General features: G+C 39.4%; 4 protein-coding genes across 6 annotated transcripts; 1 reads left to right on the top strand and 3 right to left on the bottom strand.

The window, feature by feature from the left end:
- Nucleotides 1–6176: 6176 nt before the first annotated feature.
- Nucleotides 6177–21838, bottom strand: wizb (WIZ zinc finger b). 3 transcript variants are annotated; one of them, XM_056233196.1, is made up of 17 exons: nucleotides 21585–21838; nucleotides 20876–21056; nucleotides 20370–20547; nucleotides 20006–20090; nucleotides 18861–19027; nucleotides 17287–18762; nucleotides 15235–15714; nucleotides 14704–15072; nucleotides 11929–12078; nucleotides 10733–11302; nucleotides 10102–10566; nucleotides 9477–9992; nucleotides 8815–9351; nucleotides 8233–8444; nucleotides 7832–8123; nucleotides 7576–7738; nucleotides 6177–6762 (listed from the first exon to the last, which is right to left on the bottom strand). In XM_056233196.1, the coding sequence occupies exons 2-17, from the start codon at nucleotides 20978–20980 to the stop codon at nucleotides 6444–6446; spliced, it is 6084 nt and encodes a 2027-aa protein (XP_056089171.1). In that variant the 5' UTR covers nucleotides 20981–21056; nucleotides 21585–21838; the 3' UTR covers nucleotides 6177–6443. The 3 variants fall into 3 exon arrangements, with proteins under 3 accessions (XP_056089171.1, XP_056089189.1, XP_056089179.1); XM_056233214.1 differs by having other exon boundaries at nucleotides 18876–19027; XM_056233204.1 differs by having other exon boundaries at nucleotides 20876–21030.
- Nucleotides 21839–22566: 728 nt separating this feature from the next.
- pglyrp6 (peptidoglycan recognition protein 6) lies at nucleotides 22567–25897 on the bottom strand. The gene is made up of 5 exons (XM_056233185.1): nucleotides 25772–25897; nucleotides 24043–24852; nucleotides 23231–23441; nucleotides 22805–23099; nucleotides 22567–22665 (listed from the first exon to the last, which is right to left on the bottom strand). Exons 1-5 carry the CDS (start codon nucleotides 25833–25835, stop codon nucleotides 22651–22653), a joined length of 1395 nt encoding a protein of 464 aa, XP_056089160.1. The 5' UTR covers nucleotides 25836–25897; the 3' UTR covers nucleotides 22567–22650.
- A 2671-nt stretch (nucleotides 25898–28568) lies between these two features.
- Nucleotides 28569–32893, bottom strand: hspbp1 (HSPA (heat shock 70kDa) binding protein, cytoplasmic cochaperone 1). Its single transcript, XM_056234030.1, has 8 exons — nucleotides 32696–32893; nucleotides 31747–31866; nucleotides 31419–31617; nucleotides 31102–31326; nucleotides 30014–30169; nucleotides 29831–29927; nucleotides 29601–29712; nucleotides 28569–28712 (listed from the first exon to the last, which is right to left on the bottom strand). Exons 2-8 carry the CDS (start codon nucleotides 31864–31866, stop codon nucleotides 28632–28634), a joined length of 990 nt encoding a protein of 329 aa, XP_056090005.1. The 5' UTR covers nucleotides 32696–32893; the 3' UTR covers nucleotides 28569–28631.
- A 433-nt stretch (nucleotides 32894–33326) lies between these two features.
- Nucleotides 33327–41006, top strand: tufm (Tu translation elongation factor, mitochondrial). Its single transcript, XM_056233170.1, has 10 exons — nucleotides 33327–33408; nucleotides 33939–33985; nucleotides 34349–34487; nucleotides 34568–34734; nucleotides 35348–35617; nucleotides 37778–37910; nucleotides 38094–38198; nucleotides 39912–40063; nucleotides 40147–40266; nucleotides 40362–41006. Exons 1-10 carry the CDS (start codon nucleotides 33372–33374, stop codon nucleotides 40530–40532), a joined length of 1341 nt encoding a protein of 446 aa, XP_056089145.1. The 5' UTR covers nucleotides 33327–33371; the 3' UTR covers nucleotides 40533–41006.
- The last annotated feature ends 24806 nt before the right edge of the window (nucleotides 41007–65812 follow it).

The raw sequence follows: 65812 nt of genomic DNA, 5'->3' as shown, positions 1-65812 counted from the left end.
AGTGTGGGAGAAGACTGGCCAGCAATGAGTTTCAGGTGCAGGTGGCTAGACATATGAACAAGACAGCATTAATGGTTGTTGTAACAACAGATGGTGAGATTTCTGTGTGTTTCGGAAGTTGTGCCCTCTGTACCCTTTCATATAGGTATGGTGAGTTACAGTATTACAGTTGCTGTGTGGCCATGACTGCGCCTTCATCGCGCGAAAGAGAAATTTGGCCAATTATTTTGACACACACACACACACACCCCTACATGTTCCAATAGTTTATGGTTTTGGAATGCTCATTCAAATGCCCAAAAATAGGCCGAAACATATGCAGCCTGAACACTTTGCTAAAGCTTTATGACGGAGTCAATGTTCTGTGAAAGTCTTGTGGCACATTTGACTTGTGGAAACCTTTTGATACATTTGTATGCCAGACGCTGTTTCATAAGACATAATGACATGAAGTCAGCAAGCTAGATGAGTTGGTACATTTTAGTAGCCTATAGTAAAACTGGACAGCTAATCTGTACTAGAAACTGCTGTAAAGTAGTACTAAAGTAATCTCAATATCAGCATTTAAATCTTCAGCGTTTAAATACTTTAGTCTAATAACATGATTTTAGAACAACAACTTTTCATGTAAAAATACTTTTAGTGAGATAATACGTCATCTCAAGTTATATTATCCACACACTTAATTTATTTCCATATATAAAATAAATAGCACAAATGAAGGTTTTCTAAATGTCCAAATATTTATAGAACATTTGATAATCAATAACTAGTTAATGTGAAAAAGATTTATTGGCAAGGCAGACATCAACTTGGCTGACTAACATAAATGTTAGTTGCTCATAGTATGAATTCCAGAATCGACAAACTTAATAAACACTTTCTGTGTAAAATAAGTGTTTGATTTCAGAAATTGCATATGTCTAGTTTGTAATAAAAGAAGAAGAAAAAAGCAGGGTGGCCAATATAAAGCTGATATAAACAATGCAATAAAAGTTATATATCGCCATCAGCAACAACCATTAAAAAAAGGTAGGCTAACACTCTATTTTACAGTAAAGAGTAACACACCTACTTATTAAAGTAACACGCATTTATCAAAAATTACTAACCCTAAACCAAACCCTAACTTAATTATTACTCCATACTTAACTGTATAATTACACTGTAACAAGGACACCTTAAAATAAGGTGCAACCAACAACAATGAAAAAATAAAATAAACCAGTAATAACACTTTACCATAAGGTCCCATTAGCTCATGTTAATTAATGCATCAACTAACTTTAACTATCAACGAGCAACACATTTGTATTGATTAATAAACAATGAAATGCAACTGTTCATTGTTAGTTCATGTTAGCTCATTAAATAATATTAACGGATACAACTCTTGATTTTAATAATGTTAATAACTCTTAGAAGCTGCATGTAAAATAAACAGAAACATGCAGGCCTTGTGGTCCATTGCTCCTTACAATGTCATTGACTAGGTTTAGCCTTGAGTCTTTCCGCCTGATGTGAGACACAGGACTGGTATTTTTCTGTACTTAAAAGAGACACAAGTGTGTCAGTATAGTTTATGTTTAAGCTATTTCCCCATCCTGTCAGCCACAGATATCCGATAGCATCTCTGTGTTCCCGCCCATTCGCTCTGGATCTGGCATTGTTTGGCTTTTACGGTTGCAGTCATCTCCGAAGTGTTTGTTTTAGTTTGACATATACACCCGCATCCATAGTAGCTGTATAATCTATCTTTCTATTTCTCACCGAGTTTGCTGGGAAATGTCCGCGTCACCCAATAAGATCTTCCTTTTGTGCAAATGACCTAAGATTATTCACACCTTATAAATGATTGGGTACATGTAATATAATATATCAGACAGCTCATTCTCAGAGTACAACATTAAACTCCCTCATGGTTTGAATAAACCTTTCGGACATATTTTGATACGAACAAACATCGGCTCTGACTATGGAAGTCTGAAAGAAAAATTGGTTGCACTTTATTTTACAGTATACGTGCACTTTCAATGTACTTACAGTGTAGGCTACTTACCAAGAAAGTTCTGAGTAATATACATGGGTTAAGATTAGGTTTAGGGGTTAGTTCAGGACTAGTACCTAGTTATTACCCAGTTATAATATAAGAATATAGTATGAACATGCGAAACAGGACTGTAAAATAAAGTGCTGCTGAAAAATGCTATCCAATAGCATCCAATATATCTTTATACAATGAGAAGGTCCATTGGACTCAGTTATCGGTTCTATCTGAGAATGTGAAATGCACAAAATCACCAAACATGGAACGCTTCCCACACTTCCTGCCATCAAAAGCCCTCCAATCATGGAGATAAGCTAGAGTAATACGATTAGAAAAAAATTACAATATCCACAAAACTGTCCTACTTTATACACTAACTTTAAATCCCAAATAAGCAAAGGCTATGCAAGGTAATTTCTCTAGTGATTGTGATTGAGGGTTGGAAACGGTTTCAAACATGTGTTTTGCTTAGTGGCTCAATTGCGCCCTCGTCTGGTATGCGTTTACAATAGGCTAAGACACACTGGCATTGATATATACAGGATATGGTCACACTTTAGATTAGGGTCCAATTCTCACTAATTAACTATGACTTTTGCCTCAAACTCCTAACTACCGCTTATAAATAGGCTAGTTAGTAAGTTAGTTGTTAAGTTTAGGTATTGGGTGGATTAAGGGATGTAGAACATGGTCATGCAGAATAAGGCATTAATATGTGCTTTAAAAGTACTAATAAACAGCCAATATTCTAGTAACAAGCATGCTAATAAGCAACAAGTTAATTGTAAGAGTTGGACCCTAAACTAAAGTGTATATTCTTTTCATTTTCAGGAGGTCAAACTAAATATTATACTAGTGGTTTTACTATTCTGTTTTACTTCATACTTTTACATTTATTTTATATGATTTGAGAAACATGTCTAAATAATGTTTAAAACCCTGATTGTGTGATTTTATGTTTTAGCATTAAACATAGAATAAACAAAATGTATGCAATCCCATGCAAAAAAAGAGAATAATAACAGGATTGTAGGTTAAACCTAAATTAAACTCAGTAGAGCCTAGCTAGTTTGAGACCAAATATGTGTTCATAATATTAATATACTTGACAAACCTATTTATTTGAGAGATTTTTTTTAAATAATTTAAATATTCTCTTTTAACTTGAGTAATACGGTGTAATGGTTTATCTTGATGAACAGCATAAAAAAACAGAGAAAATGTAATGAGATTATTTATTTGTCAGTAGAAATGGTTCAAAGGGTCTCTTGGGTTTCTTCTACAATTTTTGACTACAATGAAATAAATATTAAAACAGATTATGTCATTATTATTATGCTGTATGATTACCAGGTACAGTCCAGAGGCTGGACAGACCAATGGGATTGTTCGATTCCGGATTTTTTAGGAACAGACTCAATTCCCAATGCCTTGGAATCGACACCCAGTCCTACAGAACAAACGACCATTTCGAATTTGGCCTACACACTGGATACAATGTTGCTGCTTTGCATGCCAATTTATCGTTTTTTTTTTTTTTCTCTCCATAATAGCTCTCACTACAAAAACGTGATATTTTCCCTATTAATGGAAAGCGGCATTCGTTTTACAGAATTAGAACAAGAGTTCAGGAAGCTTGTTATAATCGTGTTCCCATCACATCCACTTTAACCATTCACTAGCGGTTTGTTTTGCTATCGGACTAATTACAATTCCCAGCGCTGATAAGACGTATGCAAAAGAATGTTAGACTCCGTCCAATTAAATCAGGGCGTTGTTGATCATCCTGCTGAGTTATGAATCAAAAATGACGAGTGCACAACTTGCTGAGATTTTAGAGCACATTTAATGATTTTCATTCAAGAGCAGATTCACATGAATCCGTCTCTGGTCAACACTTCCATGGCACTTCTATCTTTCAGTCACAAAAAGTCATGTTTTCCTCTCTCTCATACAACACAAATACTTGTACAGAGACTGCAGTCTAAACCAGCTGAGGAGATCTTTAGGAGATCTTACACCATCTGCTGTGAAGCACATGTATGCCAACTGGGCAACAGTCACAAAATGACCCAACTAACCAATAACAACATACATAGCAGTTGCATTTAAGACACGTTTTTAGAGTCCTTGGACGAGGACTTGACAATCTCCCTTTGAAACAATCTTCAATTAAAAATCCATTCACATCCACTCGTTCACATGAGCACCAATGTACTTAATCTTAAAAGAGAAACTGACAGAATAAAAAATAAAACACTGATCTATTCCACTGGTATGTAACTGCAAGTAAAGGAATGCACATCTCATTAAAAAATACACAGCATTAAAAATTGAAATAAATTCACAAAGATCACATTTGAAGTGTTAAACTGTTAATATCTTCTTCTTGTCTATACATATGTTAGGTAAGATATATCAATAATATTCCCTTTTGGAATACTAAAAACCTAACAGTCAGATTTAAGTCGTGAAAGCCGCAACAAACATCCATAGTGGACCGGTTTGTCATTGCTTCCCTGTGAAGATATGGAAACATAAGCAAAAGCACTCGTATGTTTGGGAGGCAGTCACTGTTTTTGCAGTAAAAATCGACAGTCAATTCTTGGATGAATCAAGCACCATGAGTATGGTGAGCTTGTATGGTATACTCACATAGTAAACTATACTTAGTTGTCAATTTCTATTTATTTTAAAGCAAATCCACAGCAGCAAATCTGCTGCCACCGTCCACTGCTCAAAGACAAAACAGAACTGGGACTTGCAAAAGCTAAAACTACCAAAGCTACCAAAACATGTGTGACGTCCTCTTTGGCACATTCTGTCACTGGCAAATTTAAACAGTTCTTAAAATCCTTTTCTTGCTTTTGTTTTTGTGAAAACGCCTTCAGATTGGTACAGGGAAAAACTTCTTACATAGCGTCATACATAGGCATTTAGCACTTTATGTTCAGAAAAAAAACTAAACATATATATATTTATAAGAGTTTAAACACACGAACGCTCCCTAATTCTTTGCAGACAAAAGTGCATCGTCTTTTTACTCTTGTAAAACATTCAATGTAGCGTAGCCAAATAGTTCAGTTCATTCAACATTCAAAAGAGCCATCAATTTGGGTTCTTTTGAAATCTGTGGGGGGGGGTTATCGCATCTTAACTTTTATAAGACTAAAATACTTCAGCCCGTCAACTTGTTCCAAGGCAATTTCTCGGAAAGCGTCATTATCATTTAAAGAGCAACCAGAAGACTTTTAAACAGTGGAGTCAACTGTTTCATTTGGAGTTTACATTGTGTCAAGCACAGAAATAACAAGAAAGCTGCTGTGAAAATGGAGCGATCTAGGATCAAAATCTTCAAAGCATTATGCAAAGCAATGCATAAACTTGTGCAAACGTGCTACAAAATAATGTGCTGTATGAAAGAGCAATGAAGGCATAAATACGTATGTTCGAATACAACTGGAAGGCATGACGTAATTTTCATGCTTATTTTGTACAAATGTTGGACGTGCTAAAACAATGCATTTAACTAAGTGTGCTTAGCTTATTTAAATATTTAGCAGCAAATGGTTCCAGACAAGTTTGATCATCTCTAAGTTGCAAGATTCAACTGAGAATATAAACATCAAGATTGCAGAGGGATAATGACCCTTTAGCAATGGAGCAGAAAAGGATCCAAAGGAACAGAAATGGGAAAAGCATGTCTCGTTTTGACATGAACCCATCTATGTCTGCTTCAAACAAACATCTCGCATCTTTTTATAACTGCATGGCAGTGCAAGCTTGTACTTAATTATCACAGTTAAAACAGCTACAAACTGTGAATTTGCAAATGCTAGAAACAGAAAAGCTTTGTTTCAAAGGGCCAAGGCCTTTTGTCTAAGTGCTTTATAGTATTATCTCTGTGCCTTTTTGATTGTAATTCTGATTTGTCAACGATTTTAACAATACATTAGGTAAGCTAAACGGTTTTGCTGTAGTCTTAAGAGTTCCTCTTGAACAACAAATTTTAGGCATTGGGCATAAGGGCCAGGTAGCTTACAAAACTGAACTCAGCACATACTCTTTCTCCTTTCCAAAGCATAAATGCATGAAACGTTGCATTGTACTGTGATATTTTTTTTCTTCCCATAAATAATGATCAATCCTTTCGAGGCAAAAGGGAGATGAGAACTGTCATGGCAACACACCTACCTCACGCCTGAATCATAACAGATGCTTGTGATGTAGGTCAGGGTAAGAAGGTCGCTAGCTGAGAATTTCCGAAAAAATCTCTCCCTTTGATCAGAGATAGAAATATTCAAAGATGAGCAATACAGAAACCAAAAAGAACAGATTAGGGATGTAACTGGTGAAGATGATGGCATCCCATACATATGTAGGAGGGAAACATGGTCTAATTTGCAGGCGAAGGAATTGGCTCTAGTGTTGCCGGACGCCCCACGGAGACTTGGTTGAGAGTGGGTGTAGGTGTGGAGGCTGAAGTGGGCATTGGGGAGGGCGTGGACGGGGTCGCGGCAGGAGCTGTGGTTGTAGTGGAAGAGGAGGTAGCAGCTGAGACAATGGGGTTTGGAGCAGGAGTGTCACTTTGGACAGGAGTGTCGTTTGGGGGTGATGCAGTCTTGTTGTAGTTAAGGTTGAGGATGTGCTGCTGCAGGTGCCTGATCCAGTCCTCCTGTACCGAGAGAGGGCCGTGAAACTCCATGTCACAGAACCTAAAAGAAATGAATTACAAATAAAAGATAAGGTTCTGAGGGCTTACACATTTGTAAAAAGAAATGTCTAAGCTATTTTAAAAATATCATCAACACACCAAGGCTTCATCTACACTAAGGACATAAAAATGATCTTAAATGAACTACATGTACACTAGCTGTTAAAAAAAACGAATGAACTGACTACTAGGGCTGGGAACTGATTCCTCGATTCTGAGGCCTTGGGAATCGAAAGTCGATTCCAAAGGTTGGAAAAGATTCCTTCCTTCAAGGGGAATCGACTCCTCATTTATAACCTTTTTCATTTCAACAAAGCGTATCATTAATTCGCCTCTTGCTCGATAATAGTAAAATCAATCAGAGCTATAGAAATGTATTTTTTATATTACAAATAAACCTTTATCCTGTAGTCATGGCGAGATTAGGATCCTGCGATCTAAAAAAAAACAAGAATCAAAAAAGAATAGAAAACAACAGAGAGGAACCGATTCTTGGAATCGACTCCCATCGATTCCAGAACCAGTAATCGGACTCGATTCCAAAAATCTCGGAATCGAACAGCCCTACTGACTACCAAGATATTAAGGCATTTTAAGGCATCATAGACATGCTCACAACACAAAGATCTGACGAAAAGATAGATACAAAGTTTTAGACCAAAGCTATGTATCTATCTAGACCTATGATTCTAGATCATTCTACAAGAGTCACTTACTAGTTTCCATTTCAGTTAGCATTCTAGTTATGTAGGCTGTAGATATCCAGGCAGCTCACTAGATTATGGACAAGACTTAATATGCAAGTACAACTCACCGGCACTTGAGTGAGTAAATTTTACCCACAAGTCTAACCAGTGGGGTGGAGGGGGGCTTTGGCACAAGGGCAGGAATGGTACTGGAGCGAGGCTTTGGGGGGCCACTCTCTCCCTCCCCTCCTTCAACATGTGACGGGTGTTTAAGTGGCCGTCTCTCAAATCCTTAAGAGAATGAAATCGGCAGGTTAGGTACAATTTTGCAAATACATAGGGAAATATTAAGACGAAGAGATTAAGGTAAAGTTTTACTCAGACCTCGTGGCAAACGCACGTTGAGTTCACTATGGGCCACCTGTGCATGTGGAAGAGCGTTATTGGAATGATGGCCGCCAGGCTGTGGAATAAGGCCATGCTGAGTGGAACTTCCACTCCTGCTTTTTGGGTCTGTTCCCCGCGATGACAACCCCCATGAACAACTGTTGGCATCACGTTCAATTGCCCTCTTTTGAGGCAAAGTGAGAGATGCCCATTTGGACACTGCAGGCTTTTGGGAAACAGGAGTTGTAGGGACAGAGTTACAGGATGGTGAGAGAGTGGAACTGCACCTCTGCAAAAGAATACAGAAATTTTAATTGATATAAAAAGAGCAATCTTTTCATGTTTTCACAGCTAGACACCACAGAATTGCAATTACTGGGGAGTAGTTGCTTTCATACTTTCTTTTGGGTATAGCGGTTTCCTTGCACATAACTTTGCTGCATCTCTGCTGCCTTCTGTGGACGGCTGCGTATCCAGGCACTCAGCGTCTCGATAGGCGAACCATTTACACACCACTCTGTCACGCCAAACTGTCGTAAATGTGCCCGAGCATGACTGGCCAATGCCTTCCGGTTCTCAAAGTAGAATCCACAGAGTTCACAACTAGCATCTGAAAAGGAAAAACAAAAAAGAAAATTTTAGAGTATTCACAACCCATTTTACGTATACAAGTAAATCAGGATATTCAAAAAGGAAAAAAAAAAGCTAAACAAGCAAACAATGAATATTTCACAATAACACCAGGAACATCTATATATAAAAAAAAGCAAATAGGGTCATTTTTAATACATATTTTTGCTTATAACCACAAACTTGATTGGCTCTATTTTAAGTCTTGAAATTCTGAATTGGGGTCTTTTATTTATTTGAGAGTCATTCTTGTGCAAACATGGAAGCAACAAAGTAGTAACTACAAATAGTCTTCAAACTATGTTCTGGAGAAGAACCAAATAAGGAGTCTTACAAAAATATACCCTTACCCATGTGGCCTATCCCATGCTTCTCCGCTGAGGCTTTACCCTTAAAGGAATAGTCCTGTGGGGGAGGCGAGAAGTTTTTAGATTGGATGAGCAGTGTCTTCTCTCCTGGCTGTCCCTCCTCCACCAGCACCTTCTTCTTCAGTGGAGACACTCCAAAAATCTTCCCCACAGGTGAGGTGGGGGACAAGGTCATGCTTCCCAGCCCATGCTTATGGAGGCGCGAACCAGAGTGTAACAGATTAAGAGGTGATTTGCGGGACAGGGCAGAGGTCTGATAGCCCTGACTGTTCAATGAAATTCCACCATTCTGTCCCGGTTCCTCCTTTATGCCCAAGGCAACAGATGCAGGGGTTGTGCCCTGTCTCCTCATGACTTCCCACAGTGTGTCAATGGGCGAGCCATTTACAGACCACTCTGTGATACCCATATGCCTCAAGTGTGATCGTGCGTGGCTTGAGAGGCCTTTGCGGTTTTCGAAGAATTCACCACAGAATTCACAGCGAATATCACGGGAAGGTTCCTTCTCCTGAGTCATGACTGTAGGAGGAAAGACCGTAAAATGACAACAGATGATTCAGTCATCCATTAACATCATTAAACATGATAAAAGTAAACAAACAAACATAGACTACAGTTGTAAAAAAAAAAAAAAAAAAACTTACCCAAGTTGACTGGATAAACATTATCTGAAGTAATTAAACTGGAATGTAATGGCTCTGGACTGTAGCCTTTATTTACTCCCATGTCTGATCCTTTCATAGTAACTTCTACAATTTCAGGCTCTGGTTTTGGCTTTACCAGCTCTACTGTTTGGGGGGAACTGGCAGCAGATGTCGAAGGAGACATTTTGCGATAAGTAGGCTGGTTGTGGCTTTGTGTTTTGGCAAAATGGAAAGGTAGGCGCCCAAGAACATTCCCTGGTGGGGAAGAGGACTGGACCGCAGGCCGAGGCATTCCTGGGCCCGGAGAAGAACAGGGGGATTTGGGGGACTTCAGAGGCATAATGGACGGTAGGCCTCGGCGGACTATAATCTCTTTTAATGTGTCAATAGGTGAGCCATTCACAGACCATTCTGTGATGCCAAGTTGGCGCAGATGGGAGCGAGCATGGCTGGAGAGGCCTTTGCGGTTCTCAAAAAGTTCTCCACAGAATTCGCAGCCCACGTCTTTCATTGGCTCTGATTGAAGTACAGAACAATCTATCAGACTTAAGTTTATGTGTGTAAATTACCTTATGTAATTAGCAAAGAATAAACAAGGACATGCAAAACACGTAAAAGTTGTTACCTATAGGAAAGGACATCACTTCCCCACCACTGAAACGAAGGACCTGCAAAGAGGAGGGTTTCAGCTTCTTTGGGGGTGGGCCCAATAGGGTGTGGGTAGAAGATGAGGTAGCTTTGGAGCCAATGGCTGTCTTCAAAGAAGAAGTCGCCATTTTATATAGGACAGGGCTGGAGGGAATATGTCTCTTAGAGGAAGAAGTGGAAGTGGAGGGTAAGAGGGAAGTCATGCTGATCTTCTTGGACCTCAGGTCCTCAGGACCATCGGAGAGAAAAGAATTTGCTTTGTGCTTAAAGTCATCAGTCAAGATGAAACGGTTGAGTAGGTCAATGGGGGAGCCCTTGGATTCTGAATACTCAATCCCAAAATGGCGCAAATGTGCACGAGCATGACTTGAAAGGCCTTTTCTTGTTTCAAACCATGCACCACACAACTGGCAAATAATATCTTTAGAGTCCATGTCCATCGCTAGAAAAGAAAGTGAGAGGAACAGAAAAGTTGAAGAGATTTTAAGGACATATAGACAATAAATTAGCAAGAAGGACCAATTGATGACCCCAACACTATAAAAACAAATCGCAAAAAATGGGTTGCAATTCTTTATTAGTATTTAGTATATTAAATGCTTTCTTACTAAGGTTCAAAGGGGCATCTGTCTCTTGCGGTGCCCAGAATGGTTTGGTTGGACTGGAGAGGTTTGTAGACTGTTTCTTTCCTAAGGCCTTATGCTCCTGGGATCGCAGTGGGGAAGACACGGGTAGTAAGGAAGAGATGGGAGCCTTTCTCAGCACTGGGGAAGGGGATCGAGACTTTACAAATGGAGAGGAAGGCAGAGAGCCAGCTGCAGATGGAGTAGTTGGGGAAGAGGAAACTTTAATAGCGGAGCCAGCTACAGAAAACGGGACAGGGGGCTTTGTGTCCAGCAGTCCTTCTTCAGTTTCAACATCTTTTGTGGGGCTAGGTATAGGAACAATAGGGGCATGGTGCTGGGGCTTCTTAGATGATTCCATAGTAGGGCAGCTGCCAGTGAAGCATGAATCAATTGAACGTTCCTTAGTGATCTTATGGAGGAGATCAATGGGTGCTCCACTGTTCTCCGACATGCCAACACCCAGCTGTCGTAGGTGAGAGCGGGCATGGCTAGACAAACCACGACGTGTCTCAAATGTAGCACCACAAAACTCACATTTCAACAAGTTGGAGCCTGGAAAACAGAGAAATGGTGATACAAGGCCTATATACACTTATTCACTTCATGAATTTTGATAGATGGGATTGCTAACCAATTGGGTATGCATGACTTGAACAACAGGATGCATTTACTCTTGGAATGCGTTTCATCTTGTATGCATGTCAAACCACCTCCTGAGGTGATCAGATTGTTACCCTTCTCAATTGAGTCTTGGAGGGCATTAACATTTGGTCTTTTCATGATTGCACAGATAATCAAAAAGCAGTGTAAATAGTCATTTACTGACTCGCCACTGTGGAAATAAAAACTAATTTTGATCAGTTGATGAATGTCACGTAAAAAGACAGAAAAATCAAGATGGTAGACCAGGCCAATAAGGGCAAATGTATATGACGTTTCATCCCATCAGCTCAAATATCCATGTAGATGCAATTAACACTAGCGACTTCAGTATTTAAAGGAATACTTAATCCAAAAATAAAAATTCATGTCCACAATAACTCATTCCAAACCTGTATGAATTTATTTTTCTGTGGAACAAAGAGGGTGAATTTTTAAAGAATATATTTGGATTTTTGGGTGAGCTATCCCTTTAAAAGCAGATTAAAAGAGTTGAGATAAAATAAAATTCAAATTACCCATAAAATCGGTCTCTTTAGATTCAGGGCTCTCTTCCTCTAGAGTAAACAGGGTCTTTTCTTCTGGACTTGTGGCCGACTTATCCGTACGGGGCATTTGGTCCTCCTCTTCTTCATCTTCCTCTTCCTCATCCTCTGCCTCCTCCCCACCTGAATATGCACAGACAGAGACAAATTGTTTAAATGAGCTAAATAGTCAAAGCCTTTCAAGGACAACCACAAAGGTCTGAAATTAATGTTTCCCTAAAACTAACAGTTACTAGCTTTCCCTTCACCATTTGTACATATTAAATAAAAACTATTTATAGTTAATTCATGCTTAATTGACTGGCTACGTGATTTTGAGAGATTTGCTAAAAGACACCTGGTAAATATTTTTTTCATTATGGGGACAGAAACTTAGAGGGCAATCACAAAATATACTGTATAGTTTGATGTAAATTTCATCAAAAGATGACATAAATAATTTCAATTAATTAATATAGCCCTTAAAATTCACATCAATTTCATGCTTGAACTTTGAGATTATAGTCCACCATTTCTGTTCGTACTTCATAACATTACAGTCTTTCACTTTTTTTGGCAAAAGTTTAATATATATTAACCTGTGTCTAAATAATTATTTCTAACTCATTTTATTTTTCTCACAAATTAAGCATCATGTTCCACAAAGAAAATGTTAGATGAGCATAGCCCACCCCCGACCTAGCACCCTGCGAAGTCTGAGCTTTCAGAGTAGATTGAGGCAGCATTAAACTTACTGTACTGTGTTTTTAAAACGGACAAACTTTGGAGATGAAACCATAAGGTACAGCTAAGAAATAGTCTTGACCTCAAAAAGACAAGTTTATGCTACTATTCTAGTTTAACTACATTTTTTGAAAACTACTTGTTTTATTTTGATTTGAAGTCTAACAATTAGATGAACATAACCAATATTTGATTCACTCCAGAGGTAAATTCAGCAGGCCTACTACATTCGTAGCACACAGTGTTTTTCTTTTGAAGACTCTTGTAGGCAGAAATTCCCTGGTCTTGCTCTTCTCAGCATATTCAATATAATAAGCAGTGAACGCGTTCCTGCGGTGGGCGTTTCTGTTCTGTCATTTGATCTGTCCTAGACACAATTCTAGCAACATCAGCCCTTTTTCCTCCTCAGACTGAAAATGAAAATTCATTGTAATGGCATACATCGCCTGAAATAACCAGACAAATAGTCAAAAGACATCAAATGCAGTAAGTTAAAGATTAAAGGCAACCGTTAAATAACTTATTCAGGACAACATAGAAAACAAGCAGCGATGTCATTATTCTTTTCAAAAACGTTTTTCAGAAAGTGCGCGGAAAAAGAAATAAGAATAAAGAATAAAGCGTTGGCGCGCTCCATTTCAACATTAAAAAAGCACCTCAAGTAAAATGGCGAAGACTCAGCCTAATTTCGGTAATCATAAGACATTTATACACTGAAAAAATAAGCCGTCATTTTGACAGGACATCTAAAACTGCGTTTATTAAGTACCCGAGCGCATATTGTCACATATCTTCACTTTTCAGATAGAAAAGTGACAGACAGCAGGGGAATCAGTGGCTTTCGTACGCGCACTCTCTCACTAGACCATTTCAGGCATCAGTCATTTAAAATGCACATCGGGTATGACAGGAGCTTGTCTTAAATGTTAACACGATTGCATGCCATGCAAGCTTGAAAAGTGGCTAAGCTCCGAGCATATGCACATCTTTCATGCATCCCCATGCACTGCGCGGAAGTGCATGCACTCACCCTTCAGCGGCTGCAGCGCATCGGACTTATTACAGCACCTACAGTCAGACAATTTTTCCGCTATTGTTTGTGTCTGCGGGGAGGTGGAAGCAGCCATTTTGCCCCGCACACATGCACTAACGCACCAAGGCGTGACGAACCGAATAAAGGCGGAGACTAGCATAACTATTAAATACCAGACATACATCAATTAGCCTGCATTAACGAAGGTTGCATTAAGAAATTAGCAAGTGTCCTGCACCATACAAACATCTTTAGAACTGCTTTTACAACTGCCCCTGACAGCATTACAAAAAATCCCAAGGCATCCACAAGCTTTAGAGGTTGCTCTTTAGTAGGCTAGCAATATTTTGGACTTCTGTTCTGGCCACAAAGCAGGCGAGGTAAAGGGCAGGCTATTTATGTAAAAGAAAAATAACTTATGAATCAGTTATGATGAGCAAGTAATGTAAGACCATTAGAACGTCACTTCAACCTTTGAAAATTCATCTAAACACTCCATTTAAAATAGTGTGAGACCGGTGATTTTGTATTTTTGCTAATGCAATACAAACTTTTTTATTTCAAATTATATTATGACTACCACCATTTCAATTTCAGATTTTTTAAATGATCTTACTATTTTGTATCCACCCTATTGTTTACAGCATGCAATTGAACTAGTATGAGTCCACAAGCGAACCCTCCTTGTTATGCAGCAATGACATTACAATGTTTCAAAAAGCATCTTGTGCTAATAATAGTTCTAAGCAAGAACATCTGACCTTTTTGTACAAATAAGCTAGCATTTGAGTAATTGCAGAAATAATGCAGAATAACAAATGTTTATTGTCAAAATATATTTTGTCAAGACTTTTTTTCTTTCTTTGTGCATCATTATTTTCTAAAAGCCATTTTTGCATTGATTTAAAGAACTTAGTAATAACTATGTAGTGACCATGGGTCAATCTTTTTAAGTTCTTTGAGAAATCAAGAAGTAAATCCCATTCACTTACCCGCTGGTTCATTGATATTGTGCTTTTCTTTCCAGTGCTGTTTTGGAGAGTGAGAAGAAAGAGTGGCAAGATCTGCAGTCATGTTCTCCTCATCTTTAATATCTTTCCTGCTCTCTTGCTCTTCATCAGAGTTTTCCTCTTGACTTGACTGGAGAGTATGTGTGGGAGCAGTGGATAGAACAAGATCTGGATGCTTGGCAAAAAGCTCTCTGAGAATATTAATGGGAGAAACCGTGACTTCCCAATTGGTGATGCCAAAGTCTCTGAGATGGGCTCGGGCATGACTGGAGAGACCAGCCCTGGTGTCAAAGCCGGCACTGCAGAACTCGCATCTCATAACGCTGAAGGTTGACGGGTCAAAGTTGGCGACTAGAGGTGGCAATGGAAAGTATTACATAAAAAAAGTTACACAAGCCTTTGGTTCTGTATCGTAGATATGGAAAATACATTTTCATGAGACATCAAGTTCATAGACATTAACAATAGTAGGCAAAAAAACCCATCTGCATTAACATTTAGAAGTATCCTCACCTTTTTTTTTTTTTTTCTGGTAGGAGAATTTCTTCTCAATGGCATTAACCTCCTCTGGGGAGATGAAGTGCCTAACGTTGTAACTGACACCCACTCTGTTCAGGTGACCCCTAATGTGATTGGCTAGTCCGATGCCATTATGGAATCGATCTGGGCAATAAGGGCATTTTCTTTCCACGCTCTTGAACAACCCCTCTCTATCATCATCTTCATCATCTTCCTCAGTTAATGCACCAATAAGACGATTTACAACATCTTCATCATCTTCATCTTCTTCATCCTCATTATCATCATCATCATCATCATCACCATCCTCTAGTTTAGCAGCAACAAGTGTGTCTTCTTTGTTCCTCCCCTGACTATCAGATTTGTCTTTTTTGAGTTTGGGTTCCTTCTCCTGTGCTTCAAGCTTTTTGCTGCTCTTCTTTGGTGAAGAGGAGCAGGCTTTGAGATCCAGAGCACTGGCAGGTGTCTCACTCCCTGAGGTTAAAGTGGAGTGTTCAAGAGTGTTTAGCAGTTATGAAAAAAATAAACGAACAAACAAAGATGATTATTGCGCAATTAATTATTATTGCGCAACAAAAAATTTGTGGGATGCAATGAGAATGACGGCAAGCTGAGTTAAAGATAAAAGTTGATCTATATGGAAATTCTGTTTTCTTTTACACAAAAAGAAACTTGTGTTTTCTGAAACACAAATGACTTCTTATGAAACATGAAACAAGATATTTTGAAGAATGTTCATGCCTCTCTTTTCTATACAACTAAAGCAAAGCATATTGGGGTCAGGGGCTCTAAAAAAGGAAAAAAGTTTTGTGAATGTCCATATAAATGTCTCCTTTTGCGTTCAACAGAGGAAAGAAAGTCATATGGGTTTGGAATAACAATATGGAAAGTAAATGATGACAGAATTCTCCTTTTTGGCCTGACTTCTCTGCAACCATTTAGAATCTGTGGCTCTGCTCATCATTCACCCATCACCCTGCTGTATGAGAGGGGAGGTCAGAGCTGAGAGACTCTATGAGGACGTGGGATAACTTGTTTCTTAGCTGGGCTTGCTGCCCCTCAAGCAACCCCAGCCTCTCTGCAGCTCCTCAGAGGCTGGCTGAGAAGCTACTCTTCAGGTGCAAGGCCAGGGTGACAACTGGGATTTCCCCAAGTTTATGGCCAAGCGCAACGCATGTGAACTATGTGCTTTTAGAATTTCAAGACTTGGCATTTGCCTCCCATCAAAATATTGGTCCTTGCTGACTATGGCCACTGACTGGATTAACTGTTCCTCTCCTACAGTAAAAATTTAAGGAAGAAAGTCACTATACCACCAACAGTGGCTAACAGTGAGCATCGGCCTATTGAACAGGAAGTTACACCTCACAACTATAATAACTGGCCAATGGAATGGGAAGAGTCACTCCTTTAACCAGTGGCAGTGGATGTTCCATTACACAAATTTGGTTTAACTGACTCAGGCACATTGAATCTAGACATCACAATAGCACAACAATACATGCAGTACACATACACATACCGGTAAGCATGCATCACTACAAGACCAAAGACAGAAGTCCAGGTAATGTATTTACTCCGAATATGAAATTAGAGTTGTGACTGCAAATTCGAATTGTTCTGTTGTGGTGGTTTATGACAGTATTATTTAATGTGACAATGTTGTAAGTGGATGGTGAGAAATTTATAGAAAATAAAAACAAGACCTATCTGAAAATGCATTAATAACTTAATAATAAATATACCATTAGTTTATGATATTTTGCATCCTCTCTTGTTCCCTACGTAAGTGTTGTATTGACAAGTATAGTTTCCTTTACACAAATACTGTTGACAATGCTAAGTGTTAGCATTTACTGACTACATTTACATTTATGCGTTTGGCAAACACCTTATCCAAAGCAACTTGCAGATAATTCAAGTTTTGCCTAAGTGCATATGTCTGTTTCCTAGGAACCTAGGCCTTGCCATTGCTATGACCTTACCAGTTTAGTTACACAACTAAGCATTGACTGGTCTTGGTGCTATAACTTGTTATTGACTTACCTGTTTTGGAGTCTTGTTTTGAACCATGCTCTGGTTCTGGTGTTGGAATGTCTTCTTTCTGGCCCTTATCTGCAGTCTGGTTTGAGATTCGGACTTGCTTTGTTACACCGGTAGTCAGGGTTGACTTACGATCAAGTCTTGTACTTGCTCTTGTGCGCCCCAGTTTATTCTTTGCAGCCCGGACTGAGCGCTTTTTTCCTATGCTCTTGAATGCCACATCCTTACACCGCGGAACAGCCCTTGGATTTGGAGGAGGAGACATTAGGTCCTGAGGTTGTAGAACATTCTCTTCCATAGAGAGAGATGTCTCTCCTATTTGCCTCAACTCCTCCGAATGGTTTGTATTTGCATGCAGAGTTGCTTTATCAGGTTGGTCTGTGGCTTCTCCTGTGGTTGCAGAAGCACTTTGACAAGACAATGAATCCACCTGTGAAGGGGCAATGTCGGGCTGTGTTTCTTTAGGTTTTTTGGATGCTCGGATGGGGTACCTCTTGTTGAGAGGTGAAGTGATAAAAGTTGGTGTAACATCTGCAGAGGACTGGACCTGTCCTTTCTTGCAGGATTTCTGCTGGAAGCGGGGTGAAGTTCGATAAACCCCAGCCCTTTTTCGGGTGGTGTGCGTCTTGGCGTGCTCGGAAAGCTCTTGAGGCACATCACAGCTAAAGTTGCACTCAGGACACACAAACTGGCCACAGTTGACCTTTGTTAACTCTTGGATGACTGGCTCCGATGCATTGCTGCAACTGGCTTGCACTGCCACCCGCTTTTCTCCCTCATTTAATTTTCCAATCTCTTCAAGGATTTTCTGCCGTGACTCCTCATGGCATCGGTGATGATCTACCAGCAGTACCTTGTCTACAAACTCCTGACCACACTCTATACATTCAAAAGCATTTTTATTAAGATGTCCGCTCCAAGTTTCTTTCTCTCCACATTGCCATTTCTTCCCAGGTCTCCCGACCTGGCCATGCTCAAGCATGTGTTCACGTAGATGGGCACGTTTTTTGAAGTAAATGCTACATTCTACACATGTGAAAATCTCTTGGGAGAGGTCTTCGTCCAGTTGGTGGTCTACTACTGAGTTCTGCCTACCCCGTACCTTCTCTGTTTTTTCCTCTTTAAAATCGAACATCCCTCCCCCATCCTTTGCGGTTTTCCTACGCTGCTTTGCTCCAGAGGGTTTTCCCCTGGTCCTTCTGCCGGTTCCCGTTGTGCGTTGCCAGGTGCCTAAACCAGAGAAAGGCCTCAGTATGACCCTCTTTTTCCTTCTGCGCTGGATGAAGGTGCAGTGCGCCCAAGGTCCAGGTGGTGGACTCTCTGGCTCAGAGTCTGCTGGGAAGGTGTATACATCAGCCTCTTTGGGGATCTTCTCTTCCTGCCCTCTACAATTAAGGACTTTCTGTTTATCTTTCTCTTCTTTTTGGCATGCCTCTTTTGGTGTAGTATCTGGTAGATGGCTCACTTTGTCTTTTCCCACTGCAAGTAAATAGGGAAAGGTTTTATTGACTTGAGTATTTTTTTTATTTCACATGGTGGTATTGACATGAATTCAAACATGCTTTGAGGTACAGTACTTTTCGTTTTTTTACGTTTTGCTGCACGCTTCGGTAGGCTGGAGTCTGTTGTTGGCTCCCTGTATGTAACATCTCCTTGATTCTCCACCTCCAGGGGGGCAAGTGGGTTTTTATCAAGAAATAAGTGCTTGGTTTCCACAGGTTCTTGGCACGGATCAATGTCAAAGCTGCAAGTATAAAGATTAAGACTGATGAATAGGTTTCAGCTCTATATTGATCTCAATCAAACCCCTCAATATTTAAAATCCTCATATATGCACCTTTCTATAAACAGGGGTGCACATAACTGGTGCGCAGGTGACCATGCGTGGAAAAAATAAACAATGTGCAGCAGAAAACGTGGAGGGAAGTGTCAACATTTTTGGGTACAGAGACACGCTTACTTACTGGAGTAGGATTTTTGTCCATCTCTGGTAAGATAGCAATATGATGATGTATGTTCATTAATTATTAGTCATTAATAGGTGTGCAACGCATGTGATTCGCAGATTAACTGCTAAGTTTAACCATCATAGAGTGAAAGTTTATAATTTGGACTTGTTTTGTCTTACCAATTTGCACATTCAAACGATTTTAAAAGTGAAAGAAGAGGATAAAATTGTGCGCATCGGCGCAAAAGTTTTTTATCTGTGCGCAAAGCCGCACGGAGAGAAAGAAAGAGGCACGTTTTAGACAGCACTCGAACACCGAATTGATTCCTCTTTCGCGTTTACTTGCGCTTGAGCGGACACATACACACAAAATGATGTCAAAAATACGTGTCTCTGCAAGTTTTCTCTCGGTTATGTCATAAGTGAACAGTTGAGAAAGAAACCGGATGTATGGCAGTATATTCGATCTGTGCATTCTGTCTTTAAAGTGACAGCAGTATAATATTCCTTCTGTTGTCGGTGTCATTAATTTCAATATAAAATAAAAAAATACAGCTTGAACCTATATTTAATTTCTATAGTGAACAAATAGTGTTAAAGTGAGGAGAGCAGTCAGGGAAGAAAGTGATGACGACAGCTTGTTGGATAAGTTTGCCGCGTAAAGTGTGAGTACCAAGCAGAATCTCCAGGTGCTCCCTTGAGAACCAGACCAAAAAAAGTTATGTGCACCCCTGTCTATAAACCTGCTTTTCCATATAATTATCTGCATCTCACCTGTCTTGTTGTAGTACAGAGGTGGGACTCCCTGGGCTGTGAGCAGCCAGACCATGAGGGTTAGAAAAGTGCTGAAGTTCTTCCTCTGACATAAACCATTCGAATCCACACAGGAACACAAACAATATACACATGACTTAACAGAAAGCAGTAGACTCACAGTTATAAATACAGCATGTAGACAAACAAAACCATTAACACTTTTCACAGAGAGACAAGTTTCACAGTACAAACACAGAATAGTTCAGCCTGAATGTAGCTGAATGATTGCAAATTCTCATTTCAAGACTTTTTGAGTTTCTAGATAGACGCCCATGTATTTTTCACTGACATGAAAGTAAGAATGAACCAGAGAGACAATTACCATCCAAGGTTTCTTTCTCCGAGTCCGAGTCCCATGTGAGAGATGAGGGAAAGCCTGAAGAACGTGGACTTTTCTGTACTCTACCACAATGTTCCAGTGTGGGGAAAAAGCAGTTTGGACCTTCTGAATCTCCATTTTCATCCCCCTTCTCCACGTCATCACAATGCAATAACCCCCCCTGTGAGTTCAGAGGGTTGAAACAAGTCCAACATTACATAGTTCTGTTCAGGAGAGAAATAAAATGTTGCAAGATTCTCACACACATGTACGCTAATTGTTAAAAGATAGGTATCAGAAATGTATACAATAACAGTGCAACGATAATTATGATAATAACGATAATAAGGCATCTAACTGTATTAAAACAATGACTCCCATATAATGTTTTACATTCATATTGTAACAGTTAGTTGTTGTTGTTTTTTTTCCATCGGAAAACAGGAATAAATTACTGCAAAGAGAAAAAAAACGTTAAAAAGATCCATTGTCTAGGGCCTTGGCTATACCAGGAAGGTGCAGTTGAGTAAGGATGTTGATGTTGAAGGCAGTAGCCCTTGGTTGGACATCACATCTTGGGAGTCCCTGGTCGAGAGATCATCCTCAGGCTCCATGATCCTCTGGTGCACAGGCTGGTGTGCAGATACAATCCACCTCTCCTGTCCTACATTATGAAGAGCAATTCCATTTCTGGACAAACACAAACACAACTAAGATGCAATCTAAGATTGACCACCTGAAAGCAATAGAAATGGACTAGTAGCCACAAAAATCTCATCATTTTACGGGCTATTTAAAGAAAATTTACAAATAAGCATCTGCAAGATGTTTACAAATTCAAGAGGTTAATTAATATGGGGATGAATTATATACTGCTCTGTGCTATTCAGTCTCTGAAAGAGTGCATTTGAATAGCCTAACTAAATCTCTGTATTGAATTCATGAGGAGTATCACTCTGTCTGACCTATTTTATCATGCCTCATTTCCTACGATGATAATGTCTGTCAGAGGAGGCCGTTTTTTACTGGAGAAAAAAAAATAGGCTAGTACCGGCTCCCGACAATATGGTGCTCGTCTATGTAGTTCACATTCGTTTATAACTTGCGATATTAATACTGGACCATCTGCAAACGCTGTACTTCCCCAGCAGCACAATCTGAGACTGTTAAACATTTCCTAGAATGTGTGCGGTTAGGATGAAATTGTGCAACACTCACGGAAAGCGGCCTGTCTTTGGAATTCTCTGCTTCCAATCACATCGCTTTCTCCATGTCCTATTTGGATTCAAGTGGCACGAACGCACGGGCGCTTATAGAGCATGTGTGCGTTGCGCTGTATGCGTCCCGGAGCGTCGCAGCCTTCCCTCAGGATCACCGGGAAAGCATATAGGTTTAGCAAACGGTGAAGACCGCCTTTGCACTCTAAACACCGGACTCCATGTTGTTAGTTTCGGAGGGATGGTGACGTTGGTGGGGAGGGGAAAGGAGTTTATGTATCAACCACGGTGTAACTCTTTCACAGCAGGTTGAGAGATGAACTAGACTTGATCAGTGCGGTTGCAACGGTGCATAGCTGACTAATTTCAGTACATTTATTAGTGCTTGAATGACATTATTGTAAACGTCACTAATTTTAATTGCAAAAGAATGTAAAATGCTACAGTTAAAAACTGCAAAATAATCGAGTCAGCTTAAAATACACATACAATATTAAAATGTAAAATAGAAAATAATGCAACGTTTTTTTAAGGACATTTATTTCTATAATGTATAAATACTACATAATTTATTAAGTAATTACATACAAATATGTTATAATAATATAATAGATCTGTCTGTCTGTCTTATCTATCTATCCGTCTGTCATTTTGTCTATCTTTCTGTCTATCTATCTCAGTCATATATTGTACAATTTCCATGCCTTACAAATACATCAGTGTAACTACAGCTAGAAAATACCTAAAATATTTAAAACAAGTAAAATTAAGTTGTGTTCAAGGGGTATTGATTAAAAATGACTTGTTTTAATTATAACCACAGCACAGTCAGATTTGTAAATTTACAACATCATATAAGCTAATTTTATTATATTTGAACTATGTAAAATAGGGTGGTAATGTTTCTGAACAAAGTAATATACTTAAACATTACATTTTTAAAGGAGCTTTAGACCAATTTTTTTTAATTTCTTTTTATTATGCATTTATTATGAGAGATACATGTAATACATCATGTACTGTGTTCCAGAGACACAATTAGATGCCCATTGTTGATGCCACAGTCATCAAGGCAAATAGCTCTGTAGGACAAAAACAGAGATACACACAGAAACACGGTTAAGGTCTGAACTGTTGGGACAGCAATACATTTTGAGCAGTCAGAAGTTCAGAACCACATAAGTTCAATAAACCCCATAACATTTTTGTTCATCTTTTTACCTGGTAACGCTCCCATGTCTGGATTTCACGGTAGAAGGCATTTCCTGGGCAGTCTGTGGCAGTGGCTTGCCTGTGTCCATACAAGGAGTAAGATGAAGACAGTCGACCTCCGTTCACAGCACAGCTTGTGAAGTCGTACCGCACCATGTTTATCGCACTCCTGGAGGGGATTGTGGAGGTATAATCTCCAATGAAGCAGACGCCATAGCCTCTGGAGTTGTACCCGTAAGTGTGCGCACCCACCCAATTCCAGCCGCGGCCTTCGTACAAGTTTCCATCAGAGCCTGCAACAAAACTTCAGGGGGAAGAACAAGAAATTAAATTGCAATCAGTCAGTCGGTTCAGCACATGAAAAGCAGTTCAAAGGGCTTTATGGTACAGATTGATATCTTAAATTATTTGAATACCCATTAGGACTTTCCTAACCTGTATCCAATGTCAGACCATCCATTGCTTTGCTGGTGGTAGCGCTGCATGGACCGCATCTCACTGGCACATTGCTCAAAGGTGGTGCAAGGCTTGGAGGGTTGATATGTGTGGTGGATGAAAAGGTACGGCACAGGGAGAGACAGATAGGAGGGAGAGCCGATGTAAGATGCTGCCCCCCATTGAGACCTCGTAATGATTTTAGGACAAACTTGGCAGGGGAAAAAAAGCAATGTGAGAACACAAAATTGCTATTGACAGATTGCAAATTTGTCACAAATAAAGTGGTTTACTTGGTAGAGCATTAATGATATTATTAAAAAATATTCCTAATTTAACAATAAAATAATTTAATATATATTTTCATATATATATATTATAACAGTTAAAATACATTAGTCAGCCTTAGAATTTAAAATTAAAAACAAAAATAGTATATATGATAGTATAATATATATATATACATAAATATATATGTACATATATATATATATATATATTATACAATATATCGAGCATCTAATATATATATATATATATATATTAGTGTGAAATATATTATATAATAGTAAAACATAAGGAAATGTATTTTTATAAATATATATATTTTTTAAATACTGTAAAAAAGTAAAATACAAGTTAAAACTCTAAAATAGAGTAATCTTAAAAATGTAAATAAATAAATAAAATTTAAAAAGTAAAAGAAAAAATGTATTTATATAAATATATAATTTACATATACATTTTTATAACTAATCAGTATAAAATGGTTAACATCAGTAATAAATAAATAAATGAATAGCTTTAATTACCCGCATACACATGGACAAATTGCTCAAACCCCTCGTTCACGACATCATCCAGCCTCTTCCTCTCAGACTCATTTAAGTTACGACGAACTGTTAGAGCCTGAACCACTTGGCTTTTCAGCAAAGAGAAGCTGACGACCTTTTTAAAGTTCATCCTTCGATTTTGACTAATCAGACGGGGCGCTGCGTCCAACCCTGCGGCGTCAAGCTGGTGGCTGTAGTAACTCTTCACCAAGTCACTCAGTGAAAGCTCACGAAAGTCAGACGTGGCAACTTCCGACCCGAGGATGAACCCGTCCACTCCTCCGGTTATTAGGGCGTCTGTTGCCAAGGAGGGCAAACCAGAGAGAGTGTACACCTTTGGGGATTTAATGCTATCCCAAAAACCTTTAGTGCCCAGAGGAGCGGTGGACTGCTCATTGTGGGCATGATGGACCAAAGAGGCAACCAGGTTCTCGGTCAAGGTTAAAGGGTACAGGCCTTGGATGGCCGACTGCAGCCCAGCCTCAAGTCCGAGGAGCATTGGGGCCAACGCCACATTTGAACCATCTAAAGTCAGAACTACACCTTCCTCCTCACCCAACTGTGATATGCTGTGATTAATGACCTTGCTTAAGAATGAAATGACGGATGGTTCTGTCGCCAGGTCGCGTGCATCACTGAGGACGCCGAGGTGACGCTTGATGAGGTCGGTTTCAAAGCCAGCAGCCTTACGTAAACCTTTGACCACATCGAGCATCTGAAGTCCTGGATTCTCTGCTTCAATTCTCTCCACAGCACTGATGAAGTCATCCATGCGCCTTGTGGTGGTCGCTAATGAAACAAATAAAGACAACATGGACATTTTAAATAGTAATAATGCAACCACAGCTATTAAAGGGTTAGTTCACCCAAAAATGATGTTAATGATGTCATTAATGACTCACCCTCATGTCGCTCCAAGCCCGTAAGACCTCCGTTCATCTTCGGAACACAGTTTAAGATATTTTACAGCGTCTAACGTCATCATCATCACTGAACGCGGATCGACAACAGAACCGGAAGAGAATACAATGCTGAATAAAGTCGTAGTTTTTGTTATTTTTGGACCAAAATGTATTTTCGATGCTTCAAAACATTCTAACTAACCCACTGGTGTCACATGGACTACTTTGATGATGTCTTTATTTCCTTTCTGGTCAAGGACAGTATACCGTACATACATTTTCAATGGAGGGACAGAAAGCTCTCGGACTAAATCTAAAATATCTTAAACTGTGTTCCGAAGATGAACGGAGGTCTCACGGGCTTGGAACGACATGAGGGTGAGTCATTAATGACATCATTTTCATTTTTGGGTGAACAAACATCTAGAGTTTCAGACCCAAAAAATACCCTAAACCTTTAGCGAACCCAAGCAGTAAAATACTTTACAATAAGATTTTATTTGTTAACTTACCATACAGCTAGCAGACGTAGAAAATAACATTCTAGTCACATAAATTACTTTTACTATATTTTTATGGTGCTATTTTTTGGCCCTATTATATAAAAAACTCTTCAATGTTTTGATTTGGTTCGTGACGAAACACCATCTTCTTTTTGGAATGACAAGAAGGGTAATAAATGTTATTCTTTCAGTGAACAAACCCTTCAAAAAACGTTTGTATTATTTCTACAGCCTGTACACACAGATGAAGAGTAAATGACCAGTAATAATTCAATAATAACTATAAGATTGAATACGACTTACCTTCAGTGAAGCCACTGGCAAACACCACAAACAAAGAAACAAGCAGCGGCAAGTGCCAAGCCATGAGGACAGAAGTTACTAGCACTGATTCTCTGTTCACACAGAATGGATGTGTGTCTACCTGCACCTCAAACGCATTATAAATACATTCTAACGCTTATGTAAGCAAATACTGATTAACTGCGTTCCATAAACGGCACTTTAGGTTTGAGAAAGTGACAGCTGCTTTCAGTGTGCCCCAAATAAACTGGCCAAAGCCCATGATAAAGAAAGTTGACAAGACGTCACAAAAAAAGGTGTATAATTCACTCTTAAAAATGAAGATTCCAAAAGGAAGTTTCACAGAGATTCCATAGAAGAACCATCTCGGGTTCCAGAAAGAACTTTGTGAAACTTTAAGCGTTTATAAAGACCAAGTAAAGAAAATGTAATGAATAAATTGAAGGGAACACAATACGTCAATATGGTGGTCTCTAAATGTAAATGTCTATGTTTTGTTTTAGCAACACTTCAGAGTTTGACAATACAACTTACAACAGATGTCCATTACTTTTTTATTAATTTTACAAAAATAGTAGCTTGAACTCTGTTCCCAAACACTAGAACATGGAAATAACTTTTACTGAACCTTCTGATCACACTGCAAAGTGATGTTCTTCCTCAGTATTTTTGTCTTATTTCCAGTGCACGTCTAAATATTCTGTCATCAAGACGAATTTCCTGGAATAACATAAAAATTAAGTCTTCTGTGAAATTGATCAAAATTAAGCGAGTTTGTGATTAAAACAAGAACATATATCTACCAATGGGCTCAGAAAAATCAACTTAATTCAAAGGGAAGTTTTCATAACTCGCTGAAAGATATTTATTCTTGTTTTAAGCATGAACTCACTTAATTTTGTTAAATATTTCAAGACTTCGTTTTACATTTGCATCTCAAGTAAATTAATCTTGATTTAAGAATGCTTAGATATTTCAACTGGAAAACAGGACAAAAATACTGAGGAAGTTATTAATTTTTTGCAATAGACGCAACATTTAATGAATGACATGAATTTAAGACTTTCTGCTCTGATTTTGGACCTCTTTAAGGTGTTATTTTATGTGTTTTTTGGTAAAGGGGAAGACATTCTAGTGTTTGATGTTCAGCTACATGTTTAGAGTTTCTGTAATGTTTTTGAATGTGGGCTTATGCTAAAGAGTAGCACTTGTGCTCAGGCTGTGAGTAATAACTATAGTAAAGTCAGTACTGACACCAGACTTTTCTTATTTGTACATTATTGTATATAATGATGAATGAAACTGCATTCTTACTGCATGTTTATTTAGTTCATTTACATACTAGACTCAATTAATTTGGCTTAAACCAACCAAAATGTGTTGACTCAACTAAACTTATTTAGTTTAGAAGAAATAAATTAAATTGTGTAAAAGAAAATCCTAAATTGAGTTGAGAAAGGGTTAATAAATTCATTTTTTGAGTTCTTCATTGAATCTTTGGTGCCAGTAAAGAACCTTTATTTTTAAGTCTGTGGTGTGAGATAAAATTATACTTCATCTGATTTAGTTTTACATGCATTCAGACACATTATTCAGAGTCTTAAAAATAACCCTAACCTTTCCTTATGTAGAAAAGTGTTTTCTTATTGCTAATAATCTTTCAGATCATTCTAGCAAAAAAAAAAAAAAAAACCTATATTAGTTCTTGTTGGGAATGACTGGAAACTGTGGACAGATAAAGCTTCCATTTTGGTCTTATACTTGATATCAAATCTTCATTTGAGACAAGTTTATCTCAAGGTCCTGAATTCACCAAATAGGAAACTGGGTTAGATTTTCCAAGGACATTTTTTAAAGTTTAAATCAGGTGTGTCCTGCAGAGTTTGGCTCCAACTTTAGCCTAAACACTCCTGCCTGTAAGCTTCTAGTACGCCTATAGGCTATAGTAAGACCATGATTATCTGGTTCAGGAGTGTTTAATTGGGGTTGGAGCTGAACTCTACAGGACAGTGGCCCTCCAAGAGCAGTACTGGTTTAAATCATATTTGATAAATAGATGTTTTGATTGCTTTTAAAATCAATCTTCAAAAAAGTGTCCTGTTTCTTGTCATACAACTGGACTTTAAAGACCACAACCTATTTCATTATAAGTTATCATGGGATTTACACTATGTCTCTATTCTATATTACCATAAATATCTTAATCAGCTGTGCGTTAAACATATTGTAATGGATTCCTCAAAAATTACAGATGAATCAGGAGGACAATGCTAAAATAGCAGGTGACAAAATTTCTAAATTGTGTCCGTTTCACTTCAAAAATGTATCTATATTATATAATCTATAATATTAAATCTAAAGTAAAGAATCGTGGTTATTAGATAATTTAATGGTGTAAAAAAGGCTCATGTTCGTGCATGTGTTTAAACGCTCACTACAAAGTATTTTTAGGTCAGAATTGAACTTAAACAGAGGTTTGAATCAGAACACTCTTTATTTTAAATCTACAAATTATGTTTTATTATTTTTATATGTAGTTCTACATTATAGGTTTGTATTTGTGTAAAGAGGAAGAATAAACATCTAGAAAGTTGAGCCTAAACAGCACATAATTTATAACAACAAACTGACATATTATACAAAAATGTACATATTCATATTAGAACACAAGAGTGTTTGTGTACAGTTCATGGTATGTGAGTTTGCACATGCACACTTAGCTGGTCAAACTGAACTCTATTCAGAGTTAAAGTCTCTTTCAAGTTTGAACAATTCTATTTCTCTCTTAAACAGAGAGGGGATACAAACACGGCTTGCTTCTTTCTTTCTTTGCCTTCCAATGAAATCACCGGTAAAGAGCTCAGCGATCCATTCCACTGTCCTCCAGGGGTTGCCCTTGGAAACAAGCCACTCGTAAACGCTCACAAAACTCCAGCTCCTCCTGCAGGAAAAGAGCATTCAGAGTTGTCAGACATTCGAGTCATTATGAAGCATTGCTTGCAACCTATATTACTTTTACATTGTTACTTTAAAAACCCCAAAAGATTCAATGAGAGAAAGGGGGAACAAAAGTAACTGACTGGCTAATAGTGTTACTTATATACTATTAAATATTATTTATTAATACTTTGAATTTGCTTTACCTTTTTCATTTTTTTAATTAGTATATAAATTAATATTTTTGTTCTTTTATATAATTATGTTAGCTTCGTTTTTATTTTATTTCAGTTTTAGTTATTTTAGTGCTTTAGCCTCTGCCAAGTCAACATTTCTATATTAAGATTTTTTTATTATCTAATATTTATATTTTATTTCAATTATTTTCAAATACCAAACACGAACTGGCTCATGATATTTGGCAAATGTAATGCTATTTGTTATTATTGTGGTAGAATTGTTTTATGTCAATGTGAATCTGCATTTAATTATTGTGTACGATTTTAAAAAGGCTTTATTACCTACAAGAACAGCCAAAAAACTATTTGATTATTGCTGCTAAACGTTATTTTCTCTATTATTTTACCTACCCATGTTGCTCATAACTATAAATGAGTCCCCTATGTGATGTGAGCTAAGAAAGAAAGTCATTTCAGACGCAAGACAAGTTATTTAATATTGGTGAAGGATTTCGAAACCATACTTGTTTTCTTTGGAAGAACATGCATCAACAAATCACACATAAGACGACAAGGAAAAAAGGAAAAAAGGTCCATTTTTATTACATGTGGACTTTAAAATATTTGATATGAAAGTGAATGTGAGAGCAGGACAACGTACAGGAGAGATAAACATAAAAAATAACAGTTAAGAGATGAGTGAATTAATTTACCTGGCTCTCCTCTTGTCCCCTTAGGTCCTGCACTCGCTGGTTGAGCAGTTCCTCCAAGCCCAGCGATGGATCTCTGCAATCACTCACACCACGGGGAGAGTCCTCAACCAGACTACACACATACATGTTGCAGAAAAACAGTCAGAAACCAAGCGTCAAACTCCAAAAGCTGATGTACTTCCATCAGCATACTGAAGTTTCATTTTCATCATGCAGTAAATGTTACTAACCAGCAGAGGGCACCAAGTACATGTTCATGTACAGAGGAATGAGGGGACCGAAGAACTGACACCAGCTGCTGAACCATCCCCATAGACAACACCGTATCTGAGAAAATAAGAATGAATACATAAAACACTCGTACAAACTGGACTCCAGATGCTCGAACACACTGCTTTCAGATTCAGCACTACCTTTGTGTTCTGGGTGACTGGACAGAAGGTTGAGGAGAAGGAAAGCAGATTTAGTTCTCAGTTTCTCACTGTCTGACTGCATCCCCCTCATCAGCACTGAAAAACCATCATGTGACAGGAAGTCCCGCAGACCTACATCCTGTTCCCGGACTAAACCTGGGAAACACAAGATTTGAAGATGCTTAATTCCAGCGGCAAGGAGGAGACTTGCCACTAAATGAATGGAGGCCTTTCACTTAAAAAGATCCAATGTTGGGTCACCAACCAAAAATAACCTAAATCATATAGACTAAATATAATAAAATAAATAGGTTGATTAGGGCTGTACGATTCGGAGTTAAAATGTAAAATGCGATATAAAATGCGATTTTAGTGCTTGTTTGTAGGGATGCACAATTCGGCCAAAAAATCTGTGACTAAATCAATAAATGAATATTACACTACTAAATAGAAATATTAAACAAAATAAGAAACACTACTATTGCAAAACTTAACTGTATAGTAAAAAAGCAGTATTTAAGAAAAATAATATACCGGTAATAATAATCATTTTCTTTTGCAATGGTAAAATTACAATACTTTGTAATGTCTTCATTTTCAAGCATTTTTTTTTTTTTAGGTTTATTGTCGACAACAGCCGTTTGTGAAGATGATTTGCACTTTTTATCCCCCCAAATTCATCGACTCAAACCCAGAGCAGAGATATAGATTCTGTAGAGCTCTACTCATTTACTAATGTCTAATGTTACTACTAATTGTGTGAATTATCTCATATTTGATTATTCATTTATATCAGAAAAAACATACTGACGAGAGTGGTTGTGTAGTAGATATATCCGATGCTAACAGAGATAGAGTTTGTGTAGAGCTATTTAATATTTTCATGCAAATTCTCACAAAAGTGTGATTCATGCGTATGCGTGGTTTCAGTTGTTCCAACATTTCTCCCTAGATTTAGAACAAATTAAAGGCGAAAGTTATTGGTGTATCATTTCACACACAAATTTGTGCGTATGCACCCAATACTCGATATAAAATCTTGGACAAAATCAATCCAGACATTTTCTTGTATGCGCAACTATACTCACAGGACACGGCGTAGAGTGCTTTAACTCTAACTGTGCTGTTTGCGTCGTGATCTGTGAGTTGCAGGAGTGTCAGGAGCGCCCCCTGGTTGAGCAGGTAGAACTGCACCTCGGGCATATTCTGGGCACAGCTGGCGATGAGCTGAGCCGCTCTCCAGCGAATGCCCGCCTCGGAGTGACAGAGAGCCCGGGACATACACAAATCCAGACCGCCCAGCTTCATCAGATCTACAAAACACACAGAGAAGGGATGCATGCGTTACGTGCCACAAGAAGACAACAAGAAAGTCTGAAGAGCAAACACACACACACATACACACCTCTCGCATTGTCAAGGTTCTCACAGAGCTCAGAAAGCATTTCCAGGGCTTCCTCTCGCTCATCCTCCTCTTCCTCCTCCTCCTCTCCCTCCCTGCGTTCATCTCTATTCAGCACGTCCAAACACTGTTTCATCTGCTCGACCTCATCCATCTGTCCTTTACACACTTCTGCTAGAGCTCCTCTCAGAAACTCCAACCTCTAGAAAGGGAGAGAACGTGGTTTACTTATAGATGACTGCATATTAAACGAGTATTTTAGTAAACATCAACATTACAGACCAGACATATAAATAACTGTCAGGACATATTTCAGGGATTGCATGCTCACCTCTTGAGTCATGGGTTCTGGTGGAGCCGGACCGTCCGAAGCAGAGCCGGCCTCCACTGCCATCTGAAGCACACCTTGCAAATTACGGGGGTGTTGCCTGTTACCCCTGCCTTCTGCCATCTAATGGAGATAAAGACACATCATATGATATCCGGGATTCAAAGGTTTTCTGCCAATCCGTAAATGCTTTTTAAACAGGCTTAATAAATAAATTCAATATTCGGGCAACTAAAACCTGTCAAAAACTTTGTAAAGAAAAATGAGATGCACAAAATCCCATTACTGCTATTTGCAGTATAATACTAAATATTTTTGGTTTATTTTTATGGTAACTTCTTGTCAAGTTGAGAATAACTTTTGACATTTATATCTTTTATTTCACTTGCAGAGAGATAATATACTTTTGATATTTTTTCTTTCATTGAGAGATATGTTAAGATAATATATTTTGGTGACATTTATTTATTATATTTCGCTTACAGATAATACATTTTGTGACATTTATTACTTACATATATATTATCATATAATATATTTTATGATATTTATTTATTATATTACACTTACAGTCAGATATTAGCACATCACAGATAATATATGACATTTTACTATTTCAGTTACAGATGTTATCACAGATCATATATTTTGTGACATTTATTTAGATTTCCTTACAGATGTATCATCACAGATAATACATTTTTGTGAAATGTATATATTTATTTTGTTTCACTTACAGATATATTATCACTTATAACATTGTATGACATGTAATGTATATTTCCCTAACAGAGGTAAAGTTACAGATATGTTATAGCAGATAAAATATGTTTGACATATTTAACAGATATACTGTCAGACTCAAAGATAAGGAACAGCCAAATACAACGAAACCGAATCACGTTCTACTTAAGATACAAAATGTAAACACGGGTAAACAACTCGGGCCTACCTTTGGAAATGCTGTGTGCCAAAGTTTAGAAGTAGACGTTGTAAGGATGTGTGTCAAGAGGTTTCGCAGCGGTATTAATAATAATGTGCGTGATCTCCGCGCAGAAATTATAAAGACACCATCGCTGATCCAGAAGCTTCCAGATGCTGCAGCACAACGCACATTAACGGCGCGTGCAGCAGAAACCGTCGACGCGCGATGACGTCAAGAAACTTACCGTAATGATTTTGACTATGGATTTTGATCATCAATGTAGTTGTATCTCAATATCACCAAAGGGATTTAATCTTTAAATACATAATAATATGCATAATTAAAACATTGTAAACCCTACAATTATATTAGGATCATATTAGCAATTAAAATTATATATATATATAAACACACACCATGTTTATAATTAAAATACCAGTTGTTACTAGCGTTTTTTTACAGTCTTTTTTACGGTCTATTTTTCTGCTTATCTTATGTTTATAACAGTGGTAGTGTTAGCAATAGTCTCATTGTAATACAATACATGATGAAGTAGTCCTTAATGAAATGAAAGTAATTTGGTTTGCTAAAATGCCGCTTAATATCCACTTCCATTGTTTAGAAATGTTACGGTAAAGTAAAGACGCGTGTTGATGGCGTATGTGTATTTCTCCGCGCACGCGCTTTTGTCAGTGTCCGCAAAATGGCTGCGCTCGTGAGCGTCCGCGCGTGCCTCTCCGGTAAGTTACAAAATCGGTGTATTTTTCTTTTCGCGTGCCATTGACATTGTGTTTATGCTGCGAGTGTTTTGCGTGCGATATGTACCACATATGTGTATATATGTGAGTGTGGAAATGACAGTGATTGTGAATTGAGAAAGGATGCTCGTGCGTTCCGTAAGCAAGGTCAAGTTCCTCAGCCGGTGCCTTACATCATCGAGAGAGAGCAACAGTAATGATATTAATGCATAAGATTGTTTATGCATACGTAATTAAAGATCTGTCCTGTATAAAGATTAGACGTCTGGGAAATAGATTAGAGCTGTTTCAGTCTCAGATACGTTTGACAGCTGTGCCAAGAGACTGAGACTTTGAGGCAATGAACTTTTTTAATGGTTGTTTTGTGGTGTGTTGATTATGAACCATGCTTTTATTTGGCATAGTGGTTAAAGTAATGCTTAGACACACATCTAAACCAAAAGCCACTATAAATCATGCAAATGAATGAAATTTTACATGACATTAAGCACATTTTCTCTCCTGTTTTCCAGCCCTTCAGTTGACCTCCCCGAGTTTACTGCACAGCTCCTATAAACTGGTAAGTTTTCTTGTTCAAAATATCTGTAACTTTATGCAATATAGGCCTGGTTTAACAAACAGGGCTTTGATTAAGTCAGGATCAGGCCTTAGTTCAATTAGGGCATTTAAGTATCTTTTATAAACGTGCCTTAGAAAAAAAGCATGACTGGTGTGCATCTTACACATATTTTAAGATGTGCCAGTGCAAGTTACTTTCAGTTTAAACCACTTAAAAAATGCACTTTAGTCTGGGACTAGGCTTAAGCTTTGTCTGTGAAACCCGGGGGATAATGTTTAATAAGAGAGTAAAATCATTATTTGTGATTATCATGGGATTATCATCATGTGTATGAAATGTGTTTATTTTATTATGTTCTGTCAGCTTGCAGTTCCTCTGAGTCGGAGGAATTTCGCGGCAGAAGCGAAGAAGGTTTTCTCTCGTGATAAACCCCATTTGAACATCGGGACTATCGGTCATGTAGACCACGGCAAAACCACGCTGACCGCCGCCATTACCAAAGGTATATTGTCGACTTGTATTTATTTCTTACTATTCAAAAAGCAGTGTGCTGACTGTATTTTGTTCATGTGTTTGTGTCAGTCCTTGCCGAAGCCGGTGGTGCAAGTTATAAGACGTATGAGGATATTGACAACGCTCCGGAAGAGAAGGCTAGAGGAATCACCATAAACGCCTCGCATGTGGAATACACCACTGCCAACAGACACTACGCTCACACAGACTGCCCCGGTCATGCCGACTACGTCAAGGTATTGCACACAGATAGCATATATATATTCTGATATAAATGAATACTCCTATTCAACAAGGACGCATTAAATCCATCAAAAGTGACTGTAAGGACATTTATAATGTTACATAAGATTTCCATTTCAAATAAATGCTTTTCTTTTGAACTTTATATATTTATTAAAGAATCCTGAGAACAAATGCATCGCAGTTTCCTCAAAAATATAGACAGCACAACTGTTTACAACATTGATGATAATCAGAAATGTTTCTTGAGCATCGAATCATCATATTAGACTGATTTCTGAAGGATCATGTGACACTGAAGACTGGAGTAATGATGCTGAAAATACAGCTTTGATCTCAGGAATAAATTGTATTTCACAATATATTCTAATAGAAAACAGTTATTTTAAATTGTAATAATATATTTTTTAAATTGTCTGTCATTAATTACTTAATTATTAATAACATTTTCAAAATTGTTCTGTTTTTACTGTATGTTTGGTCAAATAAATGCAGTGTTTGTGAACATTCAAAAACCAAACAATTTAACCGGTTAAAATCTAATTGGCCCAACGGTAGTGTATGATTTGTCATCTTTATTATAAATGCACATCTCTCTGCCTGAAGAACATGATCACAGGCACCTCTCAGTTGGACGGCTGCATCTTAGTGGTGGCGGCGACCGACGGTCAGATGCCCCAGACGCGTGAGCACCTCCTGCTGGCGCGGCAGATCGGCGTGGAGCACGTGGTGGTGTTCGTGAACAAGGCCGATGCAGTGGAGGACAAAGAGATGCTGGACCTGGTGGAGCTGGAGATCCGAGAGCTGCTCACCGAGTTCGGCTACGATGGCGAAAACACACCGGTTGTGATTGGATCGGCACTCTGTGCTCTGGAGGTAAGCATGGAGGCTTGGAGATGAACTGATTAAAGGAGCATTGTGGAAGTTCTGAAATTTCTTACCGTTACTGACACCAGTGGCCGTTAGAGAAACTGCAGCCAGTCTCATGCTCGTTCTCGGTGCGCACTAGATAAGGCCTTTTTTTTTTACTTACGAGGAGTTTCCGTGGGTATCCAGCACAATGCTGGAGGCTGGTCGCTTCTTTCCGTCCGCAGAGTCCATTTGAAACACTGCTGCTAGCGATCGGCGCTGCTTACTAATGGCTGCCGTATGGATGTAAGCCCAAGTAGACGAGAACGCGCATGACGTCACATTTTGTGAATTTTCACGCCAATTCGGACCCGACTCCTCCACACACAATTGAGCCTACAGGCTGATAGAGCAACCGTGGTGGACAGTCAAGGTGTCATTCTTTCTATTAGGGGTGGGCGATATGGGAAAAATATCATATCACGATTTTTTTCAGGAAAATCACGATTAACGATTTTATCACGATTCTTTTTCATGTTGGTTTTACTATTTTGCAAGTGACTGAGCATTACAGCCAAACTAATGTCCCTATTTAAAAAAAAAAAAGCCTTATAAGCAACAAAAGAAAAAAGAATGGCAGACATTTAGGCCAAAGTGGCGAAGATAAACATCTTTATCATTATTTTCTTTGTTATTAAGAATTGGGAACAAAGATACACATTAAGCATACACAACTGAATATACAAATGAAATAAACAGTGCTTTATTTTTTCAGCTACAGTAGGGGTATTTAACAGTAGCATTGAAGAAAGTAATTAGGCTAAATGAACAAATACGAAAATAAAACACAACATAGACTTCACTGTATAAATTATACATTGATTATTATTAAAGCTACTACTAAAGTTCTCAGTCAAGAGCAGTGAGTGATTTCCTCTTTGTGTTTTGTTGTTTTATTAACATTAACGGGATAGTTCTCCCAAACATTTTAATTGTCATCATTTACTCTCTCAAGTTGTTTTAAACCCGAATAAGTTTCTTTCTTCTGTTGAAAATAAAAGTTATTTGGAAGAATGTGGCTAACCAAACAGTTGCTGTACTCCAGTGACTTCCATAGTATATGTTTTCCTACTATGGAAGTCTGGGGACCAGCAACTGTTTGGTTAGCCACAATGTCCAAATAACTTTTATTTTCAACAGAAGAAAGAAATTAATACAGGTTTGGAACAACATTAGAGTGAGTAAATAATGACAGAATTTTTATTTTTGGGTGACTTATCTCTTTAAGGACAAGAGGCAGCTTGTTTACTAACTGGCTACTGTCGCTTTAAGAGCTGCACGCGACGCGTCTAATATACACGCATTTGACAAGAAGATTTTCTCTCATTTTTTTTCTGTTTGCTTTCACTTTAGACATAACCAACTTTGTTGATGTAAACCTTGTGTGTATTTGACAATATTAGCGCAATAAGACTCGAAAGATAACTTATAACGTAGTCCAGTAAACAGACGCTGTTAGACAGGCTTTTAGTGCCCGTGTGCTTCGGGTGTATGCGCTCAGAAAGCACACGTCAGAACCGCGCATCAGCACGTGAATTACATGTTTAACCAGCAAGGCTTTAAAGCACATGCAAATAATGAACTTCTGTGAACTGCAGTGTCCCGTTCCTCTGCGTTAACAGTTGTTGTATGTTGAGACGGAGCTCGGCGCCAGAACTGCAACTGATAAAATGCACGATACTACGATATTTCTTCAAAAGCAGATCGTGGAGACATTTTAATCATCCACGATCAAAAACCGTGATATCGCACACCCCTACTTTCTATTACATTATGGTTGGCTCATAAATGTACAAATGAAGACTATCTTAAAGATTTTCTTAAGTAAAAACCTACACATAGCCCCTTTAAAAGTCGGCGTGAAATGGAAGTTGCGATCGTTTTTTTCTTCCCTATTGTGACGTGTGTGTGTATATATAAGTGAAACAGCTTCTCGAACAAGAGTAAATGTAGGGCGGGGCTTGATTTTGTCCATGTGGAATTGATTGGATACACACATACACATACACAAACACAACACACACGTGTGCCGAAATGAAGAAACTGTGATGTTTTGAATTGTGTTGAATCACATGTGGCTCCTACATTTCATGGCTTTGCTTCTGTTATGATTGTGTGTGTGTTTAGAACAAGCAGCCGGAGCTGGGTGTCGACTCCATTATGAAGCTTTTGGAGGTGGTAGATACATTTATTCCTTTGCCAAGGAGAGATCTGGATAAGCCATTCCTGCTGCCCATAGAGGGAGTCTATTCTATTCCAGGTGTGTGTTATGAAAGTGCTCTGATATAGTATTAGTAGTATACTCCGTATGATTTGTTATTTGTGCTTTTCTGCTTTGGGTAAAAGCATCTCCAAAATGAATAAATAATAGTTTGTTGTTGTTTTCATATCCAGCAGAGTATTTCTGCCTGTGATTCTCAGAAGTGTGTATATCTGTGTGCAGGTCGTGGTACTGTGGTCACTGGCACGCTAGAGCGAGGAGTGATCAAGAAAGGAGATGAATGTGAATTTCTCGGACACAGTCGTTCCCTTAAATCCGTCATCACTGGTGAGAAGTTACTTTTTTTCCTGCTTTTTGCACAAACATGCACGTCATCTTAATAGGCAGTTCGTCAATGTGCAAAATATGGTCAGTGCAGTTAGAAGGGATCTTGCATTTAACATAAGTAATGTCTCTGTGTTGTGGTGCAAACATAACACCATTTGGTGCTTAAATATGATTATTGGAAAAAGTATAAGCACAATAGTATCAGATGATAGTAAAATAGTATCATAGAATCTAAATCTGAAAGCACAAAATAGTATTTGTATGAAAATATGAATAACTGAATATATAATAGTAAAATCTAAATAACATTAAAAACGTAGAAATGTTGCCTTGGCAAGTAACTGAAATAAAATTAAGTTTAGTTTGAACCTCCCTCTCTCTCTCCTCTCTCTCTCCTCTCTCTCTCTCCTCTCTCTCTCTCCTCTCTTTCTCGTGTGAAATGTGGATTTCTCTTCTGACAGCAAACAGAATAGACAAAATCAAATCTTTTAAGAGTTTGAGTCACTTTTTTAGGGTCCAAATGTGTCATTACACAGTAGGGATGTGGCGGTGAGGATATTTTCACACCGGTTAATCGACGTGTGACGACACCGGTATCACCGGCGGGGGCTTTTAAATCGCTAATTTAAAGGCACATGTAAAATGCACGCGTTTGCAAGGGCATGAATAATGGTGGTCGTGCGGAGCAACACTGTTTTGTTAATGTGCGCTGAATTGCCGCTAATTTGAAAACGAAACTAATTTTTTTTTTACATCGCTTATAAAAAGCTGGTGCAGCAGTGTGCACTTCATTTTCACTTTTAAATTAGTGTCAATTCATCCTTCGCAGGGAGTTTGATGCGATCTGACAAATCAAAATCCACCATTTTTGTCCGACAAAGCAGTCAGGAGTTAGTAGATTAACGTCAGTGGATTTGAACTTGTCTTTAACTGAGGCAATCTCTCACGACACATTAGAGCCACAAAACAGTAGCCCTATTTATTGTTTAATTTTCTTTGACTGACCAAATTTGAAAGTTGAGACTTTGTTTCATATTAAATATAACCTGCTCTGTCAGTGCGTTGTCAGTGTCCTTATAGGCTACGTGAGTTGCACGTATAAAATGAAGTTAACGAACAACCTCGATCCATCAGGAAACGCCATAGGTCGCTGAATATCACTGTGCTTCATGAAGAGTTTTTCTTTTGCGTGAAGAAGCCATTCGCCGGAGATGTGTTAAAAGATAGCGGAGTGCATTCATGATTATTAGGCTCCCGGTTTAATAATCCTCCTGTCCTGGCTCCGGGTCTGAGTGAGTCATTTACTCTCTTACCTTTGTTCTTTGATTTACTTTAATGACACTTTAAGACCAGCTGCTGACAGAGACGCGATCGACACGCGTCCCATTTTCTCACAAATCTCTACGTTAATTTAAGACTTTATTTAAATCATTTAAGACTGCTCTTAAGAGGACACTCGACAAAACGGACATTTTGGCATAATTTGTATGTGTTAGGGTTTGTTCAAGCCCGAAAGAGAACTCTATACTGACGCGCGTCTTTTCTGTGGGGTGCGCATACTTTTTTTTTTTTTTTTTTTTTTTTTTTTTTTGGTGTCGCGGTGGGCAAGTGATGAAACCGGTGTTGCGACTGAACACCGTGTAACACCGGTAACACCGACTACCGTAGCAAGCCTATTACACAGAAATGAAACTCTAGCTCTGCTTGTCTCAGGTATCGAGATGTTCCATCAGTCCCTGGACCGGGCGGAGGCGGGCGATAACATGGGCGCTCTGGTTCGTGGTCTGAAGAGAGAGGATGTCAGGAGAGGCATGGTGATGATCAAACCTGGATCCATCCAGCCTCACCAGAAGGTCAAAGCTCAGGTGTGTGAATTTGAACACATTAAACGTCAGTTCAGCACCTTCTGTCCTGCTTCACCAACCAATGAAACTGTCCGTGTGTGCAGGTCTACGTTCTGAGCAAGGAGGAGGGCGGCCGGCACAAGCCGTTCTGCTCGAACTTCATGCCCATCATGTTCTCTCACACCTGGGACATGGCCTGTCTAGTAGAGCTGCTTCCCGGGAAGGTTCGTTTCACCTGTACAAATACTGAACATCAGCACTAGTTCTTGTTGAAGCATTTGCTCTGAATCGGTTGTTTTCTCCGTCTCTCGTTTGGTAGGAGATGGTGATGCCCGGAGAGGACACGTCTATAATCCTGGCCCTCCGACAGCCCATGGCTCTTGGCAAAGGCCAAAGGTTCACGCTCAGAGATGGCAACCAAACCATCGGCACGGGCCTGGTCACAGATATCCTCCCCATGACAGAGAACGACAAATACAACTGGGGCTGAGAGACCACATGAAAGAGGGAAACTCTTTGAGAATTTGGTGTATGAAGCCTTTGTGGACTGAAGTTCTAGAAATTGCTCTGGAAGTGTATTACGGCCCTGTTAATTGCAAAATCAAATGTTTGCTGAGGAGAATGACTATGTTCTTATTGATTATGTCTTCGCAAGCCCTTAAAATATGCGCCCACCAATTTTTTTACATGAAGAAAAAGAGTAAAGTATTGCTAGGATGAGCAATGAAACGTTTTCATGGAATAATTTCTGTTTCCGAAACATGCTTCTTTTATTCTCCTCTGTTCCATCCGAGCAGTTACATTGAGAAAACCAGTTAGTTTGTGAAAGTTTCCTAATTTAAATAGTACATGGCTTGTCATTGCATGCCGTTCATATACAGACACGCATTTGGTTCTTTTCCTGTCTGGTTTCCGGTCATCTGTCTAAGAAATGTGGCTAATGTAATAAAATATATTCAACAGACCTGTAGACTCGGCTTCGTGTCTCCTGTTTTGCATTTAACCACCTTTCAACAATATAAAATAAAACGTAATAGGCCAAAAAATGTACTGTGAAGTTTCAGTGTGCTGTTATGTACATATATTTTAAGCTGGTATCATCAAACCTGTGTTAACGGTTGATGTGGCAATTAGTGGATGAGTGTTATGTTTAAGTAAATGCATTTTAGTTTGATGGTGGGGGATTATTCGTGCTAAATTATTTGTGACGGGTCTGTTCTTAGATTTAGCCTTTTGACTGGTAACACTATCGTGATGTCTTTGAGGCAGTTATGCAATAAAACGTTAAACTGTTCAGAAAGCTCTTGACAGTTAAAACCAAGAACAGATGCTCACAAAGCAATATGGACATATTTCATCTTAGATCAATTAAAAGAAAATAAAGCTTTTTTGCATCACGTTGTGACTTTAGTTCATGACAAATTGCTGTAATGCAATTTATAGCATAAATTCAGTAAAACGAAATGATACCTTGATGTAATTGTAGTAATTAAAAAATTACTTTTTTAAATTGCTAAATATAAATTATTTTTTGTTAAATTATTGTTAAAATCTATTGAGAATTGAATGTGCCTCGTTGTCATGAAACTGTGGCAACATCCTTTTTTCTTTCTTTTTTTTCTTTTTGATTGACATATGACCAGGACATTTCTTTAAAAAAATAAAATAAAAATTGTGAGATTTGCAACTTTTTTCTTTGTTTGATTTTTGATTGACATATGACCAGGACATTTCTTTACATTTTTTTGTTAAGATTTGCAACTTATTTTATTTTTTATTTTTTTATTGACATATGACCAATACATTTCTTTACATTTTTTGGTGAGATTTGCAACTGTTTTATTTTTATTTTTAATTGACATATGACCAGGACATTTCTTTACATTTTTTTGCAACTTTTTTATTTTTGATTGACATATGACCAGGACATTTCTTTACATTTTTTGGTGAGATTTGCAACTTATTATTATTATTTTTTTATTGACATATGACCAGGACATTTCTTTACATTTTTTGGTGAGATTTGCAACTTTTTTATTTTTATTTTTAATTGACATATGACCAGGACATTTCTTTTTTTTTAAAATAAAAAGTTGTGAGATTTGCAACTTTTTTCTTTGTTTGATTTTTGATTGACATATGACCAGGACATTTCTTTACAGTGTGCGATTTACTCTAGAAGCTCAAGCTATAAGCTTATCTGAAAAAACCATCTAGATTTTTCTGAATACAAAAGCAGGTTCAACCGAATCTCTTCAAGGTCTTCAGAGACGACATCAAATATCATTCACCACCGTCTAAAATTCTGTAATGTCACATGAAATATTCTGATGGGAAACTGGGACTTCAGGATTTGATTGGATAATAGAAATGTAGGCTAAGATATTTTTGGTTTGTGTGTCTTTGGTTGTCAGCAGAAACATTTTCATTTGTTAATATTAGTCAACTACATTAGTTAATATGAACTAACACTGAAAAAGCATTTGTTCATCTTAGTCGATGCTAATTTCAACATTTAGTAATACATTATTGAAATCAAAAGTTGCATCTGTTAATATTATATAATGGGCCTGAGCTGACATGAACTAACAGTGAACTAACGTTAACAAAGATAAATAAATACTGTAATAAATGTATTGTTAGTCGGTGTTAACTAATTGTGTTGTGTTGATGAATTGTGCTCAAGACCAAGAAAGTAAACAGTCAGATTTGATTTCAAGGTTGTTTTTGATAAGTACTTATGTTTACAAACTTGTAAAAAAATAAAATAATTAGCTATTACTCATCCTGTAGCTGCTCTCTTAGGTTTTAATCATAGAAATAAAACTCTCAGTTTCCCTCGTCACGATCTCTCCCTTCAATTCCTCCTATCGTCAGATGTGGCAGTTGTCCATTCCTCTCTCATTCACCCTCTCTTCCTCCATCCATCTCTTTCTGGACCGGGACTGGGATTCCGTGCATCTGTTCATATGAATCTGAAACAGGCGTTTACACACAAATTCAATCGGGTGTAAAGAGACGAGTATGTCTTTAACACACACACACACACACTCACCGTCCTCTGTGATGTCATGGGATTCTGTGTTGTTGTATATACAGTCTGATCCGGCCATGATTTCATACGACTCTGGAAGGAGAGAACGAGACTGTTTTTTAAATGTCATATATCACACGGCCATACAAACACACAGTGAAACACTTACCAGTGTCTGTGTGGTCCAGAGCGAGATCTTGTTTTCCATCTTCATCTGGATTGATGTAGTCTATGCGGCCGGGGAAACATATTTAACTGAGTTTACTGCACATTATCTATTCATTTGTCACTTAAAAATAAAGCTTCTTTATTGGTTCCATAAAGATCCTTCAACATCCATGGAACTTTTCCATTGCACAAAAGTGTCATTATAGAGGGAAAATGTTCTTTAGATTGATAGAAAAAATTTTCTTTTAAGAACTGTTGACTGAAAGGTTCTTTGGGGAACCAAAAATGGTTCGGCATCACTGTGAAGGTTTTCACAGTGAAAACTGTGAAAACCTTCACCCTTTTTGAAACCTTTATTTTTACTGTAAGAGTGCAGACAGTATCAGATCCATGACACACATTTGTGTGTGTGTTTGATCCCTCACCCTCGTCTTCAGTCGCATGCTGAAGTTTCTGTGTCCATTTTCGGGGTTGAGCATACACACATCCCTCCATGTTCTCATACGACTCTCCGTCTGTAGAGAAGAAGACACACACACACAGACCTGTGTCACATCCTTCCCCCATTCAACTCCAGCCATTAGAAACTTAAAGCAGACACAACTTTAGAATATATTTTGATCAAATGTATTTAGTAATATTAATTGGGGGAAATAATTTCAGCTAATTATAAATATAAACAATTTCAGACCATTTTTTTTTTTGCCAGTATCCTCATGGTTATTTTCGGTAACTAAACTAAATATTAAAAACATTTTTTGGTAATTGAAATAAAGCTGAAATAAAATATAAAGAGTTCAGATGCAAAAGCCTCTAAGTGCCATTTGAAATTTTCTTCTAGAATGATCATTTTTATCAAGCTTGTATATTTAAGTTCAGTAATTTCACTTAAATGGCAATGAAGATTACCTATTAATTGTCATTTTATTGAAATTTCTGAACTTAAATATACAAGCTAGATTAAAATTATCATTCTAGAAGAAAATTTCAAATGGCACTTAGAGGCTTTTGCATCTGAACTCTTCAAATATTAGATGACAAAAAAATAAACCAAACAAAAATGAGAAATGTTGCCTTTGCAACTATCTGAACTAAAACTAAAATTGATCAATTAAACCTAAATAGTAATATTAAAAAATAAATTAATAAAAATGAAAAATGCACAAATCAAAATTGACAAAAAAAAAACTAAAACGAAAATAGAAAATATTCAAAATATTAATTAAAACTATAATAGAGCACTGGTTTTATATGCCTTATGCAATTTCCATAGCTTGCACTTGTAACCACACATATGGCAAACTCCACCACTGCTGAATGCAATATTTTATTATATAACTTTGATCTTTAATATTCTAACGTGAAACAGATGCACAAAGTGTCTGTTTCACGTCACAGCTGTTAATTATGTGTTTTTGCACGATTGGGACTTAATATTCAGCAATATTATTGATTTGACTATTGGACGAGAGCTCAACAGAGCTGGACGATGACATCAGAGCTGCTTTATAGCTGAACTGAACTGATGAACTTTACACAGTCATTGAACTAAAATGAATACAGAACAAAATCTGTATTGTATAAAGCGCTATATAAATAAAGGTGACTTGAGTCAGAACACTATATTGAGCAATACAGAACCAGAAGTATTTATTTTACTCTCTCTCTCTCTCGATATATATAGTCTATATATCATGACTACATTATGTTTATATTGTATGTGTGGGTAAAATGAAATATCATATCCTCACCGGTGTCTGTCAAGTTGCTGGGCGGTTGTAGGGTGTTCTGATGTTCCTCTGGCGCCGCCCCTTCCTCTTCCCCAATTGCATCAGGTTCAAGATAATCTAAAACCAACAACCATTAAATTGCAGAATAAAATCCCGTCTCATAATTACTGCTGGTACATATACAGTACCTTCATCTGCAGACACATAATACGTGACTTTGTCTTGATTGCTGTAAATAGCTGCATCTACATTCTCATAGGACTGCGTCTCGTCTGTCGAAACCAACAACAAAACATTGACTGGATTTTTTCTGGATTTGAATTCGGCTGGCACTGTAGAAAATATGAAATGATTAGCAGTGTTTTACCCTTCTTGTTGGTTTCAGCGCTCTCCATGCACCTCACAGAGCGCCTGTGACAACACACATTAAAAAACATGAAACAGCTTTTCTTAGCACGTTCACTTCTTTAATGTGACGTTTCAAATGTTTCAAATGAAGGACGTGACTTGATTTTATTAGAAAGTAATTGAATGAATCATGAAAAGTCTCTATATGACAGGTGGATAGAGAGGAGGGCTTGGTGATGTCGAGGTGGAAAAAAATGTTTTAATCAAAAATAAAATGATTAAGACCATGAACGAGTATTAAAACCCTCTGGTGCTCTTTGGTCATTTTTGACCGAAACATTTTACGTTTTGTTTTTTTATAGAATTGTTTTACTTCATCGGAATGGTACGAAACTTGGTAAAGGTTTTGGCATTTGCTATGTGAACACACACCAAAAATCATGGACATGATTCGAAAAGGCTGTAAAAAATGGTCACACTTGTAGCTACTGTTGAATGAATTACAAATGAATGTGAAGCGGATTTCATCAAGTGGAAATGTTTGGTACTGCGCCCAAACAAAATCTTACTCAAAGCTAATTTTTTGAGATATTAACCTCAAATTTGGAACACAACTTGTTTAGATTTATGGCTTTGATGTTCTCACAGTTTTAGAGTAAAACATGTTTTGGAAAAATTAGTATTTCATCTAAAAATTGGGGGGGGGGTCGGGAAGTATTTTTGTGCATTTTTCAATAATAAACTTAAACTTTTATAACTTTAAGTTCACTTTTTTTTCCCGTTAGCAATAATCAACTAAGTGCCTTCTTAAAAAGAGACCAAACTCAAGTCTGTGCTCTAAAGCATTCAATATTTACCACAGTTTAAGTGGTCAATGCTCAAAACATAGTTAATACATACACTCACCGGCCACTTTATTAGGTACCCCATGCTAGTAACGGGTTGGACCCCCTTTTGCCTTCAGAACTGCCTCAATTCTTCGTGGCATAGATTCAACAAGGTGCTGGAAGCATTCCTCAGGGAGTTTGGTCCATATTGACATGATGGCATCACACAGTTGCCGCAGATTTGTCGGCTGCACATCCATGATGCGAATCTCCCGTTCCACCACATCCCAAAGATGCTCTATTGGGTTGAGATCTGGTGACTGTGGAGGCCATTTTAGTACAGTGAACTCATTGTCATGTTCAAGAAACCAATTTGAAATGATTAGAGCTTTGTGACATGGTGGAAGTAGCCATCAGAGGATGGGTACATGGTGGCCATAAAGGGATGGACATGGTCAGAAACAATGCTCAGGTAGGCCGTGGCATTTAAACGATGCCCAATTGGCACTAAGGGGCCTAAAGTGTGCCAGGAAAACATCCCCCACACCATTACACCACCACCACCAGCCTGCACAGTGGTAACAAGGCATGATGGTTCCATGTTCTCATTCTGTTTACGCCAAATTCTGACTCTAACATCTGAATGTCTCAACAGAAATCGAGACTCATCAGACCAGGCAACATTTTTCCAGTCTTCAACTGTTCAATTTTGGTGAGCTCTTGCAAATTGTAGCCTCTTTTTCCTATTTGTAGTGGAGATGAGTGGTACCCGGTGGAGTCTTCTGCTGTTGTAGCCCATCCGCCTCAAGGTTGTGCGTGTTGTGGCTTCACAAATGCTTTGCTGCATACCTCGGTTGTAACGAGTGGTTATTTCAGTCACTGTTGCCCTTCTATCAGCTCGAACCAGTCTGGCCATTCTCCTCTGACCTCTGGCATCAACAAGGCATTTCCGCCCACAGAACTGCCGCTCACTGGATGTTTTTTCTTTTTCGGACCATTCTCTGTAAACCCTAGAGATGGTTGTGCGTGAAAATCCCAGTAGATTAGCAGTTTCTGAAATACTCAGACCAGCCCTTCTGGCACCAACAATCATGCCACGTTCAAAGTCACTCAAATCAACTTTCTTCCCCATACTGATGCTCGGTTTGAACTGCAGGAGATTGTCTTGACCATGTCTACATGCCTAAATGCACTGAGTTGCCGCCATGTGATTGGCTGCTTAGAAATTAAGTGTTAACGAGCAGTTGGACAGGTGTACCTAATAAAGTGGCCGGTGAGTGTATATTATAACTGCTGCATAAATATAATTTAGTACCATAAAATCCCCTTAAAATTCTAAATATTAAATTAAAAAACATTATCAAACTAAAGTGTATAAATTTCAGTGAATTAAAAAAGGCGGTTATTTTTAAGCACCAGATGGTTTTGATTTTTTTTTTATATATAATAATAATACTGCCACTTTTGGCAACTATTCGCCCAACAAGATACTGTATATAGAGTAAAAAAGCAAAGAGAATGAGTATTGGAAAAGACAAATACATCACCCAAAAGTGGCAACTTGTCCATTTGTGTGTGTCTTCTGCTCTGTAGGTGCTGCATAAAGAAATATTTATCATTAAGGACCATCATAAATCTATGAACTAGAATGTAGTAGCCTATATAATTGTCAACATTAAGCTTGTATGTTTAGAATTTTTAACAGTTTAAATATTTTTATTTCAGTTTCAGTTCTTCAATGGTACAATTACAGTAAAATAGTGTAAAGAAGGAGAGCTGCAAATTAACAGTACATAACCACAGCTGCCAGTAACTGTCTGTTATTTTACAACACAATTTTTTACAGTTGTGAGTATGACAGCATACTAAAAATGGTTAAGTGTGTGTGTGTGTGTGTGTGTGTGTGTGTGTGTGTGTTTGTTTATGTCCCTTTTGGGTACATTCACCAGGATACACACCAGTAAACTGAGGACCACCTCAAAAATTGAGGACATTTTGTATGTCCTCATTTGTTTGACTATATAATGGCATTCAGCATACTCTAAAATGGTGTCCAGACTTAAAATCTCACTTGTCCCAAAAAATCAGTTTTAAGTGATTTGTGTATGTGAAGTGTGTATGCCCCCCCACTAAAGTGTGTATAACACAGCGCCCTCTAGGAGTACTGCACTTCCGGAAAAGATACACACTTCGGGGATTCTGACCAATCAGAGCGCAGGAAGCCACTATGAGAGCGGGACTTAATGATCTGACCAATCTGAGGCCATCACGTCATCAACAAAAATGGCGGAGCGGAGGCGATATCATTATTATGAATGAATTGACAGATAATCCACATTCAATAATAGATAAATTCGCAATAATTATTATTTAAATAAAAATAGACTAATTTACCCTGAGCAGCAGGAGCTCTCACGATGTATATGGGCATGTTATTAAACTTTAATCCTCGCAGTTTTGCTCTCGCATCGGAGTCTGCTCTGTGTAACGTTATGTGTGTGTGAAGATCGCGCTGCTGCGCGTCACCGAGACTATACAGCTGTACAGTAACTTACATAGGAGTTTATTAATCATGTAGGAACGAGTTTGAAGCGGGGAAGAGACAGAGACATTACGTCATGTGAATTTACAAAGTACATATTTTCTTCCAAAAGCGGAGGAACAGCTGTTTAAATCTGTCAATATGGATGTGATGATTTATTCATCCAAGTTTGTTTAATAAAAACACACAAGCCACCAAAAGATGTGAAAACATGCTAAATCGCTTGCTTTTATGAGTGATTTTATTTGTTTGAAGTGTTTTCTCCTACTTTGCGTTCTGCCGTTTCCTCTCATAATATCAGTGATTTCCCTGAGTGGCCATCGCCCCTCCCCCACCCCCCGCACGAGCAGGACAGGACTCCGTTACCAGTTACCACAGCAACACATTCACTACAGCAAACAAGCTAACTTTTTTCTTTATATATTATATTATATTATATTATATTATATTATATTGAGGAGAGCAGTTACAGCAAACATTATTCTTATTATATTATATTGCATTGTATTATTTTATATTATATAAAGAGGAGAGCAGTTACAGCAAACATTCTCTTTGTAGTATATATTATATTATTTTATATTATATTATATAGAGGAGAGCAGCTGCATGAAACATTCTCATATTATATTATTATATTAATTAAATGTTTACACTAATTACATACGTTTTTTTAAGGCGCTTTGGTGCATTTCTCAAATCACAACTAAAATTCTTGTTCAACCTCCACATCATCTAGTCACTTGTGCACATCATGAAAGCAGTTTATCATTCTTTTGAACAAATTGCAAATGCTTTGGTACATTCATGCAATAAATGTAAGTGTCTGCTGTTTCTTACATTATCAATTGCTTATGTCATGTTGATCAAAATGTATTATACTGGTTCTCTGTTGAATAGTCTTACCCCTCAAAACATATAGGCATTAAATTACTAGTTGTCATAAACTGTCAAACATATTTTCTATACAATTCTATTATACTTTTTTTGTCCTGAATTGCAGATGTGAATTTTGAATTTCACTAATGAAGGGGAATGTAAAGCATTAGATCAATCAATGATCACCAGTTCTCTATAATCGCTCAGAGTGCATCTCATGAAGCTTCCTCTGGAAGCCATATAGACAGAGCACAACACATACACACTCTGAGAATGGAAGAACAACAGGGTAACAGCCGAGAAGAAGAAGAGGAGGAGTAAGGATGTGTGGTGGAAGGATACAGAGGTAAAACAGAGAGATTGTAGGTTTCTGAAGAAATAGGGGCCAATATTGTAGATCATGTTCATGACCTCATGGCCGAGGCGGGTTGAAAGCTGAGCTGAATGTTGGGAGAACAACCGTGTGTGTCCTCAAACATTCAAGTCTTTATAGACAGAACATGCGTGTAATCAGACAGTGTTCACTATACTGTACTGTTCACCATAAGCTGTAGACTTACTGTATTACAGTGGAGTCTACTTGCATTTTACATGAGACAGTAAAAATACGTGATAGAGATCCCTTTCCCACTAATTAGATATCTTAAATGATGTTGTGTGCACTTCTGTATTTGTCTTCATTGTTGTACAGCCTTGATGTTAATATTTTGTTGAAAAATTGTTAAGACCCCAGGAAGAATAGCTGCTGCTTAATGGAGTAGCTAATGGGGATCTAAATAATAAACAATAAACAATAAACTCTACAGATAAAGCGTTGTGAATCTAGTTTCGCGTACCTACCCCGAAGTGATAAAATAAAACAAAATTATGTATCAAATTTATAGACAAGTAATTTGTTCAGGCATGGTTTTCTAGGGAAATACAAACCTACGCACATATATTCAAACGCACATAACTATAGAATCAATTCTTAATGCGCATGTGAACGCCATCAGCGTTAATCACAGGTTCACGTTTAAAGTCTGTTTAGAGACATTCATATACATTTTTACCTTGCAGTTACTGTAAATCCGGCCTCTAGTTCATAAACGCCAGAGGAGAACTGGCCCCCACTGAGCCTGGGTTCTCCCAAGGTTTTTTTCTTCTCCATTGGGTCCCTGATGGAGTTTTAGGACACCATCGGGTCACTTGATGGAGTTTTTCGGTTCCTTGCCACTGTTGCCTTTGGCTTGCTCAGTTGGGGATATTCAAATTAATTAACCAATCATTAATACTATTGATCAGCTCTACCAAACGTGGATGTTTTTCCACTAAGAAACGAACATTGTTATTATGTTTTGATTGATACTGTGAAGCTGCTTTGATGCAATCTATATTGTGAAAAGCGCTATATAAATATACTTGATAGAGACATAATGTAACACACACACATATACAGTATGTGTTTGAATAGTCTGTTCATCGCAATGGCATTGTCATTTTTTAACAGACCAACAGTGTATCTGTGAGTCCAGTCTCATAATGGGTACATGTGTTTATGTGTCATACAGATAATGTGCAGTCTTTTCATTGTCATCAAAATCGTAGCCAGTGTTTACTTCTCAAAATACTGATACAGTTATATTGACAACCATCAAAAGCCTGTAACTTGTTAAAAATCCTTAGTACAATATATATCAATGAACATATCAGTGCCTTGTGTCACAAACAAGAATGTCAAAATGCTGTCATGTAATCCTATTGTGTTCTGCTGTTTGTACGAAATGCACTTTCCTTGTTTGCAAATCTTAAGGATGATTCAAGAAATGTACCAAAGCGACTGATAAGAACTGTTTATAGAGGAGAGCAGTTACAGCATACATTCACTCTCTCTCTCTCTATCTATCTATCTCTCAATATATATATATATAGCCTATATATATATATATATAAATCGATAGATAGATAGATAGAGAGAGAGAGAGAGAGAGAGAGAGAGAGAGAGAGGGGGGGGGGGGGGGCAGAGCAGTTACATATAGTCATACAAAAGAAAAAAAGTGTTTAAAAGAATCATGAATCAAGCTGACACGTTTAAATGTTTGTTTACATAATTATTTTGTACTTAATTTGATTTTAAAAGCCATTGGATCTGCACTAACCCTAACCCTAACCCTAGCTCTGCCTGTGACTGTCAGTCTGACTGAGATCTGCTCACACTGTGATCAGCCGCCCTTCCCCCACAGCACTGAGACTGATCGCGCGCGCGCCCTTCCCCCACAGCACTGAGAGAGACTGATCGCGCGCGCGCCCTTCCCCCACAGCACTGAGACTGACTGGAGTGACAGAGAGTTGAACTTGTCTCTGGCTCAGGCTGAACTAACAGACTGACAGTTACAGGTAGATAGCTAAGCAGAAGTGCTGCTCAAAAGATCACAAACTGTCGTGGCTATGCGTTTTTAAAGCACTTTTACAAGGTCTATTAGCTTCTCCGCCCTGTAATGTAAAATACCATTAATTTATGAAAGAAATACAAAGAAGATAATGCTGTTAAAAAGTACTTGTTAAAGTTTAATTTAGAGCCTCGAAATAATCCACACCCATCCCCCATCTTAACTCGAATAAATTGACAACAACACAGACTCCAAAAGTAGAGACATATTATACCAGCTTGAATATCAGCCCTGCTGTGTATTTGCATACATCAGTTTACTATTTTGATTAATAAATGCTATTAGTAGAAAATAAGATGTCTGTTCAAGATATCTAGGTTGCTCATTTTGCATTTTTTGCTCTTTTAAACCGGTGCTTGTTCGGACATGCGCACTGGTTCCTAGTTCGAGTCGGGTGAGTTCGTTTACAAGTGATCATGTGCTCTGTCCACTAGAAAGACTTGATCCACGACAGTTTTTTTTTTTTTTTTGAAGAAGAAGAAACACTACTGCGATAAAAAAAAAAAGATTCTTGTCATCAGAGAGTTTTCTATTCGGTCAAATAAATAGTCACAATTGCAACGTGAAATCCAAATACGTAACTACGTCATTTACGCACGTCTGCGACTGTGGATGTATTTTCCCGGGAAATGCAGACACGTGACAATGGGACGCGAAACAGTCAGACGACAGCCCTCCACCCTCCACCACGCAGGAAAGGTGAGATGAAGTCTTGTCCTGAAAATGCATGATAACTAAATACATTGTGAAATATGAAAGTTAGTAAGATGTATGTTTATTTTAGTGGTTTAATTATTTTTTGCTTAGGGTTTTATTTACTTCTCGATTGTATTTTATTTGTTTCTCATTTGATAATTTGTTGCAATAAGGAAAAAAGTATATTGCCTACTTGTAGGCATTGACCAGTAAATATAATTTTGTTATTTCTTATATAATAGTACTTTAGATTCTACAAATTAAAAAAAAAACGAGTCAGTGATAGCCTACTATATCATTGTTTTTCTCAAGTGTTGTCAAATTGCAACTGTGATTTAAAATATTAATTATATATTTTTATATCATTATTATTTGATATATTTTTAATTTTATGTAATACAATATTTGCCCAAAAATCTTTTTTTCAGTGGAATGTTTTTTTCTAGATTTATTATTTATCTTTTTTATCTTTTTTTGCCCAATGATGGTACATAGACACTTTATAGTATTTTTATTGTGTGTTTCAATGTCCAAAGCAGACAAAAAGCACATTAGAAATAGTCCATATAAATCTAGCTGGTTATTGACTGAAAATATCCTGTATGCTGTAGCTAATCAATATAGTAGATTCATGTCAATTGTGGTCACAAGACACACAAGAACCAATGTTTTTTGGCATCATTGACATTGCCTTTTTTTAATCTAAATTCCTGTTGTAGACTGGTCACACGTGCTGTCATTGAATAGAGCTCTGTGATATAATATAAATATATACTTAAGTGTTGAACAGAAAAAACACACGTGTTTGGAACAACATGAGGTTCAATTGGAACACTTAACATAATTGTATGTTAATTACGTATGTTTTTGGGTGAACAATTCCAGTAAGATCAACAAGATTTTTTAAATATGCTTGTTTATTTCATTCACATTATATATATATATATATATATATATTTTTTTTTTCCCAGTCATTTCAAGAAAGTAAGTCGCCATGCTGGGAAATAAAAGACGTAAGAAACCTCTGCAGGACGCTGAGCATCACATTACCTGTGAAACCGACAAGCCTGAGCTTCAAGAGCAGTTCATCAGCAAATATAAAGGCAAGTATTTATGAATAAGCAGTAATAACGTTACTCTACAAAACTGATAATTTAATATATAATTTTTTTTTATTGTGCAGTCAAGATTTCTGAATAGAGTTCTGCAGGCATTAGCCCGAAAACAAAAACAGTTGCATTTTTGCATTTCTGGTTCCATCAACCCAAAGTCAGTGTTTATTTGCGCATTCTTAGCCCAATTATGCACAATAAGCCCATAGTGCGTGTGGTCATGTAAACGCAGACTAAGGTCATCATAAACGGCATAAGCATAAACCAATCGACACCGCTAGATTTTTGCCCCTTATTCCAGATTTGCCCAGCATGTAAACACATTAACCTGCGTTCTGTGGCTTATTGAAGTGAGCATGTGTGACTGGAAAGTGTCCTTATTGTGGATTTAAGCACATCCAGACAGAGCGAGCGTTTTCTTGACCCAAGAACATCTTAAAAAGTGTTCTCAAAAAGTGTTCTCATCTCATGCAGAAGTGGTACAGTCAAAATCCTACTAAAACTTCTTTGTCATTGTGGAGAGTGCAGTGCATGGTTGCATAGCAACAACAGACGCCACGGGAAAATCAGACTGTTATTTTACTATTAATAATAAAATATAAGCTAATATGCATTAACACTAGGACTCCCAGAATTCTATAACTACTATAATGGCCATAGCAGTCATTCTGACTGCTCATACATTATTTGCATATCATTTCAAAAAGCTATATCAAATCTAAGAATAAATGGATCTGTTATGTTAGGATAGGTAATAATAAACATCAGAACACTACATTTTAATTATGATGTATGTAAAATTGTATTAGTTAACCAACAACCACTCAGCCTCATCAAGGCTCTGAAGCATGGCTAAAGCCTCTGTGGCAGTCATTCTTCTTGCTGACATTGTTCTGATATTCTCTTTTCAATATTTCAATTTGGTTTTAGCTCGAAGCTAAAGCTAGATTTCAGCTTTGCAATAGACTAAACAAACAACAAGAGAAATTGTTGCTAGTCAACGGTGATGCATCTTCAAGAGCAGGAAAAAGGAGCAACCGACACACGGTCTGTAATGCATACGGTCAGTATGACTGTTATGACCATTCAAGGTAGAAATACTCAAAACTCAGTCTTTTGTGTCTTGTAATTTTAATAAAATAACAATGATAGAATAAAATATAGACACATTTAGGAAAAGTCAGGGTCCTATAGTTACATGGGTTTTATTTCAACAAAGTTATTACATTGCAAAATTTTAAAACAGTCAAAATGACTGCCTTGGGAGTTCTAGTGTTAATGTACATGTCAGGTAATTTGTCTTTTTTTACTCGTATATTTCAGCCTTTAAATCATTTTTATAAAAAGAATGAGGTTTATCTTTTTATAAAACCTTTTTTGTCAACTTTATTCGAATTTAATTTTACTATATGTGCCTATAGGGGTGGGCCGGGGATGGCAGGGGTTGGTGGCAATGTAAGTTTCTGGATATTTTCTATAAGAAAATTTGCGGGGCGAGGGCTTCGATTACCTCTCTCTTTTTGGACCATACATGTGTTTGCATCCCTGCATATGCGCGAGGGAGGGAGAGAGAGAGCAAGACAGTTTGAAGGCGCGCGCGCGGCCGGGGCTCTGCTCGTTCTTTCAGTAACATGCGCCCTGTCACACTCATCTACATCACTCACCGATCAAATAAGGCTTTGGCGGCAGGGGCGTGTCTAGAAGGGGGGCACGGGGTGGCACTGGCCCCCCTGGAATATGATTGAGCATCTTAAGCTATTAAACTTGCAGGAAGTTTTAATAGTACATAGATCTCTTATATACCAAAAGATCAAGGCAAATTTGGTCTCATGTCATGACCCCTTTAAAAGTATAATGTAAAGTATAAAAAGCAAAGCATACTTTGAGATTAGCCTGGCTATTGACTATTTTCCTACAGTAATTTCCCTTTTACATCATATAATGTACATCATATGGTTGAGAACTTTTAGTAATAATCAAAATAATAGTTGACATTAAAGAAACTGCTGCTAATGAATTTCTCCTCTTCAGGGCGTGGAGTTTTCACCACTGGAGCTTTCTTCAGAGGGGATTTTGTTCTTGAATACAGAGGTGAACTTCTGAGTTCAGAGGAGAGTCTTGCTCGAACTGAACACTACACTGAAGCTGAGAACACGTTCCTGTTTGATTTTCAGTGGCATGGCAGAAATTGGTGGTGAGTAAAGAACTGTTGGATTGATGTAGTAGTGATGATAAAATATCTGGAACTGTAAAATACTCAGGGTGTGTTCATGCCTGTAGTTCTGTTCGCTTGGTTCGTTTGGTCCGGGTCTGCTTAGTGTTCAGATTGGCATTTCTATCGTCAAACCTGTTATGCTTGACCAGTTTGTCCTTTTTAGGGTCACATCTTCCTGTTTTTGGTTCGTTTATATGTCTCTGGTCCATGTTATGCTCATATTTCATTCAAACCGCACCAGAGTTTTTCTCTGTATTCCCTAAAGAGAACAAAATGGTTAAAGGGATAGTTCAGGATTTAGCATTAAGCTTTGTATTAGTAGAAAACCTGTAGTATTTTCGAATTACCATGCTTTCCACCCTCATATCCCCCTGAGACGAGAGATTTATGTATTTTTTGTCTGGAAAAAATCCTCCGATGAAGCAAAATTCGTCATTTTGCGTCATCGGAGGATTTTTTGGCCAGAGGCTAAAGACTACAGCCAGTAGTAGGGGCTGTCCCGCATGTTCTCAACCCGCCCATAGAGGGTGGGATCTCACTCACAGAATGTACACATAGTGTCAGACATCTTTTTCTGGAAGCTAAGCTAGCAGGTTCTTGTTCTGTGGCGAAAGCTGAGTAGTAGGGGTTACCATCCTCTTTTTCCCGGACATGTCCGGCCGTCGATGTCCGGGATTCAGCTTTTGCTTTCTGCAGTCGCCATTCATTGTTTACATGCACACCTTTTGTTTCAATCTAACTGAATTCATTCCGATTGGTGAATCTGAATGTAGTGTTTACATGAAAGCTAAACAAGTGATCGGTTGATGTGCATTTTAACATTGCTAAGAAAATTTCGTCTCACAGGTGTCGCTCATCAGTAATCACGCCACCGGCCTCGCGCCGTTCTCCCGCGGCCCTCACTCGTCCTGCTCGCCACAGTAAACATGACTCGTGTCGTTCTCCCGCGGCCCTCACTCGTCCTGCTCGCCACAGTAAACATGACTCGTGTCGTTCTCCCGCGGCCCTCACTCGTCCTGCTCGCCACAGTAAACATGACTCGTGTCGTTCTCCCGCGGCCCTCACTCGTCCTGCTCGCCACAGTAAACATGACTCGTGTCGTTCTCCCGCGGCCCTCACTCGTCCTGCTCGCCACAGTAAACATGACTCACACCGTTCTCCCGCTGCCCTCACTCGTCCTGCTCGCCACAGTAAACATGACTCGTGTCGTTCTCCCGCGGCCCTCACTCGTCCTGCTCGCCACAGTAAACATGACTCGTGTCGTTCTCCCTCTGCCCTCACTCGTCCTGCTCGCCACAGTAAACATGACTCACGCCGTTCTCCCGCTGCCCTCACTCGTCCTGCTCGCCACAGTAAACATGACTCGTGCCGTTCTCCCGCGGCCCTCACTCGTCCTGATCGCCACAGTAAACATGACTCGCGTCGTTCTCCCGCGGCCCTCACTCGTCCTGCTCGCCACAGTAAACATGACTCGCGCCGTTCTCCCGCGGCCCTCTCTCGTCCTGCTCGCCACAGTAAACATGACTCGTGCCGTTCTCCCGCGGCCCTCACTCGTCCTGCTCGCCACAGTAAACATGACTCGTGCCGTTCTCCCGCGGCCCTCACTCGTCCTGCTCGCCACAGTAAACATGACTCGCGCCGTTCTCCCGCGGCCCTCACTCGTCCTGCTAGCCACAGTAAACATGACTCGCGTCGTTCTCCCGCGGCCCTCACTCGTCCTGCTCGCCACAGTAAACATGACTCGCGCCGTTCTCCCGCGGCCCTCTCTCGTCCTGCTCGCCACAGTAAACATGACTCACGCCGTTCTCCCGCGGCCCTCACTCGTCCTGCTCGCCACAGTAAACATGACTCGTGCCGTTCTCCCGCGGCCCTCACTCGTCCTGCTCGCCACAGTAAACATGACTCGAGCCGTTCTCCCTCTGCCCTCACTCGTCCTGCTCGCCACAGTAAACATGACTCGTGTCGTTCTCCCGCGGCCCTCACTCGTCCTGCTCGCCACAGTAAACATGACTCGAGCCGTTCTCCCTCTCCCCTCACTCGTCCTGCTCGCCACAGTAAACATGACTCGTGCCGTTCTCCCGCGGCCCTCACTCGTCCTGCTCGCCACAGTAAACATGACTCGCGTCGTTCTCCCTCTGCCCTCACTCGTCCTGCTCGCCACAGTAAACATGACTCGTGCCGTTCTCCCGCGGCCCTCACTCGTCCTGCTCGCCACAGTAAACATGACTCGCGCCGTTCTCCCGCGGCCCTCACTCGTCCTGCTCGCCACAGTAAACATGACTCGCGTCGTTCTCCCGCGGCCCTCACTCGTCCTGCTCGCCACAGTAAACATGACTCGTGCCGTTCTCCCGCGGCCCTCACTCGTCCTGCTCGCCACAGTAAACATGACTCGAGCCGTTCTCCCTCTGCCCTCACTCGTCCTGCTCGCCACAGTAAACATGACTCGTGTCGTTCTCCCTCTGCCCTCACTCGTCCTGCTCGCCACAGTAAACATGACTCGTGCCGTTCTCCCGCGGCCCTCACTCGTCCTGCTCGCCACAGTAAACATGACTCGCGCCGTTCTCCTGCGGCCCTCACTCGTCCTGCTCGCCACAGTAAACATGACTCGCGTCGTTCTCCCGCGGCCCTCACTCGTCCTGCTCGCCACAGTAAACATGACTCGTGTCGTTCTCCCGCGGCTCTCACTCGTCCTGCTCGCCACAGTAAACATGACTCGCGCGTTCTCCCGCGGCCCTCACTCGTCCTGCTCTCCACAGTAAACATGACTCGCGTCGTTCTCCCGCGGCTCTCACTCGTCCTGCTCGCCACAGTAAACATGACTCGTGTCGTTCTCCCGCGGCCCTCACTCGTCCTGATCGTCCACAGTAAACATGACTCGCGCCGTTCTCCCGCGGCCCTCACTCGTCCTGCTCGCCACAGTAAACATGACTCGCGTCGTTCTCCCGCGGCTCTCACTCGTCCTGCTCGCCACAGTAAACATGACTCGTGTCGTTCTCCCGCGGCTCTCACTCGTCCTGCTCGCCACAGTAAACATGACTCGTGTCGTTCTCCCGCGGCTCTCACTCGTCCTGCTCGCCACAGTAAACATGACTCGCGCCGTTCTCCCGCGGCCCTCACTCGTCCTGCTCGCCACAGTAAACATGACTCGCGTCGTTCTCCCGCGGCCCTCACTCGTCCTGCTCGCCACAGTAAACATGACTCGCGCCGTTCTCCCGCGGCCCTCACTCGTCCTGATCGCCACAGTAAACATGACTCGTGCCGTTCTCCCGCGGCCCTCACTCGTCCTGCTCGCCACAGTAAACATGACTCGCGCGTTCTCCCGCGGCCCTCACTCGTCCTGCTCGCCACAGTAAACATGACTCGTGCCGTTCTCCCGCGGCCCTCACTCGTCCTGATCGCCACAGTAAACATGACTCGTGCCGTTCTCCCGCGGCCCTCACTCGTCCTGCTCGCCACAGTAAACATGACTCGTGCCGTTCTCCCGCGGCCCTCACTCGTCCTGCTCGCCACAGTAAACATGACTCGCGCCGTTCTCCCGCGGCCCTCACTCGTCCTGCTCGCCACAGTAAACATGACTCGTGCCGTTCTCCCGCGGCCCTCACTCGTCCTGCTCGCCACAGTAAACATGACTCGTGCCGTTCTCCCGCGGCCCTCACTCGTCCTGCTCGCCACAGTAAACATGACTCGTGCCGTTCTCCCGCGGCCCTCACTCGTCCTGCTCGCCACAGTAAGCATGACTCGCGCGTTCTCCCGCGGCCCTCACTCGTCCTGCTCGCCACAGTAAACATGACTCGTGCCGTTCTCCCGCGGCCCTCACTCGTCCTGCTCGCCACAGTAAACATGACTCGCGTCGTTCTCCCGCGGCCCTCACTCGTCTGGGGTTCAGAACCACTTATAGAAAATAACTGTACATTTCTATCATGTATACTAAGATTACAAGTATTGAGTGATAATTGGATGTCTTTATAGCATGGATGCATCTAAAGAAGACGGGTTGTCCTTGGGAAGACTTGTAAACGATCAGACCAGAAATCCTACTTGCAAAATGAGAACCGTTGAAGTGAGCAGAAAACCTCACCTGTGTCTCTTTGCTGTACGAGACATTCTACCAGGAGAAGAAATCACTTACAATTATGGAGACTCAGATTGGCCATGGCGAGTCAAGGTACTATCAAGAAAATGCTAAAGAGATTGATCAGTAATTCATGATAATCTTTTACTGTCATTCTGATTAGTTACCATGTGATTGTGGTCTCATATTTCTGAAGCCTTTAAATCAAGCATCAGCAGAATCCACTGATAAAAAGCCAGCCAGCAGTTTGGGCCCGCAGAAATCGGTAGGTCCACTTTAAAACATCTGTATCATTATATTATTGACTATTTCAGCTTAGAGATGTGTGTGAAAGAAATGATAGTTAAAGTGTAGGACAGCTAGAGAAATGAACATAAACAAGTTTTTCTGTCCTTCACAAATATTTCCTGCTTTCTTAGCCCCATTGTGCAGCTTCTCTTCCCTTTCCTGAATTGGACAAGGTGAACAGCAATGGTCCACATAAGCTGTCAGGCAAAGCAAGAACATCAAGGAATAAAACGGTAACCATCTCATACATGCAGCAGCGATCTACTGATGTTTACTGCCAGCTAGTTAAAAGTGCAGTCAGTGATTTCTGATAAACACTGTTGATATTTAAAATCGACAGCCAAACAAACACACACCTCCCTTCATTGCTCCGCCCCCAAAATAATGAACAACACAGGCAACCAGTTGACTACAGGTGCATATCCACTTCATCCAGCACACGTGTGTAATAGTTGTGGCACGTTCGGATCATTTTACTGACTTGGATCTTTGAATCTCGTTCATCAAAATTAACAAATCTTTTTTCGAAAACCTTTTGTTCATTTCAGTAGAATGTATTTAAAATGGTAGCCAAATTCCCCAAACACATCAAATGTTGATCGCATTTAGAATAAGAAAAAAAGTGCGATGCAAGGAAAAGGCCAAATTATGAGAGACGGAAATGATTCATTAATTTATTTGGGTCTTCAGGCTATGCAGTCTGTTAGTTACCTCACCTCCCGATCTAAGCCGTTCGTTCATCCTGTGACATCCTCATAAACTTAACTTTGCAGTCTGTAGTACCGGATACGTACACGTTTCGAGTCTATCGACTTCGGGTTCAAGTCATTCGTTCATCACGTGGCAGCCCCATTGAGCTATGCAGTCAATACTGGATGCAGAATTGATTAGTTCATATTTTGAGTCTTCGAGGACTTGAAAGGTGAACTAATCATTTATCTTTCCAGTACTGACAGCATAGCCTCAATGGGACTGATGGGAAGAACGAAGGACCCAAAGACTCGAGTGATTTAACTAATCATTTCTGTTTCCAGTACAGAACCTATAGGATGTTGTGTGTGCGCAGTCAACACAAAATTAAAGAATCACTCTCTGAGACAACTCAGTAGTCACGAGTCATTAAAGATTCTTCAAAATGTCTATCACACAAACAAGCCCCCCCGTTGGACCCCATTGAAGTCACTATATGGAGAAACACCTGGAGTGTGTTCCTCAAAAACCTTCATTTCTTTTACACTGAAGAAAGAAAGACATGAACATCTTAGATGGTGTGATGATGGCGAGTAAATTATCAGGAAATTTTAATTCTGAAGTGAACTAATCATTTAAGTAGTTATTGGTTCAGAGTTTTAATGTCTGAACCAGTGTAACTATTAATTTGACTATTGTCACAATTTTGTTGTTTTTTATTTTATTAATGATCTTTGCTTTGAAGTGTGCAAAACACGTTTCTTTATTTTTTGTTTACCCCTACAGTGTGTTTGTTTTGTTTTATATGGGTGCCACAGTTTTCAATATTTTTAATGTCATTTTATTCTTGTTTAAGCTAAATATCTCTTTATATATTTATATAAGAGAGGCGGGGGCTTAGCTGCTCTTTTTAAAGATGTCTATCAATGTAAGCAAACATCATTTGGTAACTACCCCTCTTTTGAATATCTGGGTATTGTATTAAAAGGGGCCCCACGCATTTTACTTATCATTATTTACAGGCCTCCAAAATACTCTCCAGCCTTTGCTGAGGACTTTACAGAACTGTTATCAACAATTTCCTCAGAGTTTGACTGTTTTGCCATTGCTGGAGATTTTAACATTCACATAGATAATGCAGAAAACAATATGGCAAAAGAAATCAAAACTGTTTTAAAAACTTTTGATCTGATTCAGCATGTACATGGACCCACACACAATCGTGGACACACTCTAGATTTACTTATCAGTAAGGGTTTAAACATCTCATCGATTGTTATTAAGGATGTAGCACTGTCTGATCATTTCTGTATTTTCTTTGATATATTGATCTCTCCTGCCATTGAAACTAGATCTGTGTCTGTCAAGAAGAGATGCTTAAATGAGAACACTAGTGTGCTATTTATGAAGGCCATATCTTTAAAACCAAGCATATCTGCTGACTCTGTTGATTTTCTCCTTGATTCTTTTAACTCAAAGGTTAAAGATGTAATAGATTATATTGCTCCTGTGAAAGTCAGGAAGAGTGGTAGACAAAAAGCACCTTGGAGAAACTCAACAGCTGTGCAAAATATGAAAAGAACATGCAGAAAAACAGAGCGCATGTGGCGGAAGACAAAACTTGTAGTCCATTATAACATCTATAAAGACAGCATCCATGCTTTTAATATTGAACTAGGCAAAGCTAGACAGACTTTCTTCTCAAATATTATAAACAGCAACTTAAACAACACACGCACTCTTTTTGCTACTGTAGAGAGACTGACAAACCCCCCAAGCCAGATTCCCAGTGAAATGCTCTCAGACAGCAAGTGCAGTGAGTTTGCTTCTTTCTTCTCTGAGAAAATCAATAATATCAGAAAGGTGATCAGCTCATCCTTGAGTTGCACTGGGGTCAGACAGATCAGACCACAACCTGAGAAAGTAGTTACTATGTCTGTTTTCGAAGAAATTGATGGCAAAATTTTGGAAGAAACCGTACAACACCTTAAAACATCAACCTGCGCCTTTGACGCACTTCCCACATCTTTCTTCAAAAGTGTGTTAAACAGTTTAGAAGCAGATCTCCTAAAAGTGGTTAATGCCTCACTTCTTTCTGGTAGTTTTCCAAACTCCCTGAAAACTGCAGTTGTCAAGCCCCTCCTGAAAAAGAGCAATCTGGATAAGACTATATTAAGCAACTATAGACCGATCTCAAATCTTCCTTTTATAGGCAAGATCATTGAAAAAGTTGTCTTCAATCAGCTGAACAAATTCTTAATCTCGAATGGATACTTTGACAATTTTCAATCTGGTTTCCGATCGCATCACAGCACAGAGACAGCTCTCATAAAGATAATAAACGATATTCGCTTAAATACTGATACAGGGAAATTATCAGTGCTGGTACTACTCGACCTCAGTGCTGCATTTGACACTGTCGATCACGACATACTTCTTGACAGGCTGGAAAACAGGGTGGGGCTTTCTGGGATAGTCCTAAAATGGTTCAGGTCATACTTAGAAGGGAGAGGTTATTATGTGAGTATAGGAGACCATAAGTCTGAGTGGACATCCATGTCATGCGGAGTCCCTCAAGGCTCAATTCTTGCACCACTCCTGTTCAACCTGTATATGCTCCCAATGAGCCAAATAATGAGAAAGAACCGAATCTCTTACCACAGCTATGCAGACGACACACAGCTCTACTTAGCCCTATCGCCTAACGACTACAGCCCCATTGACTCCCTGTGCCAATGCATTGATGAAGTCAACGGTTGGATGTGCCAAAACTTTCTTCAGTTAAACAAAGACAAAACTGAAGTCATTGCGTTTGGAAACAAAGATGAAGTTCTCAAGGTGAATGCATACCTTGACGCTAGGGGTCTAACAACTAAAAATCAAGTCAGGAATCTTGGTGTGTCTCTAGAGTCAGACCTTAGTTTCAGTAGTCATGTCAAAGCAATAACTAAATCAGCATACTATCATCTGAAAAATATTGCAAGAATTAGATGCTTTGTTTCCAATCAAGACTTAGAGAAACTTGTGCATGCTTTTATCACCAGCAGGGTGGATTATTGTAATGGACTCCTCACTGGCCTTCCTAAAAAGACCATAAGACAGTTGCAGCTCATACAGAACGCTGCTGCCAGGATTCTGAGCAGAACCAGAAAATTTGAACACATCACACCAGTCCTCAGGTCTCTACACTGGCTCCCAGTTACATTTAGGATTGATTTTAAAGTATTATTACTGGTATATAAATCATTCAATGGCCTAGGACCTCAATATATTGCAGATATGCTCACTGAATATAAACCAAACAGATCACTCAGATCATTAGGATCACATCAGCTAGAAATACCAAGGGTTCGCTCTAAGCATGGAGAGTCTGCTTTTAGCTATTATGCCAGCCGCAGCTGGAACCAGCTTCCAGAGGAGATCAGATGTGCTCCTACAGTAGTTACATTCAAATCCAGACTCAAAACACATCTGTTTAGTTATGCATTTACTGAATGAGCACTGTGCCACTGTCCGTCCGACTGTTTTTACTGTACTTTATTTTTTATTCTAAACTGTTTTAATTATTCTTATTTGTTTTGATTATTGTAATTTCTTCTATGTAAAGCACTTTGAATTACCATTGTGTATGAAATGTGCTATATAAATAAACTTGCCTTGCCTTGCCTTGCCTTGCCTTGCCTATATATCTGCAGAAGCGGTTTCAATCAAGACTGTTACAGTCATCCTCAGTCGCATCCACATCTGGTGCACCCTCTTCATCAGCACCCTGTGCTGTGTCCACCTCTATAATGGCCTCATCAACCTCATGCCCTCCTGCCCTGTCCTCATCAACATCAACACCTCCCACGTCACCTTCATCATCCTCGCCTGTGCAGCCTTCATCATCCTCGCCTGTGCAGCCTTCATCATCCTCGCCTGTGCAGCCTTCATCATCCTCGCCTGTGCAGCCTTCATCAGCCTCGCCTGGGCAGCCTTCATCAGCCTCGCCTGGGCAGCCTTCATCAGCCTCGCCTGGGCAGCCTTCATCATCCTCGCCTGTGCAGCCTTCATCAGCCTCGCCTGGGCAGCCTTCATCATCCTCGCCTGGGCAGCCTTCATCAGCCTCGCCTGGGCAGCCTTCATCAGCCTCGCCTGGGCAGCCTTCATCATCCTCGCCTGTGCAGCCTTCATCAGCCTCGCCTGTGCAGCCTTCATCAGCCTGGCCTGGGCAGCCTTCATCAGCCTCGCCTGTGCAGCCTTCATCAGCCTGGCCTGGGCAGCCTTCATCATCCTCGCCTGTGCAGCCTTCATCAGCCTCGTCTGTGCAGCCTTCATCAGCCTCGCCTGTGCAGCCTTCATCAGCCTGGCCTGGGCAGCCTTCATCAGCCTGGCCTGGGCAGCCTTCATCAGCCTCGCCTGTGCAGCCTTCATCAGCCTCGCCTGGGCAGCCTTCATCAGCCTCGCCTGGGCAGCCTTCATCAGCCTCGCCTGGGCAGCCTTCATCAGCCTCGCCTGGGCAGCCTTCATCAGCCTGGCCTGGGCAGCCTTCATCAGCCTCGCCTGTGCAGCCTTCATCATCCTCGCCTGTGCAGCCTTCATCATCCTCGCCTGGGCAGCCTTCATCATCCTCGCCTGGGCAGCCTTCATCAGCCTCGCCTGGGCAGCCTTCATCAGCCTGGGCTGGGCAGCCTTCATCAGCCTGGCCTGGGCAGCCTTCATCATCCTCGCCTGTGCAGCCTTCATCATCCTCACCTGGGC

Source organism: Rhinichthys klamathensis, unplaced genomic scaffold, assembly GCF_029890125.1.
Source record: "Rhinichthys klamathensis goyatoka isolate OS25496 unplaced genomic scaffold, OSU_Roscu_1.1 h1tg000015l_1, whole genome shotgun sequence".
Lineage (NCBI taxonomy): Eukaryota > Metazoa > Chordata > Actinopteri > Cypriniformes > Leuciscidae > Rhinichthys > Rhinichthys klamathensis.
Note: the sequence above shows the minus strand (reverse complement) of the source record. Positions and strands in the feature narration are given on the sequence as shown.

What these genes read in the sequence shown, in the direction of transcription:
- wizb (XM_056233196.1), bottom strand. Translation starts at nt 20,980, where the DNA reads ATGGAGCCTGAGGATGATCTCTCGACCAGGGACTCCCAAGATGTGATG. An exon ending in TAAAGAGACCGATTTTATGG is followed by an intron (nt 11,303 to 11,928) that starts GTAATTTGAATT and finishes TCTGTTTTCCAG; the next exon opens with GCTCCAACTTGTTGAAATGT. An exon ending in ATTTACTCACTCAAGTGCCG is followed by an intron (nt 6,763 to 7,575) that starts GTGAGTTGTACT and finishes CATTTCTTTTAG; the next exon opens with GTTCTGTGACATGGAGTTTC.
- pglyrp6 (XM_056233185.1), bottom strand. Translation starts at nt 25,835, where the DNA reads ATGGCTTGGCACTTGCCGCTGCTTGTTTCTTTGTTTGTGGTGTTTGCC. An exon ending in TGCCAGTGGCTTCACTGAAG is followed by an intron (nt 24,853 to 25,771) that starts GTAAGTCGTATT and finishes TTGTTTCATTAG; the next exon opens with CGACCACCACAAGGCGCATG. An exon ending in ATTTGTCCATGTGTATGCGG is followed by an intron (nt 23,442 to 24,042) that starts GTAATTAAAGCT and finishes TCCCCTGCCAAG; the next exon opens with TTTGTCCTAAAATCATTACG.
- hspbp1 (XM_056234030.1), bottom strand. Translation starts at nt 31,866, where the DNA reads ATGGCAGAAGGCAGGGGTAACAGGCAACACCCCCGTAATTTGCAAGGT. An exon ending in GAACCTTGACAATGCGAGAG is followed by an intron (nt 31,327 to 31,418) that starts GTGTGTATGTGT and finishes TGTGTTTTGTAG; the next exon opens with ATCTGATGAAGCTGGGCGGT. An exon ending in CAGTCACCCAGAACACAAAG is followed by an intron (nt 29,928 to 30,013) that starts GTAGTGCTGAAT and finishes TTATTTTCTCAG; the next exon opens with ATACGGTGTTGTCTATGGGG.
- tufm (XM_056233170.1), top strand. Translation starts at nt 33,372, where the DNA reads ATGGCTGCGCTCGTGAGCGTCCGCGCGTGCCTCTCCG. An exon ending in GTCATGCCGACTACGTCAAG is followed by an intron (nt 34,735 to 35,347) that starts GTATTGCACACA and finishes CTCTGCCTGAAG; the next exon opens with AACATGATCACAGGCACCTC. An exon ending in GGGAGTCTATTCTATTCCAG is followed by an intron (nt 37,911 to 38,093) that starts GTGTGTGTTATG and finishes ATCTGTGTGCAG; the next exon opens with GTCGTGGTACTGTGGTCACT.